The sequence below is a fragment of the Chenopodium album genome, chromosome 12 (assembly GCF_948465745.1).
Source record: "Chenopodium album chromosome 12, dcCheAlbu1.1, whole genome shotgun sequence".
NCBI lineage: Eukaryota > Viridiplantae > Streptophyta > Magnoliopsida > Caryophyllales > Amaranthaceae > Chenopodium > Chenopodium album.
The window spans coordinates 27,825,693-27,883,870 of NC_137845.1; the positions used below are offsets into that span (position 1 = coordinate 27,825,693).

At 38.3% G+C, this 58,178-nt stretch overlaps 1 protein-coding gene, 1 long non-coding RNA gene and 1 other non-coding gene across 6 annotated transcripts; 1 reads left to right on the forward strand and 2 right to left on the reverse strand.

Moving 5' to 3' along the window:
* Nucleotides 1-1,742: 1,742 nt before the first annotated feature.
* LOC145572251 (uncharacterized) lies at nucleotides 1,743-8,382 on the reverse strand. The gene is made up of 2 exons (XM_081631246.1): nucleotides 8,027-8,382; nucleotides 1,743-2,496 (listed from the first exon to the last, which is right to left on the reverse strand). The coding sequence occupies exons 1-2, from the start codon at nucleotides 8,143-8,145 to the stop codon at nucleotides 1,980-1,982; spliced, it is 636 nt and encodes a 211-aa protein (XP_081487372.1). The 5' UTR covers nucleotides 8,146-8,382; the 3' UTR covers nucleotides 1,743-1,979.
* A 4,908-nt stretch (nucleotides 8,383-13,290) lies between these two features.
* LOC145572252 (uncharacterized) lies at nucleotides 13,291-22,097 on the forward strand. 4 transcript variants are annotated; one of them, XR_014096751.1, is made up of 8 exons: nucleotides 13,291-13,364; nucleotides 13,447-13,546; nucleotides 18,902-19,162; nucleotides 20,007-20,253; nucleotides 20,370-20,441; nucleotides 20,521-20,697; nucleotides 20,790-21,034; nucleotides 21,373-22,097. It is a non-coding gene; the product is annotated as an uncharacterized LOC145572252 (long non-coding RNA). The 4 variants fall into 4 exon arrangements; XR_014096752.1 differs by lacking the exon at nucleotides 13,291-13,364 and having other exon boundaries at nucleotides 13,410-13,546; nucleotides 20,007-20,122; nucleotides 20,200-20,253; XR_014096750.1 differs by lacking the exon at nucleotides 13,291-13,364 and having other exon boundaries at nucleotides 13,410-13,546.
* Nucleotides 22,098-46,166: 24,069 nt separating this feature from the next.
* LOC145573401 (small nucleolar RNA R71) lies at nucleotides 46,167-46,272 on the reverse strand. Its single transcript, XR_014097442.1, has one exon. It is a non-coding gene; the product is annotated as a small nucleolar RNA R71 (small nucleolar RNA).
* Nucleotides 46,273-58,178: the final 11,906 nt, after the last annotated feature.

Below are 58,178 nucleotides of genomic sequence, written 5' to 3' on the forward strand. Positions count from 1 at the left end.
AACCTTTGAAAAAAAAAATAAAAAACCAAACATTAAACATCATTCATATTACATAAAATTCAAATTAAATAATGTATGTCAAATATTTCAAAGGCAACATATATAGGTTTGTTTCTTTCACAAAATGGCCCAAATAAGGCCGACATGACTTCTACTTTGCCCAATTTCTACATTGTCTATCAAATGAACAATTTCTTTCCAATGGAGTGCCCATATTACCTACTCTTAGGTGTCTAAGGTTTGAAATCACATCAAAAGAGGGTTTTAGTAAGTTTTAGGACGGTTTTTATCCAAAATCTCCCAAATAAGGCCTTTATGACTTCTACTTTGCCCATTTTCTACATTTCTTATATAATGAACTACTTCTTTATCATAACATGACAATATTACCTAGTCTTACGTGTTTAATGTTTGAAATCATATCAAAATATCATTTTACTAAGTTTTAGGACGGTTTTTATCCAAAATCGGCTATTTGACATCTACTTTTCTCATTTTCTACATTTCTTATCTAATGAAATATTTCTTCATCACAACATGTCAATATTACCTAGTCTTAGGTGTCTAATGTTTGAAATCATATCAAAAGAGCATTTTACTAAGTTTAAGGACGGCTTTTATCCAAAATTGGCTATTCCACTTCTACTTTGCCCATTTTTTACATTTTTTTTTCGTATGAACTTTTTGTTTCTCATACCATGCCCAGATTACCTAGTCTTAGGCGTGTAAGTTTTGATACCACATCAAATGAGCACCCACCTAAGTTTTAGTATGCTTTTTATCCAAAATCGGCGTAAGTGACTTACTTACCATATTCACTGACAATTACACAAAAAGTACACAAAATTGCATGAGGTATCACTCACAAGGCGAAAAATTTAATCCTCGGGCTGCTGCCCATGGCTGCTGCAGCTGCTCGGGATGCTTCCATGGCTGCTGCAGCTTCCCTAGTGGCTGCTGCAGCTGCTTGGCCAGCTGCCTGGGCTGTTGCTGCAGTTGCCTGGTGGCCGCTGCAGCTACCTAGCCAATTGCCTGGCTGCTGCTACAGCTGCCTGGCTGCTGCTACAGCTGCCTGGCTGCTATTGCAGCTGCCTGGCCAATTGCCTGGCTGCTGTAGCTGCCTGGCCAGTTACCTGGCTGCTGCTGCAGCTGCTTGGGCAGTTTCCTGGTGACTGCTTGCAGCTTCTTGGGCATACGCCTGGGCTACTGCTGCAGCTGCCTGGCATAACCCGAGGCTGTTGCCTCGGGTTCTGTAGTTGCCTCGGGTGCTACAGTTGCCTCGGGTTCTCACTTTCCCATTTTCTATATTTTCTATCAAATGACCTACTTTTTTCTCCTAACATGCCCGTATTACCTAGTCTTAGGTGTCTAAGGTTTGAAATCACATCAAAAGATGGTTTTACTAAGTTTTAGGATGGTTTTTATCCAAAATCGGCTATTTGACTTCTACTTTGCCCGTTTTCTACATTTCTTATATAATGAACTATTTCTTTATCATAACATGTCAATATTAACTAGTCTTAGGTGTCTAATGTTTGAAATAATATCAAAAGAGCATTCTACTAAGTTTTAGGACGACTTTTATCAAAAATCGACTATTTCACTTCTACTTTGCCCATTTTTAACATTTGTTTTCATATGAAGTTTTTGTTTCTCATACCATGCCCATATAACATAGTATTAGGCGTGTAAGTTTCGATATCACATCTAAAGGGCACCCAACTAAGTTTTAGTACGCTTTTTATCCAAAATCGAACGAAAACAAAAAAAAAACCATACCTCCTCAATGTGTTGAGCTTCCGTGCACCTATTGACAATGTCAAGCATAAACCATCCCTGGCAGCAGCCTAGGCAGCTGAACCAGCCCAGGCTGTTGCCTGGGCAGCTGCATGCAGCAGGTCTTGGGTTATGCTGGTGCGTGTTATGTGCGGGTTATGCGCTATGATCCTAAGCCCGTGAGCGGGTTATGCGCTATGTTCCTAACTCATTATACTTACCATTGTATCGTCCCAAAATGTTTGAAGCAACCCGTGAGGTATATCGACTAACTCAAGTGTGATGGGTATTTTACGAGTTAATATGCCAACGTGACTAGAAAATTTGTCGCTCCATCGGCCAGTAGGTTGACCTAACTCATCAAACTCAAGCACCATGGGAACCCCGGGTTTCTTGAAAGCTTTTGTTGCACCCCTACTCTTTCTGTTCACCGGTGCCTTTACCCCTCCTCCACCACCGGTGGTTTTCACTTGACTTTGCATTTGAGTTTGACCTTGTGAATCACCTACAAACTTGGAAACCACATTATCCTGAATAGGCGGGGCACTTTCAGCTATACGCTCATATTCATCAAGCTTACGTTGCAACTCGTCATAAGCTTGGTCTTCCGGTTCCCCCAAATCCGTCTCCTTATTAATATCATACAACTCGTCATCGTCTTCATCATCCATATCCTCATCACAATGTTGGTTCTGATCAGGATCCATGATATATGCACACCTACAGTAACAAGCAAAGCATGTTGTTAGTCATCAGTTATGGCAATCAAATCTGAGGCACCAAAAAAGCCAAACACTTACCCAACTTCTTTGTTTTCATAACAAATTCACATATAATCCTCTTAACAATTCATATATTTAGTGTATATTACATGCTTATACGTTGAAAATGCAAAAAAGTAAAATAATTCCTGAAATAAACAATGTTGTACGAGCGAAAGATATTTAGTAAATAAAACATGCATCAATAAAAGTACCTCATTCGAGTATTCCCTCATTGTGGTCAGATCGAATATAAGTAGCATCATCGTCTACATCAGTTGCTACATCAAGTTTAGGAGCAGTGAAAGGGGGAGAATCATCAAATACATCATATTCTTCCTCGTCTTCAACCTCTCCAACCCCTAAAATTCTCCTTTTGCCAGGAAGGACGATGGACCATTTTGGATTGGATGGGTCAGTTACGTAGAACACTTGCTTAGCTTGAGATGCAAGGATGAATGGTTCCAGACTATCCCGCAAGTGGCCAAGGTCTACAAGAGTGAAGTCGTCATTTCTGAAGTTGCGCCTATTATTATCGACCCATTTACACTTGAATAGACCTACCTTTAACTCACGGTAATCTAGTTCCCATATTTCCTGAATTCGTCCGTAATATGATAATAGTGCATCAACTGGTGATGTATCCTTCGCACTTGCAAACTCTCTTGATGAAGCCACAAGAGTGACACCACTATTTTGAGTCGATGAGGATTTTTTATCCCGACTCTCAGTCAAGAATGTGTACCCATTTATGTCATATCCCTCAAATGAATGAACATCTTCCTTTGGACCATAAGCTAACCACTTTATTGTATGATACACAGTCTCATCCAATTGATGCATCACACGATCATGGAACCACTTCACAAACATCTTATTATGTAACTGCATTAGTGCTCTTTCCCCTTTTGATGGAAATTCAACACGCAAACTATCCATGTGCTCTTCTAAATATGGGTGAACCTCCGCAATATGATGCAACACAAATAGGTGAGCTTGCAAGATTTGATCTCGAGCAGCCCAGATCCTTTTCGAACCGATTTTGCCATGACCATCATGTCTCCCTTCATGTCGGGAAGTGGGAAGCCCAATAGGTTCTGCAACGGCAACATACTCTGCCACGAAATTCCCAATCTCCTCGGACACAATTCCTTGTATCATACTGCCTTCCGGTTGGGCTGGATTTCTGACTTTATCTTACAGTGTACCCATGTGTCTTTCAAAAGGGTAGCACCACCTCATAAAGACTGAACCGCACAATTTAATCTCACGAACCAAATGCAGAATCAAATGCACCATTATGACAAAAAGTGACGGTGGGAAATACATCTCAAATTTGCACAAAGTTACAACAACATTCGCCTGGAGAGCATCAAGTGTAAAGGGATCAAGAACTTTGCTGCAAATAGTATTGAAAAACCCATAGAGGCTTGTAATAACTTCTCTCACGTGCTTTGGTAAAATACCACAAATTGCAATCGGTAGGAATACTTACATCATCATGTGACAATCATGGGATTTCATACTTGTCAACTTCAACTCTCCATTTAAGGAAACAAACCTTTTCATGTTTGACGAGAACCCAGATGGAAGCTTAATGTCATACAAACAAGCACAAAACCTTCGTTTTTCTTCCTTTGATAATGTGTAGCAAGCTGGAGGTAAATACACCTTTTGGTTTTTGCGTTTTCCGTCACCTTTCTTCTTTGAGATACCCGTGGCCTTTTACTTGCGCTTCCCCTTACGGTTTTGTCCACCATCTTCGGTTCCCTTTTCCTTTACCTTTGCCTTCCCTACCTTTGTTTGAAGCCACAATTCCGGACGAACACCCAATGCTTGCAAATCTAATCGCGCACTCTTTCCATCCTTCGTTTTTCCAAGAATATTCATAATTGTCCCAATAATTGCATCACAAACATTCTTCTCTATATGCATCACATCGAGACAATGTCTAACATCATGTTCTCTCCAGTACTCAAGCTTCCAAAAGATTGATTCCTTTTTAAAGAGAGCATGTGGGTCAATTGGTTTCGTAGTTTTACCAAAAACACATTATATACCTTTCACTCTAGCATAAACCTCCTTTCCACTCAATGGCCTAGGCGCAACCCCCTCCTCAACTTTCCATTGAAGGCCTTTTTCTGCTTACGATACGGATGATTGCACCTAAGAAATCTTCGGGTCCTCACGTACACATCTTTGCCATAGTGATCAAGGTACACGTTCGGTGTGTCATCGATACAAATGGGACATGCTTTATGCCCTTTGTTCTTGTACCCGGACAGGTTTCTGTATGCGGGAAAATCATTGATGGTCCACATAAGGGCAGCACGCAATAGAAACATCTCGTTCTTATGGGCATAAAAAACGGTAACTCCTTCGTCCCACATCTTTCTCAAATCATAAATAAGGGGCTCAAGGTAAACATCAATGTTGTTTCCAGGTTGCCTTGGCCCCGTTATCAAAAGTGAAAGCATTATGTATTTCCGTTTCATGCACAACCACGGAGGCAAGTTGTAAATCACTAAAAGTACCGGCCAGGTGCTATGTTTGGTACTAAGAGTGCCAAATGGATTCATACCGTCCGTGCACAACCCAAGCCTTATATTTCTAACTTCATTACCAAATGCCCTAAACTTCATATCGATGTTCTTCCATTGTGGAGAGTCAGCAAGATGCTTCAAAAAACCATTTTTCTTTCTTCCCTCAGCATGCCATCTCAAGTTCTTAGCATCTTTTGGTATTGAAAATAGACGCTTTAACCTTGGAATAATAGGAAGATACCACAACACCTTGGCAGGAGGTCCTTTCATACCAGCATTGCAGCTTGATCGCTTGTAACGCAACTTACCGCAACGTGGACACTCCTCCAACTCTTCATATTCATTTCGATACAGAACACAATCATTAGGACATGCATGTATCTTCTTATACTCCAAACCGAATGGACACATAAGTTTCTTTGCATAATAGTAGGAATTAGGAAGTTCATTCCCATCTGGCAACATATCAAATAACGCAGTCAACAAAGAAGTGAAACTAGTGTCGCTCCAATTATGCTTAGACTTAATGTTAAAAAGTGTAAGCACGGCTGAGAGTTTTGTGTATTTTTTGGACCCAGGATACAAAGGCTTTTTGGCAGCCTCTGATAATGACTCAAATACATCATATCGGTCACCAAATTCACCCTCAACATCACGCATCATCTCATCTAAGTGATCACCACCACTATCCTCGGTCTCATCCTCATCTCCACCATCATCACTCCCATTTTCTTCTTCAACATGAATCTCGGCACTTTCAACATGCGTCTCATTGCCAACAACATTCTCTCTATACGATCCCTTTTCACCATGCCAAACCCAAACATGATATTGAGGCCTAAACCCATGACATTGTACATGAGCCATGATGGTATCAACACTATCGACCCTTGTGACATTATTACAATTGACACAAGGACAATAAAGGTAATTAACACTCGTTCTTAGCTGATACTGTGAAGCACTCATGCAAAACTCTTGAACCCCATTAAAAAATTCCAATGTATCACGTCTACCATACATCCAACCGCGATCCATTGACGTTTTAAATTGCCTTTAAACATACCAACACATTTCAAACAATGTATAAATGTAACATATATTATGTCAATCAAAGTACATAGCATATATATCATCCATATCGCGTAAAAATGAATGCTCCAAAAAGGTCCTTATCACTCCAACCTAACCCATCCTTGAACGTCTAAGTAGGTAATAACTTACCTGCATATGCACCCATAGAACATGGTGAGAAAATGATAAGCCGAGATATTCCTTAAAATCGAAAAAGAGGCATACATTCACTACCTAAGTGAGATTAAACGTCCAAGAACAGTCCCAACCGGGGGCTATTCAAGACTTTCTCCTATTGAGAAAGACTCGAACGGATATCTAGGAAAATGATGATGCAAGCATTTAATAATTTGCATTTATTTGACATTCAACAATACACAAGTTCATTCATTTATATAGTGCTAATAATTAAATTAACCTACCTACAATCAAACTAAGGTTACTTATCAATCCATTCATACATTATAATTTACTAACCACATTTAACAAACTAAAATGTTAACTAATAAGTATATATATGTATATATATATATATGTATATATATATACATATATATATATGTATATATATATACATATATATATATATATATATATATATATATATATATACATATATACATATATATACATATATACATATATATACATATATACATATATATATATATACATATATATATATATATATATATATATATATATATATATATATATATATAACATTTAAACAATTAAAGTAACAATTAACATTATCGAATATACAAACAAATAATAAAACAATTAAAATAAAATTGTGTTAACTACATTTGAAACCCTAACTTTAAATTTTGGAATAAACAAACAATTAATACATATGAAACTAAAATTTAGCAAGAACTCACCCTAATTTGAGAGTGAGAAAGAGAAAGATTGAACTGGTGGCTCCAATAAGTTAGGGAGGGAGAGAGAGAGGTGTGGTGGTGAATGAGCAGCAGCAGCCACCTACGAACACCAGCAGCAGCAGCCACGAACTCCACCAACTGCAGCCACGAACTCCACCAGCAGCAGCCACGAATACCAACAGTCGCAACCCACAGCAACCACCCACGAACAGCAGCAGCTTCAATTCAGACCAAAATTAAAAAAAAAATGAAAAGGAGAGTGAATGGTGGTGGTGGTGGTGGCCATCGTCTGATAAAGAGGAGAGTGAATGGGAGGAGCTGGAGATGAGAGCTTGAGAGTGAATGAGAAGTGAGGGCGGGAGTGTAAGAATTCCCCAAAATTTCGACTAAGTTAAGGAAGAAAGGGAAATCCCGCTTTTTTAAAAAAAAAATTGGCAAGCGGTTTGGGGTTGAACCGCTTGCCATTATAACAAATGACAAGCAGTTCAACCCCAAACCGCATGCCAGTTGTTATAATGGCAAGCGGTTCGCGCCAAAACCGCTTGCCAATTTGTATTAGTGGTTTTTTTTAAAAAAAATTAGCTAAATGGCAAGAGGATTTTTAAAACCACTTGCCATTTAGGGCTTCCCATCACTTATTTTCTACTAGTGTATATAGCATCAAAATCAAGATAAGACACAACTCCTTTGATATATACTTAGAATCTTAGATCAGATTTTTTTGAGGTGTATTAATCTATTCTTTGTTTAAGTTTTCCATACCCTAATAATCTCTAACCTTCACAATGTATATATTATGCATACAAAAAAACCAACAATGAAATGTTTTCATGGCCATAAAGATGGGAATAGTGCACACATTAGAAACTTTTTAAGCAACTACAATTAAAATGCACATAACATCACAACACTTTATTATTTAAGCAGCATTAACAAGTGTAAATAATTGAGACATGCTAAGATAAATGCATTTCATGAATATAACTACCTTCCATGGAATAGACTTGGACTTGAGATTACTTTTAGAATGTGGAAAAGGTAACTCTTCGTCGGAGGAAACAAGCTCATGCTCCATATCAGAATCTTAGTTAGGCTGATAAAGCTCATTATCCTCTGAAACCTTTTTTATTTTAGCCTTACTACGACTGCCTCTATTGTTTTGAACTCGTTCCATCAATGACTTGGCCTGATCCTTCATACCTAGCTCTTGCATTTTTGACAAATTTTCTTTAATCCTTTCCATTCTAACTCTCTCATATCCCGGTATTCTTGGTTCACGAGTCTGATGCTGATCACCAGGATCTCTTATAGCTCCAAGCTTAGTTAATTTTTTCTTTGCCATACTTAAAGCTAATAAAATTTGAAAATAAATCCAATAAAACAGAAGAAAAAAACACATATACGTACATATATAAGTTGTCATAAAGCAAGCTTGTATAAAATGAAAAGAAAAAACTAAGCTAAGGGGTAAGTATATATAAATTAACCAACAAAACACAAATAATTAATTAAAGAAAAAAAAATAAAGCACCAAGTTGATGATTTTTATTATGCAGTAGTGTTAAACCGTAGTAAATCAGGTTTCTGCAACTACTAGTCTTATGCTATGTGGGTTTAAACTTTATGCACTATCCATACGCCAAATCAAACTGTTATACCTCAATTAGAGTTCATCTACAACAATGTGAAATTAGAAACCCTCAAGTATGAATCAAACTATAAGTGGAATTTAAAATTATGTAAAATAGAAGCACACATAAGAAACCAAATGAAATTAAGATTGGATTAGAACACTTTGTTATTGGTCAATCAATTGGATCATGAATTATTGCATAGTTAGCATCATGTGTTGTTAGTAACTAAGACTAGTCCTCAACTTCTAGTTTCTCAATTTCAATTTAAATTTTATTAATGTACAATTGTACATAAAAAACCCTACAGCCTACGACCTACCCATAACCCCTTCCTCACAGTGAATGTAAAAAAAAAAAGAATTATCACTACAGGTGATTAACATCACTAATCCTCTATTATATTATGCAAGGTCCTAACTACAACTTGTCTTAAACCTCCCCCCACCCCCTTCACTCTCTTTATCTCTCACCAATGAATAATATGCAAAATAGAGTAAATGCAAGTGGTTATTGCTTATAGGACTAATATTTGAAATTATACATCCAAAATTAGATGTTTTCTTTCAACATCACTGTTTGTATGCCAAAGTGCCTAACTTACATTATTGGATGAAATTCCATAGTACAATAAATGAAATTTAAAATTACATGCATATAATACAATCATTAGATCAAAATCAACAGATATATTTCAGGTGAAATCCATGGAATTTAAAGAAATCCAAAACAAATTACTCAGATCAACATAAAAAATTAACCAACCAATTATAAAGAAACCCTTTTACTTCAGATATAAAAAGAGACAATGAAGACTTACAAATGAGATACAGAGAACAACGACGTCTTCACCAGTATCAAACGCCAATGTCAATAGCAAAGGAGCAGTTCAGAAAAAAAGCAAATCAACTAGCTAATTTCATAATTAATACCCGCTTAATTAATTCGCACCTCAGCATATATAAAGCAGATGTGTAATTGGGTAGTGAGGGAAGCAGATCAAGAAGTGAAACGTGAGTAACTGTTTCTTAGTGGGAAATTGTTGGAACCAAAAAAATTTCACCATGTTCACGGGTTTTGGAGATGAAACCGGCAAACCATTGTTTTTTTTTTTTTTTGGAAATAAATGTCCAAGTTCTATCTCGTTATTCTTGTGTATGGTGGTATATATATATTCTATTTTTTTATTTTAATTTTGGTGTTAACCTATATTTATCTATAATTAAGCAAGTATATGTACTTGCTATTCAAAAAAAAAAGTAAGTATATGTACTTTTATTTTTCTGACAAACTAGTAAGTATATGTACTTATGTAGTACTGTAGTTTATATAATTTTTTTTTGGAAAAATTGGCCGCAACAACACCAACTATGACAAAGGTGCGTGTAGCAGCACAACCTTTCAAGGGTGCACTCAACATCACAAACTATGCACTTGGGTGCACATAACAACATAAATGACATTGGCAAAATGTAGATTTCTTCTAAAAGTGAAATCTTAAATATTTTTAATGCCTTTTTGTTTAAAAATATTTTTGATTAATTTCATTCTACTTAATTTTCCATTTTCCATCACATGTAATTAAATAACCATTAAATTGAATTATTTCAAAAAGTTTTCGCCATTATTTTCTATCGTTTGTTTCTTCAATTACTTTTTTTACATCTCATGTGATGATTGACTTAGTTTCCTCTTCCATTATAATTAATTTTTTCCCTTTAAATTAATTCTCTCTTAACCTCCACAATTTAAGTGTTGTACATCAAAAACAAAAAAATCAATTTGACATATCCTAAAATCCAACTCTAAAATTATTTTTTGAATTAAGTATTTGAAATCACTTTGTGGGTTTTGATATTAGTATTTAGAAAGTTACCTATGTATCCTGAAATCTTGTAGAATAAAGGTATTTAAATGATTTTATTTTTTATTTTTTATTTTATTTATCAATTTAGTATTTAACTAGGTGGAAAGGGATAGGAAACTAAGTCAATCATGTGAGATCGATATTAGAAATAGTAATTGGAGAAGCGAACAAAGGAAAATAATAGCACAATTTTTTTTTAAGGAATCCGCTTAATATAATGGTGGAGGTCAAGAAATGCTTAAATGAAAAAAAAAAAAAAAAAAAAAGGTAAGGCTAATTTAGTTACGCATGATGGAAAATCATATATGTTTAAATAATGTTTAAACAATTATATAAAATAATAAAGATTCCACTTTTTTCCATGCAACCTTAGTTCATTAGTGTCATTTATGCTAATATGTGCACCCAATTACATAGTTTGTGCTGTAAACCGCACCCTTAAAAGGTTGTGCTGCTACACGCACCTTTGTCATAGTTGGTGTTGTTGCGGCCAATTTTTCCTTTTTTTTTTTTGACTGAAGTACCTATATAATCTTAGTATAGCTCAATACATTGTCTAGATTCATAGGTTTCATCACCCATCCATCGGTACTAGTGTACTACTTTTTTTTTTTTTTTTTTAATTTATTCATTTATTTTACACTCTTATGATCTTATCTATTCACATATAAATCATTAAATGAAGGATTTTTATTTCGGTGAATTTAATTGGTACTTATTTAAAGTGGAGAGATTATATATTCAGGGCATGTTCACTTAAGCTTAATTAGGGATGTTAATGGGGCGGGGCGGGGCGGATGTTGGTCTTCCCATCCCCATCCCCACCTAACATTTTCATACCCATCACCATCCCCATCCCCGCGCTGGGTCCAATATTCATCATCATCCCTGCCCCGGCGGGTACAAATTCAAAATTATCTCCGCCCCACCCCCCACTTGGATATCCGTCCCCACCTTATCCCCACCAAAGACCCGCCTAATCCCCACCCAAGACCCACCTAAACTCCGTCTCTCAAATACACAATCCTACATAATTAATACAGATTATAATAATAAAAAAAAAACATTCTTAAAATTACACACCTTTTTATTTATAATATAAGTATAGTACAAATAAAGTATTATAATTAATATTTTATTTCACGTAATTATTTTATAAAATAGTATAGAAGTATATAATTTTTCTTTTAAAGATATATAGACGTGGGTATGAGGTGGGGATGGGGGGAGTACGAAGTAGGGCGCGGCGGGTACAATTTAAAATCCACCCCCGCCCCATCACCCATGGCGGGTATGGTTTCTATCCCCATCCCTGCCACACCACCCGCCAAACCAAGACCCATCCGGGGATGGGGCGGGTCTTCCACTTGACCCGCCCCACAGACATCCCTAAGCTTAATTTCAGTTATGTTCAGTTCATTTCAATTCAGTTCGTAATTTCCTTATCTTATAAAATATTCATTTTAACTCATTTCAGTTCAATTTAGTTCAAACTCTTTAACAATAATGAAACTTAAAAATAAATTTAATTTATTTTGACCAAGTCTATAGTTTTCACTATACTAAAATTAATAGTTCATAGGAATATGTGAAAGTAAAGATTATTTTTGAAAAATAAATCAAGATAAAGACTTTAAATTTAAGATAGATAGGTTAATTAAGTTGATATTAGTTTATAGTATAGATAGATAGATTAATGAAAAAAATGTAGAGATCAAAATAAATATCAATCCTCAATACCATACCATTAAGTTAATTGGATAAGCTCTAGATGTCTTTGTATCTTTATGTTTGAGATTAAAAAACTTAAATAGATTCAATGTATTTCATACGAATTTAAAGTTGTTTGGTTGAATCATTTAAATGGGGTTTGAATGGGGTAATAAGAATGGAGTTGGAATGCATTTCATCTATTTAATTTGCTCAGTTGAGTTTCTTAACTATGAATGAAATATCATACCCCTCTTATATGATAATCAAATGAACAATCACTATCAAAATAACCAAACACTACAATCCCCACAAATGTGAAAGTAAAATTGTATAGATTATTTGGAAAATAAAGTATTTAATTCAATAGTCTCAAAAATGTCCGATCCATGCAATTATATCTAACCAAACTCCATCTATTGTTGTGTTTAGGCAATAGTTGATCAAACTAAGGATTTTCATGACTTAAGGCCTGTTCTGATTGACTGAACTAAGCTGAATTGAACTCAACTGGACTTATTGGAGCTAAACTGAACTGAATATTTTATGAGACAAAAAAATTAAGATAAGAGAACTGAACTGAACTCATCGAACTGAACTGAACTCATCGAACTGAACTTATTGAAGCTGAACTAAACTGAAATGAAAATAAGCTGAAGAGAACATGCCCTTACACTCAACTACATACCGATTTAATTCGATCTAATCAACCTAACACAACTTTGCTTAACCCGATTTAAACTCAATCCGATTAAAATTCGACCCGAAAATATCCAATTACCTGACTTGGTGTTGACCTTATCTAAACCAAACTTTTTTTTTTTTTTTTTTTATGGCTGTCAAAAACTTACCAACCTAAAAGATTTACCTAAAGCCGAACTATTTTTAAGTTGTTTTTTCTTATGGACTTCATTACTAATTAACCCAAAGTTGACTCAAAATTGACTTTACCCGACACTTCTCAATCTAAACCGAATTGTGATCAACTCATTGTTTTATTTAAAACCAATAAATCCCAATGATTCAAGATCTAAATTCGATCTACATTCAAAACTTCAGAAACCATTTTTATATCCCAAAACTACTCACGACCCGATTTAACCCGGCCTAAAACTACGGTACCCGAATTGACATCATGTCATTAATCTTCCTCTAATGGTTTCGTTTTTATTTCATACCTAACTTTTCATTTTTATGCAGCAACGCTCCTTCTCTTCTTTCTCCTCCATTGAAGCGTACTCTAAAATCTGCATTAAAGCATCTTCTGAGCTTTCTCTCCACCATTGATATATCTTCTGAGGTAAGACTTCATTCTATAATTGCTAGAATGTCAATTTCACAATCTAGGTTTTGATATTACATTATTACCTAATTTTTATTTCAATTGTGAATGTAGTATAAAATTCACAACTCATCAAATTATAATGTGGATTATGAACTATTGATTATAATTGCTGATATAAAAGCTTATAGCTAGCTAATTTGTTTATTAGTTTGATATTTGTATCATAGCAAAGAAGTCTGAACTCAACTCGTTTTTATTGCGACAATTGTATAAAATGCATAGGTTAATTAATATGGTATGCCAAGTTATTGTACACTCATGGACCTTTTCAAGATTAGTAGACAATAGCCGTTCTTGATTTGGCTTTAGCTATTGCCTACTTCCTCCTATGTTGCTCTGCTATTCCCTTTTTCCTATCTAAAGTTTTTATTACTAACACAAGCAATCTAGAGAATGACACTATATCATAGTTAACAGTATACGATGTATTGCGGGGGTAACATAGGTAGATGATCCTGTGTTGTCATTAGAATACGACGTATTAGATCTTTTGGTTTTTGTTATTGTTCACTTTGGCTAAAGTTCTTTTCTTACATTCATGTTTGACTGTGAGTTTTTTACATTTTTTTTGGTACTCATGGGTTTAATTGATCCATGCTAATATGTTACGATCATAATCGTGTTGTATTCCTTTTCAACTAGCATAAATAGCTGTAATTGTTCTTTTGTGTGAGTCTGTGCTAGTTATGAAATCTTGCAATTTCTCTACTCCCTTCTCTAGCACCCCTCTTAAGCTGTGAATCAATTATGGTATTGTTATCTTTAATTAATTTGGAATAAAAAAAAATAACACCTTTTCTTTAACTGTTTATCATCTAAGTTTTGATATGAGTGAACTTTGCTGATCAAAAACCTTTTGTCCTCAATATAAGATGATATGTTGCTTTTATTAAATTACATTTCCTATAATAATTTGGCTTTTATTTAAGGTATCAAAATAGATTTCAAATAGTAGGGACACTTAGTATGGGGTAGCTATTACCAGAATTTGTTGATAAAGCTTCCTTTTTTTTTTTTGAATAATTTGATAAAGCTTCTAAATATGCATTTTAATCACATAATTCTTGTTTTGTTATTTTGTTTTAGCCTGACCAAGGATTTATTAGTTGTCTCTTACTTTATTACCCTTGTTGTTGACTCTCCTTATAACTTATTGTGTTATAGAGTATTAAGTTATGGAAAACATCAATAAAGATTGGATTGATGCACCCCAAATTTCCGAAGAGTATATCAAAGGAGTTGAGAATTTTCTTGATTTTGCATTTCTAAATTCAACCATGGACGTTGAGGAAGACGATGAACCATAAATTTTATGCCCATGTACGAAGTGTGTTAATAGATTCTGGTTCCCTAGGGAAGTGGTATTTAATCACTTAATTGCTCACAGATTTAACAAGAGGTATAAAGTGTGGAATTTTCATGGCGAAGGATTGACAGCAGGGTCTTCTTTAAGCGGAAAAGGGCATCAATGTGATAATCAAAACACATTAGACAATATGGGTGAGATGATTAATGATATATTCAGAGATGTTATGGGAGGTTCAATCTCCGAAGCAGAAGGGGTTCACAAGGGTCCTGATGGGAGTGCTAAAAAGTTTTATAAACTGTTAGAAGATGTAAAAGAGGAATTATATCCAGGTTTTAAGGATTTTTCAGTGCTTTCATATACAGTGCGACTATATCTCCTTAAATTCCTTAATGGGTGGAGCAATTCTTCTTTCGATGAGTTGAAGAAGCTTCAGTGTGCTGCCTTTCCATTTGCAAAGCTCCGTACTTCTTTTCATCATGCTAAAAAAATGGTGAAGAACCTTGGACTTGATTACAAACGAATTGATGCGTGTCCCAATGATTGTATGTTGTACTGGAAAGAGCGTGCAAATGACAAGTCTTGCCATGTTTGTAAAGCTTCTAGGTGGAAACTAAATGAGAAACAAAAAGAGGAAGGTGCACTACCTGACGAAGGAGTCCCTGCAAAAGTTTTGCGTTACTTTCCTCTGAAACCTCGTCTACAAAGTTTGTTCATGTGCTCTAAGACGGTTGAACTCATGACATGGCATGAAACTGATCGTAGGAAGGATGACAAATTAAGGCACCCTTCTGATGGACAAGCTTGGAAAGATTTCGATATTATACATCCTCAATTTGCAAGTGATTTCCGAAATGTGAGGCTTGGTCTTACTATTGATGGTTTCAACCCTTTCAGAACTATGAGTGTGTCATATAGTATTTGGCCAGTTATTTTATCCATTTATAATTTGCCTCCTTGGTTATATAATAAGTCTTTAATATCATGTCTTTGATTATACTTGGTCCTTCTTCTCCGGGTTATGATATAGATGTTTACTTACAGCCATTAATCGAGGAATTGAAGGAGTTATGGGAAGTTGGAGTCGACACTTATGATGTTGTGAAAGATCAAACATTTTCTTTAAGGGAAGCCTTATTATGGACAATTAGTGACTTCCCTGCTTATGCAATGTTGTCAGGATGGAGCACAATAGGAAAATTTGCTTGCCCAAATTGTAATTATAAGACTTGGTCCAAATACTTGAAGTATAGTAAGATAATGTGTTACATGGGGCATCGTAGCTCTTTGAAAGAAAATCATCCATGGCGTCGTAATAAAAGAGCTTTTGATAGTAATGTAGAGACAAGGCCTCCTACTAGATTGTCGGGTTCTGATGTATTGAAAGATTTAGAAGGGTTCGAAAATAAGTTTGGGAAAACTCAAAAGAAGGGTAGGAAGAATTTTCCTTGGAAGATGAAATCAATTTTCTTTGAGCTTCCTTATTGGGAAACTAATACCTTGCGTCATAATCTTGATGTTATGCGCATTGAGAAAAATATATGTGATAGTGTGCTTGGTACTTTGCTTGATACTCCAGGAAAGACTAAGGACCATGTGGCAGCCCGCTTTGATTTACAAGATATGGGTATAAGAAATGAACTCCATCCAAAGAGAACTAATAATAGAGGGAAGCGTTTATACTCCAAAGCTTTTTTTTCGTTATCTTCTAATAAAAAAGACTTGTTCTGCAGTGTGATAAAAGGTGCTAAGTTTCCTGATGGTTGTGCATCAAACATCTCCAGATGTGTTCACTCCAATGAGCGGAAGGTCACTGGTTACAAGAGCCATGATGCCCACTTTATGCTTCATTATTTGCTCTAAGTTGATATAAGGAATACCTTGCCTAAACAAGTAGCATCGACTTTGATTAGGCTAGGATCCTTTTTTTAGGGGTCTGTGTAGGAAAGTTCTAAAGCCTAAAGATCTTGACGATCTTGAATCTGAAATCATAGAGATACTTTGCCTACTTGAGAAGATATTCCCCCCAAGTTTCTTTGACATAATGGTCCACCTTCCACTACATCGTGTTGATGAGGTAAGGTTTGGGGGCCCTGTTCAAGGCCGTTGGATGTATCCAAAAGAGCGTTATTTGGATAAACTGAAGTCATATGTGAAAAATAGAAGTCGACCCGAAGGCTCCATTGCAGAGGCCTACTTGGCAAAAGAATGCCTTGTTTTTTGTTCTCGGTATCTTCATGATGATTTTAGTTCAAAGCTGAATCGAGCACCTAGAAATGATGATGATACTGCATCCAATGAAGATGGAAGCCTTTTTCCTATTGTTGGACGGCCTTTAGGGGTAAAAAAGAAAAGTAAAGGAAAAAAGGTTTCTTTAGATGAAGACACTTTGATGAAAGCTCATCGCTATGTACTCTTTAATTGTGATGAAATCAGTGATTACATAAGGTCAGTAAGTAATTTTAACTTGGTATTATTTCATATTAACTATATTTAATCTTTATTATTCATAATTGACTAATAAAAGTAAGTTGCTTTGTGATATGTACGTAGCGAACATCAAGTTTTAGTGAATCGTCAAAGAAGTCAAGGAAAACGGGGTAAGTAGAGTAGGTGGGCGAGAGAACAAGAACATAGTCATGATATTGGAGCATGGTTCAAGGACCATGTACGGGAAGAAAATGTTTCCAAAGAAATCAAGGCTTTATCCCAAGGTCCTAACTATACTGTGAGAAGTTTTAAAGGGTACCTAATAAATGGTAACAAATTTCATACAACTACACATGAGTCAAAAAGGAAAACTCAATGTAGTGGAGTTAGTGTAACATCTTCAATGTCGAGTTTCACAAGTTCTAGGGATCAAAATCCTGTTGTAGGAGACGTCAAATATTATGGCGTGGTGGAGGATATTATTGAGTTAGATTATTTTGGACATTTTAAAGTGGTATTATTTCGTTGTAAATGGTTCCAAGTGGAGCAAGATGAGTTTGGGCTAACATATGCAAATTTTGAAAGGTTATGTTATACTAATGACCCTTTTGTGATGGCTAATCAAGTAAACCAAGTTTTTTATGTGCAAGATTCCAAGGAAAAGCATTTGCATTACGTTATGGAAACTATCCTCGGAGACTTCTTTGATATAAGTGAAGAATCAGATGGTGATGTTAGAGTTTCTTATTGGAATGAATCTGCTAGCGATGGTGTTCGCCCAGGGGCAACTGTTGATGATGACTATGATGTTAATTGGTTGAGAGAGGACTTGCCTGCCACTACTGTCGACGTTCCAGAATACGTGTTAGATATGCAAGCAGAGCCGGAAATTGATGATTCGGATGATGAAATCGAGGACAATACTCTAAGGGATTTCATGCAAGCAAGTGAAGATGAAGCTTAAAATATGATTGGTCCTTTCTAGTATTCTTTTTTTAGTTACTTTGAAGTAATAAAAGAATAGGGATTTTAGCTTAAACATTTTTGGTTTTGTTTGACTGCAAAATTATCTGTTTTAATGACCAAAAGTTTGGTTTTTTTTTTTTTTTTGGTTTTGCAATTATTTGATAATCTCTTGAAGCTTAATTTGTTTGTTTTGGATTATAATCAGCCAACTGCCCAAATAAAATAAACATGAAGTTCCAGTAGTCATATCTCATCTTGTCTTGGGTTGCTTGGCTCAAAACTTCTTGCTTTCTTGACTGACCTGTACTTTATTGATTTCCCTCGTTTTATGTCTTACATGCTTGCAATCGTTACGGGGTTTCAGAAACTACTTTTGGTGTTGGTATAACCTCTTAAACTAGCTTTTGTACTTTGCTTGTAACGCTATTAGATCAGCTTATGAATGTCGTGAATCATATTAGTCAGCTTGGACTGCCAGAGAAGCAGCTGCTGAGTGTGAAAAACTATAAGAAATCAGTCTTATTTTAATAATCTATTATCCAGTTTTATTTTGCATTATTGTTATTTCGGTAACATATTGGTGATTGTGATATGTTTGAGTTTTGTAGAATACATCAATGTGATTTGATAAGCTTACAAATGTTGGAGGAGATATTAAGAATTTCTTAGCTGCCAGCCACCCGCAGCAGTTGGTAGCCTACATCTAGCAGCCTACAGCCTGTAGCTAGCAGCCTGCAGCCAGCAGGAAGCAACTATCAGCTACTAGCAGGCAGCAGCAAGCCGCCAACCACAGGATGCAGCTAGCCCCCACCAGCAGGATGTCACCAGAGGCATGCACTCGCAGACTGTAGGCAACAACAGCAACTTAGGTAAAAATATGCTGAATTATGTGGTTTGTATTATTGCAAAGTATTTGTTAAATTGGACTTTAGAATAAGAATTTGTTTGACAAAATTTACTTTGAGTGAAATCATGTTGGTAACTAAAATTAGATACTTGCAACTTTGTAAGTATTAGTATTCTCATTAGATATATGGTATATATTTCAATTAGGAACAAATATTATAAGGTCTTGGGGATTTTGTGAGTTAACTGATATTTTTACAACATCCATGTCTGATTTTGGAATTTTTGGGTATATATCCCTTATGCTAGATAGCAGGAGTTTTTATAACTGCTGTCCTATGATCACTTGCGCTAGAAACAGGTGATGAAATTCTTCTGGACAGCTTACAAACTCGCTGAAATTCTTTTTTCTCTATTGGAAATGTTGATTTCATCTGCTGAAATTTTGCAAGGATATTGTTTTTTCTTCTTGAAAATCTTGCTATTTTGTAGAAATGTTGAATTTTCTACTGAAAGTCTTGAATTTTTCCGCTGACAGTTTCTAACATTTTTGCTGAAGAGTTTGATTGCATAGGCAAAAATTTCGAATTTTCTACTGAAAATTCCATCTATCTCCCACTTTGTTGAACTCTGAGTACTTCTCTTTTGATAACCGAAGGCTTGTAAGTGTTGCTAATTCTTCATGCAACCTTGTGGAGCTTTAAGATTCTTGTTCTGATTTCTTCCACTCGGAGTCTTTCTTTCTTCGTTGTGGACTAGTTAATAAATTGAATTGTTGCTCTTTCTCGAGATATCTTATTTTCCTTTTGCAAATGACCTTTTTCTCTTTGAAATTCAATTTTTTGACTAAAAATGGCTTTGATGCAGTATTAGTTGATATACCGTACATTGCAAGTCGTCGCTGCTGCGCATTCGGCTCTTGATTCAAGATTATTCCTTGACATGATTGCAATCTTGCCTCTTACCAGGCTGCTACAGCAACTGTTGTTAGATGCTCTAACTTAGCTTAATTGACGAAATTTGTTGCATGGAGGAGCTTGACTTTGAACTTTTTTCACAGAATATTGTCAGACAGCTCTTTGCACTTTCATATATCCTCTCCATGCTCAACATTGTATGTAATTTGGGCATAAGAGCCACTATGAGAATCCTACAAATTTTAGTTTGCAAACATTGAGTAGCTCAGCTATAGTTTTTCCTAATGGGCTCATAATATTTTGCAATTTACAGTTCTAAGGCAGTCTGATGCTCTAGATCTGTAGAGATGATACACCTCAAGTTAAACGAATTTGAATGTATCAGGTTAGAAGTGAATCACTATGGTCATTCTGCATTTTTCCACTGATTGTGCTTAATGCGGCCAATGAATTGTTTTTGTCAGGTTGCTGCAGAAGGAGCTGTTATACTTCCCGTGCTGAACCCAAAACTTCTCTTGGTAGAATTTTTTGCATAGATGAATTTGGCTTCAAAGTGATTGTCCTGACCCCCTTGTCTGGATTGTAGTGGTGCTCTAGGTGAAGTATAATTAGCCAGCCTTGTGTGCTTTCGTTTTCTCCAGGTGCTATATTATATAATCTGATCGCAATCAAGAGCCAAAATAAGTGCCTCAAGCTATGTCTCCGATCTGATTTTCACGCTACTTCTTTGCAGAGGTCCCTGGTTGACATTTGGTCAGACTGATCCCATATTCTTTGGAGTTTCTGTCTTGATTGATGACCCAAGTGCCTCATGATTTAATTGTTCCTTAATGGCTGGGCAGTAAGGAAAGGTTGAACAGTGGCATTTTGCACAATATAACTTTTGTTACGACGGGAAGTCGATGGTGCCAGCAATTATCACTCTGCTATGCTCTTAAAACTTCTGCCCACATGTCGCTATAGACACATTTGTCACAGGTTTGCTTCGGACTCTAGGCTCTTCTTCTTCTTCTTTTTTTTTCCTCTTTTTTGTTTATATTCAAACTGATTGTTTGGCTCTAAATTATGGAGCTCGGGCTTTTGTTTCCATTATCTTGTTACTATCAAATCGGCTTGTTAGAAACTTGCTGAGGATATCTCGCCCCTCGTAGTACATCAGAAAATTGTGACATTGCTGCAAGTCAGAACTTGCATTGGCTTGCAGATCTGCATATATATGCGCTCCTTAATTGTCATTCCCTTTGCTTGAACAGAACAGGATAGTATACTTATACTCTTTTTTTTTTGTTTTTTTTTTTTGAACTGCTCCGTGCCAGACCACTCAGCTTTATGGCGGCTTGCGCATTCCGGGTTAAGGACTTCCAACTCTCTGTACTATTTGTAGCATGGACGCTTATGAAGATAGGATACTTCTATGAATATTCGGTCGCTTATAGCTGCTAGACAAATTTCCTCGAGGCCCTTGTATGTTGGTAATACCCCTTGTATTGCCTACGCACCTGCTAGCATCAACAATTGTAAAGCTCTTTCATATGCTCAAGTTTGTTGTAGCATACTCATCCTTACATTCATATTCTGAACTTAGTGTAGCATACAAAAGGTGTGCTGCAGTAACATATTTTTCTTTCATACTCCTAACTCTGAGCCTATGATTGGCCCTCTCACGCTGATCACACCAACTCCATTGCAATCAGAGATGCCACACAATACCGCCACCAAGGGAGGAAAAGGCTATCATCCTATTTTGCTGTAGCAAAAAGATGAAGAATCTAATTAAAAGAATGACATCACAATTTTTAAAGAGGTCTTGAAAACTGACAGTCATTTAAACTAGCAGGAGACTCTAGTAAGACTTGACATGATGACTGATATTCATTTTGTAGGGCATCACTAGTACATTTTTTCTCTGAATATCATTTGATTTGTGTTATACTTGGATTTTAAGAAGTGCCTACTAATGCCTTGTTGCTACCTTGCTGTACTACTGCTACCCGCCTTCTACATTATGCTGCTGCTACACGTTGCCATTGTCTTTTTTATTTCTTTTTTTTTTCATTTTTTTAATTTTTTTTTTTTTTTTTTTTTTTTTTTTTTTTTTTGTACAAAGACTGCCAGCCTTTTGTAATTTATTTGTACTGTATAATTACCATCAATTCTACTCGTATGAAAATAGTAACTTTTTCATATGTGTTATATTTTCTACATTGATTTATTTAGCTTTAAAAATGCTGTTGTGAAATGTGAAATCCACCAACCACAATTACCGGTGCTAAATTATTTTTTCTAATCATCAACTATTGTTGTCATACAAACCTTTATGAATAGATAATAATTTGTTCTTATTGACAATAATCTGTTTATTATTATTTTTAAACCAATATTCTAAATAATAACCTATCTTATGCAAGACAATGAAAACACATGAAACAATCTTGTCTAAGATACCTTGAAAAAGAGTTTTTAAAATTATTACATACGCAACAATTTTATTGTTGTTATCTTTCTGGGCAACATTTTAGATAATTATTGTCTTATGTAAAATAAATAACTACATTTTACATATTGTTGTCTTACATAATCTAAAGCAACACTTTTCAAACCATTGCATTGTCATATAGTATAAATTGTTCAAGATCAAGGTAACAACACAAGTATTGTTGCCTGTTACTACAAAAGGCAACGTTTGTCATTTTGTTGCAATTTTGTCCGTTTCCTATTGTCATTTTTTTGTAGTGCTATTCGGATTCGGAAAAATAGGTCCAGCCCTATGCGACAGAAATCACGCACCGTGTGATGCTTGTCGCATCGCGACAACTAGGTGTATGTCACGCCAGCCTCGCGCGCTACGCTAACCGATCTATTTTTGACTTTGACTCAGTTTTGTACTTCGATTTTACAGTCTCTACCCCTTTTCAAAGCCTCATCCACTCAACTCCGACATTATTGCAAATACTTGTGCCATATTTGATTATCTTGAGTTTAATTAAATTTAAGCTCACTTTAGCCAACCCTGATTTTTATTTTTCATTTTTTCTTTTTGGGGGAGAAAGTCAGATACCCTCCATTGATAATAAAAATGACGGAAATTTTTTGCGCAAAAATTATTAGTCATAATTTTCACACACCCACATGTACATAAAATGAAAATAAAAAACGCAAGGCTAAAATAGACATAATAATCATAAATATATATACAAAATGATGAGTCAAATGAGCAAAGTCCTACAAAGTAAAAATAAATACAAGTATAGGTACATCTATGACGGCGGAGTACGCAGATGAAGTGGAACTCCGAAAGTATCAAAAAACTGCACAGTCCGTGGAGTATGCTCCTCGCCTACAGCCTGATCAGAAGGAGTCGGGATTGAGAGAGTAGGGCCAGCCCATCCAGGCTCACCCTGCTGCTGCACTCCCAAATGCTGAGGCTGCTGTGGCTGCTGCAACGACGAGCCAACCTCATACGTCCTACCACACGCTAAAGGAGCTGACGTCGTGCCTCTTTAGCTGGTCGGCCTTCCTGATGCACCCTCAGACGAAGAGCCAGAACCCTCTAGTCTGCCACTATAGTCTGACTCTGCTCGACCGCCCTGACTCCCAGCCTAGGTACGACGACGCCTCGAGTCAGACCCCGATCTTTCCCTCCTAGCCTCGGGTCTCGTACGAGTCCGCGTCGGAGGAATAGGATAAAATAGAAAAAACAAACTAAGTCAAGTATAGAAAGACAAATATAAACATAAGAGAAGGTCAAGATAAATACCTCCATGTCGTCATCACCGCGACGACACATAGTTCGGTGGCTTAACCTCACAAGCTGGTAACGAAAGGCGTCCATGCCTCTCGCCATCCTCGTCAGAACCTCACGTGAAAACTGTCAAAGTCACAAAGTCAGAGATAATCAAAACATATGTGCAAATAAGGTAACAAATAAAGTGACTTATCGCAGTCTGGTGTTAAGGGATGGAATCCTCTATGAAGCGTCATGGCTCAGGAGCTAGGGGAATCATCTCCTCAACAAGACCAAAAGTGCCCTGGTAGATGATGGATACCAGGGGAGGCACGAACTCTCTAGTCGAATCTAGCCAAAATAAAAAGTGGTTAGAATTTGCTAGGGGGCTAATAAAGGAATAAATAAAAGAATACAAAAGATACCTCTGCCCTCTCTGGAAAGCATGGTGGTTGGGCCAAACGTGGCAAAAGCTTATCCCCATAACTCCGGTTCGGATGGGTATGACTCCGCCAATCCGTACCCGCAGGTGTCCTAGTAGCCTGATGGGTGTCATAAATGGCACCAATTTGACGAGTATTTAGGTTATTTTTACCTTCTTTTCATAGCTTTTCTTCTTAATAAATGCTTAGTTTCATGCTTTTCCTCTTTGTTTTACCTTTTCTCTCTTATTTTGTGATTTTGTGCATTTTGATGGTTTTTCTAGTCTTTTCTCCTTTATTTGTTCTCTTTTCGTGGTTGTAGGTATTATACGAGGTTTGGGTCTTGATATGGATGGATTACTAAGGTCCTCCTCACTTCTAGGACCGCCTGTGTTAGCATCCGACTGAGATGAGCCCTCTTCAAAGTCGGATGCCTCATCGCTTGAATCATTTTCTGGTTCACCCAAAATCGAGTCATCCGGCGTCATTAGGACGCCTGATGGGTAGTAGAAGACTTCGCTCCTGGGCACCCTGATAGGACTCTCGTCCTCTTCATCACTAGGCAGCCGAGCTGTCCTTTTTGTTCTAGCCATAGTGTCCTGCACAAACACAGACGAATTCATTGGCGAGAGCAGTTCAGGACAGGCGGTACCCCTAGTTCTAGATTCAGCCGTCCCAGGTGATCGGCTAACAACTATTTTAGGTCGTGCCGTGTGTGTTTGTGATACCATTTCTAAGGAAACAAACATAGGCGAAATGAAAGTAAAATGAAAAGAGAGAGAAAGAGCAGGCGGTTACCTTGAAAAGGTACTGCTGGAAGTTGATCGAGCCGACTAGATCAGGCGACAAAAAGCAAGCGGCAGGCGGAAGCGTTTTTTTTTTTGAAGAAAAAGTCAAAAGATTCTCTCGGATTCTCTCAAAGATTCTTCGTAAATGAGCTAAAAAGAGAGGGGCAAAATGTTTATTTATAGAGGGGTAATTCCAGGGACACCATGGTAATTTTCCCAGAAGGTGAACAGTAAAATCTGTTCTACTAGTTGAGTGACAAGTGTCACAGATGCCACGTGGCATGCCACATCACATTTGTGAAGGGCAAATGTTTTGGGGAAAATTACCCCGCCACGTGGACCACTTAAATCAGGACACGTGTCCACCCGTAATTGGTTCCAAAGAAGCCAATAACATCTTGACACGTGGAATCCACAGTAAAGAGAAGGAAATGGCGGCCTTCATAGGCCCAATCCCCGAAAAGCGCCAAAAGAGCAGGCAGCCCACCAAATCTAGGTCAAATGACCTACGTAAGGGCACACTTTTCCAAAATGACCCTGTAAGTAGGGAGATCTCCCACATATGTGGGGCAGATTGAATTTATTACAATATCACTGACATTCTCTTACATCAGAAAAATCTCCTGATCTCGGAATCCGAGAAGATCTCACTTTTACCTTTTTCCGCACTTTTTACTTACTCCAGCACGTTCTAACTTGATCGTAGGAGGTGGATCTCCAACCAACTGGAGTTTCCGTTGTTTTGCAGGTACAAGCGCTTCCCAACCAGTCTTCGAGTCGTAACTCTCTCGAGGGATGAAAACACCCAAAACAAAGGTCAAGTGATTGGAATGCCTAGGTGGAGACCGCTTCCAATCAGTAATATTAATTAATAATTAATATTACAGCTTAATCATTATTGAACCCTTTGGGTCACACCCAAGCAACTAACGATCTGACACGACAAATTAATTCAGAAGGAATTAATGAGTCGCTTGAGTAATATGAATTTAGACGTCGGAAATCGAGCTAGGAGCGTCGAAACAGAGCGTCGCAAGTCGAGTCGAATTAATAAAAGACGAGACGGTAAAATCACTAATTAATCAACAAGTTACCAAAATACCCCTAGCATCATAATACCCCAAGAAATCCGAGTGCTAGGGGCTAACGGTGCTAGCATGCGCACCGCACCAATGCAATGGTGCTAGGTACGCATGGCTAGCTAGCTGGCTGCTGGCGCAAAGCTAGCCGCACGCACTCAAGCAGGAGTCCACATTGGAGCGTGGCGTGCTGCTCGTATGTGCGTGCTTGGAGCGCGTCATGCTAGCAGGTAGCGTTGTGCTAGCATGCAAGCAGCCAGACATGCATGCCTTGGCTAACAGCCCGCAAGCGTGCGTGGCTTGCTGGGCCAAGGGCAGCAACAACCTAGCCTATCACGCACGGGGCAACAGCCCAGCCTAGCATAAAGCCGCCAGCTAGGCGCGCCTTGGTGCCCAAGGCTAGGTTGCCACGTGGCGGCATGAGAGGGCAGCTCAATATGGGGAAGCTTGGGGAGGAAGGCATGGTCCCCTCCCCTTGTGGTCCTTACCTAACCTTTCTTCCTATGAATGCCACTTGTTGATTAATTAGTTGTTAGCTATTTTCTTTTATTTTTGATTTAAAAATAGAAAGGGAAAATTGATTTTACCAACTCTCCCACATTGATGGGAGAGTGGATTTCTCACTTGAGTTTCCCTATAAATATCCTACTTGGGAATTGGGAAAACTCACTTGAGTAAGCTCAAAAAGGCATCTCTATTTGAGAGAAAACCTTTAATCTCATTAATTACTCGAGTAGTGTTTTGGTTCGACTTGGCTAACCTCCCAGTAAGAGACCGGTCGGGGTCGCGTTGTGGGTGGATATTGTCGAAGGCCGTTACGCTTGCAAGGCTTAGCTTTCTCAAGTAAGAGATCCATTGGTCGAGCGAAGCACGCTACAAGGGTGATTTAGTCATTTCTCTAATCTTGTTATTTATGCATATTGGTTATATTAATTGTGAATTTCTCCTTGGGCTCGGGTTTTATTTCTGCGGTGAGTTAGACTCATCGAAACCCAACAGCTGTATTGGAGCCTTGCTCGTTTATTTTTATAACTAAAAAATTTTCAAGGTGTTTTTATGGATTTATTTTTTTTTTGGTTTTATGTTACCAATTAGATAAGTAGCTCGGTTTTATTAATTTTATTTCCGTTTTAATGAGATTTTTGGCCCTGAACCCAGATTTTCGCCCAAAAGTAGTGAATTTTGGGTGGAAACAACGTTCTGGAAAGTTTTCATCCCTTTTAAGCCTGTGAAAAAGCCAAAATTCGACAAGAAATGTCTTTTTTCGAGTGTTTTTCATTTTTGATGAAAAATTTTAAATCTTCTAACCTTGAATCTTAATGGCATATTTATGGTGATTATGTATTTGGTTCTTTCCTTAATATTTCTGCATTTTTGGACCTCTTTAAGCATGGTTACTTTGTAGTACTTAGTGCTTGAAATATTTGTTAAATTTTTACATAATTGCAAATCCATTGCATTAAGTGTGAAAAATTTATTATTTTAGGCTTCTAAGTACTAAAGATCCAATCTTTAATTGTTTTAAATGGTTGGAACTTTGAGTTACTTAATTCCATTTTTTTTGTTGAACTTTATTATTTAATCATTTATTAAGTTGATTGAAATCATAAAGTTTCAATCTTGTGATAGAATTTTAATTTATCTTCATATTGGAAGATATAATTTTCAAAGATTCACAAGTTAAAGTTGGAATCTTTATTTGAATATTTGTGTTCATAATTCCAACTCTCTCTTTAATTTTTTCACATATCATAACTAATTTATGTTGGTTAAATTAATGTTGAGAATAGCCCTATTCATTTTATTGCATCAAGTTGAACCAATTTTATAAAAGAACAGTTCTTGGAAATAATTTTGGTTTTGTGCACTTGAATGAATTTATTAAGTTAGACTTGTTATAATTTTCATTTTTCTCATTAAATTAATTCTAAAATTAATTTGGAATTAATTAAATAAGTCACGCAAAATTCGAAATTAATTCCAAAATTTTAGCATGCAAACCAAGGCAAAAACCACCCTTGGCTACCCGGGCTGCACAGCAGCCCGCATGTGGCTGCCAAGGGGTGTCGTTGCTTAGTGCGTGTGGCCATTCGTGGCTGATGCCTGCTGACCAGTAGCATGGCGCGCCAAGGCACCAGCAGCGTAGCATAGCAATAGCAGCAGCATGGCGCATCAGCAACCCATGCTGTGCGCGCCATGCGTGCTGTGTGTGGGATGTGCGATGCTTGGTGCGGTTGGGCGGCCATGTGTGAGTGTGCGATAACTTGATGCAAAAGGGGTTGATGTGCGTAGAGCATTGCTCGTGTAGCAATGTGGTGCAATGAGCTCTTGCAACTAGGCCATTATTGGCCACGTCTTGATGTGTGAAAGTTCATTGATGTGGTCGGTGTAACGCGAAAGCGACATCGTAACCCACTCCCACGTTCATTGAGCATCAACCAGTTGTACGAGTGGTAGTTACACATTGCACTCCAAGTCTTGTAACTAGGCACTTAGATAATTTTGACTACTTAATTTTGCATTATTTCCCGTTTTAATTATTTTAATTATTTTAGTTATGTTTACTTATTTTAATTAAATTTTTAGAGGCTAGGCCTCGGTTTTGAGCGGCACTTGCAAAATTTTATTTTAGCAAAATTTTGGGTTTACTGGCTTAATTAATTGGATTAATTAAGATGGATGCGGAATTTGGTGGGAGCTTCAATTATTAATTGCGCTTAATTACATAATCGGTTAAACAACTTTGACTAGTTTTAATTAGGCGTGTTAATCGGATTAACCACCTAAGTTAGTTACTAGTTTACGCGTGTTTGTGCATTGTTACTTGATTATTGTTGTAAAATGCATGGGCCATTCACATATAGTTAATGGATGAATGGAATGTATATTCTCTCACAGGTTTTATAAAATGGCAACTAGTAGGGCCCGATTAGGATAGAAAATACGGACTGCGTCCCTCATGTATTTTTGTAAATCTAAATACGGTCTGTAAACCGTTAAGTATTTTTTGTACCTTAATATTCAGATTAGTCCTAATCGTAAATACTAGTATTTGCATTATTTAGGTCATGTCTTGAAGACGGAGGTTCTTGGAAGATGAAGTCTGAAGTTGCAAATGAAGACCCTTGAAGACTCAAGGGGTCATGCTAGTTGTCAAATGCATCACTTACTTATGTTTTCGATATATATATTTATGATTATATATATGAATAATATGTTAGATACATGTTTAGGATTTCGAACGTTGCGATGATTAATTAAGTTCACTTAAATCAACCAACATAGAAACCCTAGGTCCCTAAAATATTGAGTAAAATTTGCCATTCCTAAACAACACTTACCGACCTATTGAGAGTAGTGATGGGCTATGCCAAAGCGAGGCATAACTATTACTCCTAGGATACGTAAGGCATACCGAGTATGCATGTTGGTTTTGGTTATACTCAACGATATGAGTGATGGAGTCCTAACATGTCGTGGCAAAGTGGATAAGTTGTTGAGAGAGCATTAGATGAGACGATTTATCTAACCAAGAGTGGCTTGGATCCATTAGCAAAGGGTTGCTTACCTTAGAATATTGAGTGTTAAGACAAGCCAAAACATGCTTAACTACTCATTAATTCTTTGGATCTTGGAATCAACTGATTCTCACCAAATTAGGACAATTCAATGTGTGAATAAGACGTTTAAATAAGTTTGATGAGTATGCATGATTTCAATCTTATTTAATTATTATGAATGGTTTTTCATTTTAAATTCTTTCAATTGTAGAATCATCTCTTCAACTAACAACGACAACTACCTAATGTGCCCAGAACTTCCCGAAAAGTTACCACTTTCCTTGAACTTGATAAACATTAAGGAGTGGGAAGAAGAACTCCGAAAGACCCTCTGAAATTGCTACCTAAAGCACATTTTCGACATACCCATCCCGCGTTTTTACTCAAAAGGGGTTATGAGCGATAAGACTTACGAGGAATGGAGTTGGGATTGCAAAAGAGTCTCATGACTTATGGCAAACTCCATTCCGGAACAATGGAAGGGGAAGTTCTCCAACTATTTTCCGAACATGCTCCTCAAAGCTCTAGAGGATATAGTTAATTTGAGGGTCACCAAGAGCATCAAAGGCAACTATGATGTTCTCGTGGAGGAAGTGACTAGGTTACTCTCCAACATGAAAATCAAGCCGCCGCAAGAGGGTGCCTTGCCAAGGAGAGGCAAGAGGTATGGGCACAAGTCTACAATGTTAGACTAAGACCTGGAATGCCACTTCCAGCCCATGTTCTCCGAATGACAAGGCTATTCTCTCACTTAGCGCTCATTGGCAAGCTGGTGGAGGATGAGCAAGCTGCTCACATGCTATTGATTTATCTACACTTGGGCTATATCGCATTGAAGATGCGGCTAACTGCTAATCGCAAAAAAACTCTCTTTGATGGAGGTTGTCCATGAGCTTCAATGGGCCGATCCTTGCGCAAGTGATAGACTCAAGCTTGCTCTAAAGGCAAAGAAGAAGGAGTTCAAGAACAAGGCAAAGATGTGATGCTTCTACTGTAGTCGGCAGGGCCACTATAAGAGAGAATGCAGCATGTACCTGGAAGATGAGACAAAGGGAAGAGAAATCTCTACCTCATGTATCTTCTTTATAAACTACACTTGAATAAAAGAAATTCATAAGGTATTAGATACCATTAATGACTCACTATATGCTCCTATTTCAGGAGCCAAGTGAGAAAGTCTTACCAAGTGGATGTGGATATACAAGCGGAAGAAGAAGACAATCTTTCCGGAAGGCTTGTAATCACATAGTTTGTCTTGACATAGATCTTGTTTAAGTTTTTGTTATCAACCATACATTGATCTGTTGGGGTTTGGTGAGTCCGACTCACCGCGGAAACAACCCCTTCCCGAGGAACCACTCTCAATGATTAAAATCACAAAGCATAAATAAATATTCACAAAGAAAAGATAACGAATCTTACCCTCGAAGCGAGCTTCGCCCAAAACCCGGGGCTCTTACTTGAAAGCTACTAGCACGTCAAGCGCCGTGCCTCCGACGGTATCCACCCACAAATGGGCGAACACAAATTTAAGGTCTACTACCTTGGGGTTAGCAAGGTCCGACCCAAACCCGAGTGTTATGTGAGTTTAAGAGTTTTCCCAAAAATTATGGAATGCTCTTTTTAACTTCCACTTAAGCACTTTACTCCAAATCCCAAGCTTGGTATTTATAGAGGAAAGTATGAGTGAGAATTTCTATCCCATCAATGTGGTATCATGAAATTCCACAAATTAATTTAAAGCTAAATTAAATTAAAATTGCAAACTAATAATAAATCTACAAGTGGCATTACCATGTGAGATGGGTTGGTGAGGACCACATGAAGAGTAGGGGACCATACTTGCTCCCCACTCAATACTCTACTTGTGCCACATGTCCTCTCTCACTTACTCCCATATTCCAAGCTTCCCCTTATTCATGGCCCTATGACCCGAGCCAAGCCACGAGCCAAGCCCGTGCCCGGCCCGCACGTGGCCCGCAGCCAGCCCGCACCTGACCCGAGCCCAGCCCGCACCAGCTGCTGTTGTGCGGCTGTTGCTGCGGTTTGGTGCGGCTGCTGTCGTGGCACGGCGCGGCTGCTGCTGTGCCTAGCCGCGGCTGGCCGGGGCTGCTAGCACGGTGTGCTAGCTCGTCTTGCCCCTAGGATTCGGATGCTCGGGGCACACCGATGCTAGGGGTATTTTCGGGAATATGGTTGATTTATTATTATTTTGCGCGTCTCGTCTTTTATCATTTTAGACTCGACTTCCGACGATCGGTTTCGACGCTCTAAGCTCGAATTACCGACGTCTAAATATTTAACACTCAGGCGACGAATTAATTTCTTTCGAATTAATTCGTTTGATCGGAAGCAGCCTCCACCCAGGCATTCCGATCACTTGACCTTACTGAATATATTAGCTTTCTAAAAATTCTGAACCCGCTATCAGAATAATACACTTGTTCGAAGGACAACATTCCTTTCAATCTCCCACTTGTCCTTCCGGACAAGTGTGCATTTAGTGTATAGCCCTTATCCTATGTCTCTTCATGTCTCTTCATGAACTACAGAGTAAGATTACTAGTCATCTCTGTTACGTCCAGAAGTGTTTCTCGAAATCCGAGTTTGACTGTCAATAAGCAGACGATTTCTAAAATCCATCTGATCACGGCCATGCATTTTTCACAGTCTCGCTCTTCGAGAGGCCTTGTAAACAACAAGACATGTTCCCTATTGTTAGTAGGAGGACATTTCCAGTCTTGTAATGTAGCTTCTCTTACTAAGAGGACTCACCCGCCCGATATCCGTCTTTATAATCCCCAATTACGGCAGACGTTTGGCGGATACCAAAACGGACCAGTACTCAAACAAGAGATCTCCCACTACTCATGGTCAAAAGGAAAGAGTTCCGATAGTAATAATGAGAAAATACTTATGACGATTTTTAATCTCTTAAAGCATCCTCATAGGTCTGTCCAGTATGGTTCTAAACCAATACCTGTGCAAATGATTTGTATCCTCATAGCACAAGAAACAGTGCTACAAATCATACTACACACTAATCTCCGATGGTCATTATTCGTCCACAAAATACGACCTTGATTAGGGATAATTTTCGATTAAAATATTCAACATTCACTTAATAGGTGTTTCTTTATCCAAGCCATTGACTTGATACCCTATTTTGAATATTTATTAAAATCGAATGGACTCATTATTTAATTCTAAACCACAACTAAATAGTTTTGTGGAATATTTAGAAATATTTTATTCCACTATGAAACTTCACAATGTTTCATCTTATGATAAATGGTTTTTTCCAAATGTTTTAAGAGTAATACTCTTCATAAAACATTTATAGAAATCACACCCATATTTGGTATGCTTGATTTCTTTCATGCAATTATGAATGTTGTCGTTCACTTATTGCATAGGTTTAGTTATAATTACTTTGCAAACCTTAGCATCTTCATTATCCACCATTTCCATAATAAGATGATAAAATTTTGAGAGTGTTAATGGATTACATGTGATTCAGGATTTATTGTCCAAGCAATGGCTCCCACTCATTTTCATGATTTGAGACCTTCTACTTCACAACCTACAATCACTAATGTTCAACAACGAACCTTTCCATTTAACATCTATCTTATTATTGCCCTTAAGGCAACAATATTCTCAACATATATTTTAGTAGACTCCCTGATGATGCCTTGCTTGGGTTTTACTCTAAGCGACTCACAACAATTTGGGATACTCTAATCACTTGTGATCATGGAAATTTTCCTTAAATTCCCGCACATTATACATGGATGCACATCCATGCTACCATTCTCAAGCCACGACATTTCTTGCCTCGTGCTTATAAATGGCTTCCTTGCTAAGGAACTAATCCTTGTTAAGGTTTGTGCTTGCAACATCAAAACTCAAATTATATTTGTTTCCATGCGTCAAGAACTCATCCAACTACTTATCTAAGTTCTTTGGATGTTCTTGACTATAATCTAATGATCTAATACTTAGATTAATGTCAATTGGTATTATATACGTACTTCACATGCTCTAAGCATGTAAGTCATCTGACGATTCCATATCATAGCTTTACATGATGGATTTAATTCTAGAATTATTCTCAATTTTATTCCGTCCATGTGACATTTAGCTCATACAGTTACACTGAGTCTTGCCAAATTGTTCGCTATATGATATGATTGAAAGTCTCTTACTAGAGTCTTTCTTGTTTGATTTAGTACTTAGCCTAGCTTATACTTAGTTCAAACATTTACTTAGCTTCATACATATGGGTCGAAAGCCTTTCAAAGTCCTTCATGTTTAACATGGTAATTTCCTTTACTCATTTAAACATTTTAATTAAGTCTATACCATAGAACTTAATTCCCAACATGTACTAAGTATCGTCTTTAGCTCGGTCCATTGTCGAAAATACTTTCAAATCTAAGCATTTAGCATTTGATAGTTGTTTCACAATAGAGTTCGTAAACATCTTGTTGGACCATTACTTTTGCTCCCACTAAACTTCTTGTTCATCAGAATTTCTATGTTTCTCCATAAGTCAATCTTCTTATTAACTTTATGAGAAAACACGTTCCAATTTCTTCATGCAATGCTTTCTTTAATCCCATGACGGATTCCATGTGCTTGATTTCAAATCTAGCATTATTTAGATTTTCAAAACCCTTAGACTATTCCATAGTCACTTCCAAAATTCCATTTTGGAAAGGCGGTTTTGGTATCTATTTTGCCATATTTCATATGCGCAATTTTGCTAGATCAATCACGAAAAGACTTGAACATTCCGATTGGTGAATGGGATTTTATTAAAATCAACTCCTTGAAATTAATTATATCCTTTACAACCAATCTAGCTATGTATGCATATACATTTCCACATTTGTCAGTTTTCTCCTTGAAAACTTATTTACAATCGATGGGTCTTTCACCTTTCATGCAAATTAATCAAGTTTCAAACATGATTTTCAAACATGGAGTCTATTTCGGATTTTCATGGCTTTTAACCATTATTCGGAATTTGGATTTGTCGTAGCTATCTTACAAGACATTATTCCTTTACTATCTAATAGTAAATAGTATGCTTGTAAGTCTTAGGTTTGTTTCTAACTTAATAGAAAATTTATAGGATTCAATCCAAGCCTTTGGTAAATTCTATACCTATACGGGGTAATTGCATCAAACACTGAGTTTTAAGGCGCTTTCAAAGCCCTTTTATTATGTTGATCTTACTCCAACATCTTTAATGTTTTGTGAGTAATGAATTCTCTTTTAAGGCACTTATAAAGTCCTTTTGAGTATTCTTGATCAAGCATTATCACGAAGTCCTTTAAGGTCTTCCGAGATTCTCAGTTTTAGTTTGTTGCTAAGCTCGATGGTCATCGAGTTCATTTTCCTCCCACTTGTCATTTTGAAAACGTGTTACTTTCCAGAAAGACACTACTTAGAGCAACAAACAATTTTTTTGTCCTCAATTAGGATGTGGAGGTAATACCCGTAGTCTCACTTGAATGCTTACAAAGAGACATGTATATTGTCTTTGGGTAAAAGTTCGTTGTGAAACAAACAGTTAGCTCCTACTTGAGCTATCTTAGTCTTTATTGAGCCATTCAGCTCCCACTGAGTCACCTAGCTCCCACTGAGCCACTTTGCTCCCACTGAGCTAGTGAACTCCCACTGAGATTAAGAGCCTTAGACATATACTTGAAAAGACTTTTAGAAGTTATTTCTATCCATAACTAAATATGGCGTCCTTTCTTAGCTTCGACATTTTATTTAGTGTAACATTAGTCATTTGTGCAAATCTTTAAGAACTTTATAGGAAGGGTTGTGAACCATCATCGTTCGAGTCATTTTCAAATGACACCGAGGTATCCGTGAAGACACACCATGTTCTTTGTGGAGTTATTTATGAAATTTTCCATTCATAACTTTGAGATAGTCACGCTTGGCTCAAGCAAACATCGCTCGATCTAATCTAGACGTTTTGATATCTTGCCAAGTCGATTCTGTACTTCACTGAACTCTTGAGCTACTCAAGTCAAGTTTGTTCACATTTGATGAATATAGCCATATCCTTTTAAATTCTTTGTGAAACGTTGAAGTAATTGAATCCTCTTTAGCCTTCGGAGTCAATTGTCTATACCGAGAACAATAGCTCTCAACAAGTAAGACTTTCTTGTCTTAGAACGATTCCAATTCGAGCAACTATCAAGAGCCTATCTAATAGAGCCTTGAGTACGTTCTTGTCGACGTGACATTGCTAAAGATGTTTGGAACGCAAATCAAGCCCATAACTTGAGCTTAGTGAGTTTATCATGTTAGGGAAATGTTTGTTTATAATCAAGGATTCTTGACTCAACGCTTGGATAGCCATGCCATTCAAATAAATCTCGCAACTATTGCTCATTATTTTGAATGTGAGTCTTTCCGTGTGTAAACGGATCAATTGCTGATTATGGAACATAATAACCATTACTTTTTCCAGCCTTTGGCTTAAAAGGTCTTTAAACAAAACATACGACCTTACAACTGATGTAGCTCTTCTTGCTTTATTCTAAGCTTGTAAGTCGATAACTTAGCTTAACTTCAATAGTTTGAGGTCACTATCATAGTGGAACACTCAAGCAGTATCCGATACATGTGAAGATAACGAATTGCTAAGTAAACTACAATAACATGAACTCGTGAGTTGAAATGAAATCTAATTCCTTTTCTTCGTTCCTTCTTTCCTATATTTCTTATCATACAATATCTCATAATCTTACTTTAAGAATCATTCCTTTAAGTACCTTGACTCTTATACTTTGTTAGGCATAATCAAGAACCTAGTGCGCCGTTAAACAAAGTTCCATCTTTTCCATTAATTCTTACTCGAATTACTACATCAATGAGTCCTACTCAATTATGATGCGAAAAGATACGTTGGTTTTCAAACATTGACAATCTTGAGTTTTCATCTCAATACCTCATGTTTTATCAAAACCACCTAGTATTTTGATTACATGATGTCCAACCGTCCTTTCGGACTTAGTTATAAAAGTCATTTATGAGAATTGTATTTTAGAAATGCTTTTCCTGTCTTTGGGAACTATTCTCAAGGATTTCCTTTACCAATCATGGAAACAATATTATTTGATTTAGAGTACTATGAATATAAGTGCAAAGTATAACCATTTATCAAGAACATAATAAGTTTGAAATTTAATAGCATTCCTGCATACTTCAATCTTATTAAACGTCTTATTTACACATAAAAATTGTCCCTATTTGGCGAAAATAAGGCGATTCCAAGATCCGAAGAAACAAAGAGTGGTTAAGCATGCTTTGGCTTGTCTTAAACACTCAATCTTCTAGGGTAAGAATTGCCTTGCTAATGGCTCTAAGCCACTCTTGGTTAGATAATCGTCGCATCTAATGCATCTTTGACGATGTATCTCTTTTGCCACGGTATGTGAGGACTCCTCACTCATACCGATGAGTTAAACCAAAACCAACGTGCACACCCGGTGTGCCTTATGCCCCTTAGAGGAGTGATGGCACCTCTCTTTGGCGTAGCCTACCATCACCATCGTCCGGTTAGTAAGTGTTGATTTGGAAAGGCAAGTTTTACTCAATATTATTAGGGACCTAGGATTTCTATGTTGGTTGATTTAAGTGAACTTAACTAATCATCGCAACATCAAGAAAACCTAAACATGCATCTAACGAATATTTCACACACATATATATAACCATAAAATATAAAGCGAAATAATAGATACATATTGGCAACTAGCATGACCCCTTGAAATCTTCATATCTTCAAAAGGTCTTCATTTGCATTTCAAGGCTTTGTCTTCCAAGATACGCCGTCTTCAAGACTTAACCAAACTATGCAAAAACTAGTGTCTACAACTAGGAATAATCTAAATATAAAAGTACAAAAATACTTAACGGTGCGTAGACCGTATTTAGATTTACAAAAATACATAACGGCACGTAGTCCGTATTTTCTATCCTAGTCGGGTCCCACTAGTTGCCATTTCATAAAACCTGTGAGAGAGAGAGAAAATATATATTCCATTCATCCATTCACTATTTGCGAATGGCCCATGCAATTTACAAAATTAACAACAAGTAAAATGCATTCAAACAACGCGCGCACTAGTAACTAATCTAGGTGGTTAATCCGATTAATACGCCTAATTAAAACTAGTCAAAGTTGTTTAACCGATTTTATAAATTACGTCATTAACAATTGAAGCTCCCACTAAATTCCGCATTTCCTTAATTAATCCAATTAATTAAGTCGGTAGCACCCAAACTTGTCAAAATGAAATTTTGCCAATGCCGCTCAAAACCCAAGTCCTAGCCACCCAAAATTTTAATTAAAATGAACAAAATTAATTAAAATAAATAAACGGCAAAATAATTAACTTCAAGCCTACTACGGCTAGTCACCTCACCGCACCAAGCATACGCACATGCCAAGACCACGAACACACGACCCACGGCACACGGCCGCAAGCCGCTGCCACAGCACAGCAGCGCGTGGCTGCTGCTGCCGCGCGTGAGCTGCTGCTGTGCGTGGCTGCTGTCGCGAGTGTGGCCCACCATCGAGGCGGCGCAACCACCGTGGCAGCCACATGCGGGCTGCTTTGCAGCCCGACTCGCCATGGTGGTGCATTGCCTCGTTTTGCGTGCCACTACCTTGGGATTTGATCCCATTTTCGCGAGACAAAAATAATTAATTCTAAATTAATTTTAGAACTAATTTAGTGAGCAAAGTAAAATTTTAAACAAGTCTAACTTAATAAAATTTTCAAAGTGCAATAACCAAAATAATTCCAAGAACCATCTTTAATTAAATTGGTTTAGCTTGGTGAAAAATAAAATTGAGGCAATTTCTCACTTTCAATTTAATCATTTTAAATTAAACTTGAGAATTTGACAAAGTAAAGGGAAGTTGGAAAAAATATGAACTTTAATGTTCAAATGAAAATTCCAACATCTAAAATTTGTGAATCCTTGAAAATTATATCTTCCATCATGAAGATAACCAAATTTCTATCACAAAAATCGAAACTTTATGTTTCTAATCAACTCAAAATGATTAAAATAACAAAGTTCAACTCAAAATAACATGGAATTTAGTAGTTTTCAAAGTTTCAATCACTTATCATAAATAAAGATTGAATCTTTAACACTTAGGAACCCTCAAAAATAAAATTTTCACACTAAAAAGCAATTAGTTTGCAATTATGTGAAAATAAATCAACCTTTAAGCATCAAATACTACCAAGTAAGTGTGCTTTAAGGGGACATAAAAGTGCAGAAAATTATGCAAATAATCAACCATATAATCAACAATTTATGCCATTAATTTCAAGACTTAAAATTTTTCGTCAAAAACGAAAAACCCCTCGAAAAAGGCATTTATGGTCAGAATTTGGCTAAAATCACAGCTCCAACGGGGAAAACCATTTCCAGAACACGTTTTCCACCCAAAATTCACTAGTCTTGGGCGAAAATCTAGGTTCTGGGCCAAATTCGACATTAAAAACAGGATTAAATAAATAAAACCGAGCTACTAATCTAATTAGCAACATAAACCAGAAAATTAAGCCAAAAATAAACCTTGAAAAACATGATTATAAAAATAAACGAGCGGGGCTCCGATACCGCTGTTGGGGTTTGGTGAGTCCGACTCACCGCGGAAACAACCCCTTCCCGAGGAACCACTCGCAATAATTAAAATCACAAAGCATAAATAAATATTCACAAAGAAAAGATAACGAATCTTACCCTCGAAGCGAGCTTCGCCCAAAACCTGGGGCTCTTACTTGAAAGCTACTAGCACGTCAAGCGCCGTGACTCCGACGGTATCCACCCACAAATGGGCGAACACAACTTTCAGGTCTACTACCTTGGGGTTAGCAAGGTCCGACCCAAACCCGAGTGTTATGTGAGTTTAAGAGTTTTCCCAAAAATTATGGAATGCTCTTTTTAACTCCCACTCAAGCACTTTACTCTAAATCCCATGCTTGGTATTTATAGAGGAAAGTATGAGTGAGAATTTCTATCCCATCAATGTGGGATCATGAAATTCCACAAATTAATTTAAAGCTAAATTAAATTAAAATTGCAAACTAATAATAAATCTACAAGTGGCATTACCATGTGAGATGGGTTGGTGAGGACCGCATGGAGAGTAGGGGACCATAATTGCTCCCCACTCAATACTCTCCTTGTGCCACATGTCCTCTCCAACTTACTCCCATATTCCAAGCTTCCCCTTATTCATGGCCCTATGACCCGAGCCAAGCCACGAGCCCGGCCCGAGCCCGGCCCTCACCAGCCCGCACGTGGCCCGCAATCAGCCCGCACCTGGCCCGAGCCCAGCGCGCACCTGACCCGAGCCCAGCCCGCACCAGCTGCTGCTGCGGTTTGGTGCGGCTGCGGCTGCTGCTGTGCCTAGCCGCGGCTGGCCGGGGCTGCTAGCACGGTGTGCTAGCTCGTCTTGCCCCTAGCATTCGGATGCTCGGGGCACACCGATGCTAGGGGTATTTTCGGGAATATGGTCGATTTATTATTATTTTGCGCGTCTCGTCTTTTATCATTTTAGACTCGACTTCCGACGATCGGTTTCGACACTCTAAGCTCGAATTACCGACGTCTAAATATTCAACACTCAGGCATATATTTGCTTGGGTGTGACCCGAAGGGTTCAGTCAAGATTAAGCTGTAATATTAATTATATTAATATTACTGATCGAAAGCGGCCTCCACCCAGGCATTCCGATCACTTGACCTTACTGAATATATCAGCTTTCTAATAATTCTGAACACGCTATCAGAATAATACACTTGTTCGAAGGACATCATTCCTTTCATGATCTTCCGACGTTTGACGTCATTTTGTTTTGATCACAAGACTATTGTTTCAAAAGTCTTGCTAATGTGTTTATGGCTTGATACGTTTATCTAAAATGTGTGCTTTCATTAGACAAACAAGTTTTTAATGTTAATAATACCACCAAGAAATCTAAGACCATTGAGAAAAATGAGACGTACTTGTGGCATTGTCGTCTTGGCCACATTAACATCAAACGCATCAAAAAACTTGTATAAAGATGTTCTTGAATCGTTCGATTTATAATCGTTTGAGAATTGCGAAGCATGTTTATTAGGCAAGGTGATAAAGCAGCTATTCTCCAAGTTGGGAGAAAGGGCAGATGACTTGTTAGGCCTAATAAACACCGATGTATGTGGACCAATGAGCACAACCACAAGAAACGACCATTGATATTTTATCACCTTTATAGACGACTATAGTAGATATGGATATGTCTATCTTATGTCGCACAAATCTGAATCATTTGAAAAGTTCAAAGAATTTCAGAGTGAAGTTGAAAATCAGCTTGGCAAGAAAATTAAAGCCCTTCGATCGGATCGAGGTGGTGAATACTTAAGCCAAGAATTCGATGACCATCTGAAAGAAAAGGGTATACTTTCAGAATTGACACCTCCAGGATCTCCATAATGGAACGAAGTATCTGAAAGGAGAAATCGAACCTTGCTGGACATGGTACGATCAACAATGGGTCTTAGTGATCTTCCTATCTCTTTCTAGGGACACGCACTTCTAACCGCGGCACTAACACTGAACCGTGCTCCATCAAAAGCTGTAGAAAAGACTCCATACAAGCTATGGACGAAGAAACCTCCAAGGTTGTCTTTTCTCAAGATATGGGGATGCGAAGCAGATGTCAAGAAATTAATTTCTGACAAACTTCACCCTAAATCTGACAAGGTTTTCTTTATGGGCTACCCAAAAGAAACCAAAGGGTATTACCTCTACAACAAATCCGAGAACAAAGTGTTTGTTGCTCGCAATGGTGTATTTTTGGAGAAGGAACACTTTTCCAAAATGACAAGTGGAGGAAAATCGAACTCGATGAAGTTCGAGAGGACGAGCAACAAAATCAGAATGACAGTCAAAGTGCTCAAACAGCATCTGTTGACACTGGTTAAAATATTCATAGTCAAACGACAATGCAAATGCTCAATCCGTTACCCTATGTAAGTCTCAGAGGTCGAGGTCTCAACCTGATAAGTATCTTGGTGTTGTATTAACCGAGAATCAGGACATCCTGGTAATGGATGGAGACGAACCGACAACCTACAAGCAAGCGATGGCGAGCATCGACTCTGCTAAATGGCAGGAGGCCAAGATCTAAAATGGATTTCATGTTTGAAAATCAAGTCTGGGACTTGGTTGACTTACACGAAGATTACACACCTACCAGATGTAAGTGGATTTTCAAATTGAAAACCGACAAAGATGGAAATGTATTCATTTACAAAGCTAGAATGGTAGCAAAAGGTTATAGGAAAATTCATGGTAGTGATTATGATAAAACCTTTTCTCCAGTCGCAATGCTTAAATCTGTTCAGATCCTCCTAGAGATTGCTGCATATTACAATTATGAAATATGGCAGATGGACGTCAAAACCGCCTTATTTAATGAATTTTAGAAGAAACTACGTATATGACACATCCTGAAGGTTTTGTAATCAAAACAATGCTGGGAAGGTGTGTAAGCTTAAAAGTCCATTTATGGGATAAAGTAAGCTAGCAGATGTTGGAATCTACGATTCGAGGAAGCCATCAGTAAGTTTGGTTTTATCAAAAATCCAGAAGAATCTTGTGTTTACAAGAAGGTCAGTGGGAGTAACATCGCCTTCCTAGTCTTATATGTCGATGACATATTGCTCGTTGAAAATAGCATTCCAATGTTAAAGTCTGTAAAGGCCTGGCTTGGAAATTGTTTTTCAATGAAAGACTTGGGAGAGGCTCAGTACATATTGGGCACTAAGATCTATAGGGATAGATCTAAAAGGATGATAGGATTGAGCAAGAGTACTTATATCAATAAGGTACTGGCACAACTCAGTATGCGGGAGGCCAAAAGAGGTCACCTACCCATGTCACATGACATAACCTTAAGCAAGAAGTAGTGTCCAAAGACACCTGATGAGCGAGAAAGGATGAATCAGATTTCATATGCTTCGCTAATTGGATCGATCATGTAATATGTACTAGACCAGATGTATCATATGCCTTGAGTGCTACGAGCAGATACCAATCAGACTCAGGAGAGCCGATACCTGAAAAGGAACAAGGATAAATTCCTGGTATATGGTGGCTCAGAAGAATTAGTTGTTGAAGGTTATACCGACATAAGCTTCTAAACAGATAGAGACGATTTCAAATCACAGTCTAGATATGTGTTCTATCTAAATGAAGGAGCGTTTAGTTGGAAGAGTGCCGAGCAGAGCACAACTGCAAATTCTACAACTTAAGCCGAATACTTGGCAGCTGCTGAAGCGGCTAAGGAGGCAGTTTAGATTCGTAAGTTTGTTGGTGAACTTGATGTTGTACCCTCCATCAAGGGTCTAATAGCCCTCTATTGTGACAACAATGAAGCTCTTCCTCAGGCTAGAGAGCCAAGGGAACATCAGAAGGTCAAACATGTCAAGCGGCGATTTCACATGATAAGGGAATGAAAATCAGAGGGTGCGTGGCTTGCTGGGCTAAGGGCAGCAGCAGCCCAGCCTAGCACGCACGAGGTAGCAGCCTAGCCTAGCACAAGGCCGCCATCTAGGCGCGCCTTGGTGCCCAAGGCTGGGGTGCCACGTGGCGGCATGAGAAGGCAGTCGAATGTGGGGAAGCTTGGGGAGGAAGGCATGGTTCCCTCCCCTTGTGGTCCTTACCTAACCTTTCTTCCTATGAATGTCACTTGTTGATTAATTAGTTGTTGGCTATTTTCTTTTATTTTTTATTTAAAAATAAAAAGGAAAAATTGATTTTACCAACTCTCCCACATTGATGGAAGAGTGGATTTCTCACTTGAGTTTCTCGATAAATATCCCACTTGGGAATTGGGAAAACTCACTTGAGTAAGAGCTCAAAAAGGCATCTCCATTTGAGAGAAAACCTTTAAGCTCATTAATTACTCGAGTAGTGCTTTGGTCCGACTTGGCTAACCTCCAAGTAAGAGACCGTTCGGGGTCGCGTTGTGGGTGGATATCGTCGGAGGCCATTGCGCTTGCGAGGCTTAGCTTTCTCAAGTAAGAGCTCCGTTGGTCGAGCGAAGCACGCTACAAGGGTAATTTAGTCATTTCTCTAATCTTGTTATTTATGCATTTTGGTTATATTAATTGTGAGTTTTTGTCCATGGGCTTGGGTTTTATTTCTGCGGTGAGTTAGACTCATCGAAACCCAACAATACTAGCATGTATATACATCGCATAAGAGTTAATAACATGCAAAGTCCTATATAGTTAAAAGAAATAAGCACTGGTACATCTACGAAGCCGGAGGGCGAATACCGAAGGTATCATAAAACCGTAAAGTTCGCGGAGTCACCTCATGTCCAACATCAGCCTCTCCAGCTGTAGGAATAGAAAGAGTAGGACCAGCCCATCTTGGCTCACCCTGCTGAGGCTCCTGCCGCTGTGGCTGCTGCAACGACGATCCAACCTTGTATGTCCCACCGTCCATGAAAGAGGCAACGGGCGTACCCTAACCAGGTGTTCTCATCACCGTACCCTCAGAAGAAGAGCCAGAGTCCTTCAAGACAACAATATGATCCAACCCCTCTCGCCCGTCCCGGTTCTCAACCGAGGTACGACAGCGCCGCAATCCGGATCTCTCCCTCCTACCCTTTGGCCTCAAATGAGTACGAGACGGAGGAACAAACTGAAATAAAACAGCAAGCCAAGTCAAATAAAAGAACATAAAGACAAACACAACACCAGATAAGAAACATACCTCTCTCGCACCACCATCCCGACGGCATGAGGTCTGATGGCTCAACCTCACAAGCTGATAACGAAAGGCGTCCATAGTGATGAGTGTCATTTATGGAACTCATTTGTTCTCTTTTAGGGTGATTTTAGGTTCCTTTTATAGCTCTTTTCTTTCCTATTTCCCTATTTTTGCTCTTTATTTCATTAGTTTGCATTTTTCCTTAGTCGATTTTCTTTTTCATACATTTCTTGGGTTTTCTTGTCTTTTTCCCATTTATTTGTTTGTTTTCTCTCATTTTTCAGGTTAAGATCATTTTCCAAGAATTCCCGAGGTTTCTCCCCGAGTTTTGCATCGATGAGGATGTGTAGTGTCCTCCATTTGAAGCTCAAGTATGGAGATGTGCAAGTTCCTAGTGACCATAGGCCGTGCATTTAAGCCGTGGGGGCACGAATTCTCTTGTTGAACCGACCATCAGGGTCTTTTAGGGTCTTTCATGCTCCGTGTTCATCAAGCACATCAAGTGGAGCGCACAAGGAGGATCAAGAATGAAGGGGAAGAAGCTGCCCTGTTCCCAGGCGTGGGCGCGCGCAACCATAGTGCGGCCGCGCAGCCTAGTGATTAAATTGGTTGATTGATTGAGAGGTTCTTGATTTATTTAGTATTGTGATTAAATTGGTTGATTGATTTTGTGCATGTGTATGGATTGGAAGGAGTGATTAACCTTGTTCTTCATGCTAGATTGCATTGTGTGTTTACATTGATACAGACCATTGGTTTGTAGCTCACATTTATCGATTGAGTTTGGTTTGTGATGTTCCTAGTGGAGTCTTTCGTAGTTAGCGCTAGTTTGACCTCTAGGAGATAGCTTGTCGAGCTCTTTTGATTGCATTATCTATCTTCCATCGTAATACTTAAATTAATAAATCTCCAACCCAATTAGTGCGTATTCATTGCGAGTATATGTGGATCCTAATTCCCTAGTGTTTGATATATCGATTTACTTTGTGTTTGCTTTATTGGTTAGTTGAACTTAGACTTCCTACATTCCTTTTTACGCTTCGAGATAGCGTGACTTTGACAATAGTTAACTTCCACCCATTCTTTTGGGTTCGACCCTTGACTTACCTCGATACTAGTATTTAGGTGTGTTAAGTGTTTACAAATTTAGTTTTGACCATGGGAGGATTATTTTCAACGACCTAGTCTCAACCCTCGTAAAAAATGGCGCCGTTGCCGGGGAGTGGCGTACTTGTTTGCTATTGTTGTTAAGTCTATTTCACTTTATCTCAAAAACACAAAAAGATTTTTCTCTTTAGGCTACATTTGTAGCCGTGCAAGAGAACATGGGAGAAGTCCCAAGGGTGACATTAAAGGAGTTAGGAACTCCGGGTGCATATAAGTATGAGAGCGGGATTGCTCCATCTTCAATTCCGGAAAGTGACTTTGAAATCAAGCCGGCAATGATAACTGTGATTGAAAGGCGACAATATAGTGGTGGAACAAATGAAAGTCCCCTCAATCATCTTAAAGAGTTCGAGAAATATTGCAACACGATTAAGGTGAGCGAGGTCGCACAAGAATTCATAAGGCTCAAGCTATTCCCTTTCTCTCTAATTGGAAGAGCTCAAGAGTGGCTAGACAAGGAAGTGAAGCCTAATTCCTTGAGAACTTGGGATGAAGTCACTAAAGAATTTATTTCCCGTTTCTTCCCTTAAAAGAAAACGGCGGAGGCAAGAGCTTTGATTCAAGGTTACAAGCAAAGGACTGGTGAAAGCCTTTATAAAGCATAGGAGAGATACAAGGAGTATAAACGCGATTTTCCTCATCATGGAATCCCCATTTACCAAATCATTCAAATTTTTTATGGTGGTTTGAGTCCTCAAGGGAGGTCAAGTCTTGATGCCGGAGCCGGAGGCCTAATCATGAAGAAGACCGAAGAAGAGGTTGTTGATATTATTGAGGATGTAGTGAGACACTACATGGATTGGCAAGATGGTGAGAAAGAGCCGACAAATAAGAGTAACACCACAAGATGCTCGATCGATCAACTCAATGCTATCAACAATTTGTCCACGCAAATTTCGGATTTAGGAAAGAGGTGGTATCTATCAAGGTTAAGCTCGAGAGTGCAACTTCACAAGCACCGATTCTTCCCTCCCAAATTAAGGGGAGAAGTACATCTCCTTACCCTAACACTCTTTACTCTTCTTGTTGTATGATTAGTGAATGCTGGTTTTGTGATTTATGTGGAATGAATGGTCATGATGCTTCTTTTTGCCCCTATGTTTCTTGTGATAGAAATGATGAATATGATGGAAATGTGAGTGAGCATGTGAATTATGTTGCTAACAATGATCTTGGACCTAGATTTGATGCTCATAGGAATGTTGGGAATAGGAATTATCACAACCACGGGAACTATGATACTTATAACCGTAATAGTGGTTACGGGAACCAAAGAACCCAAGGGTTTCGTGGTAACTATGACAACCATGGTTATAATGGTCAAAGTCATGGCCAAGGATATAGAGATCATAACCAAGGTTATGGTAACTATAATTAAAATCATGGACAAAATCAAGGTAGGAAATGGGAGTAATCAAAGTAGGGGAAATTTTCAAAACAATGCTCAAAGAGGTACCCCACTCGGATTTATTCCAAAGGCCCAAGGACAATGTGATAGTTTCTATGATCAACCTTCTTCATCTAGGAGTTGGTTAGAGGTTGTCATTGAGAACCAAACCAAGGTGTTGAATTCTCATATAACCCTTAGTAATGAGAAGATTAATGCCATGATGACTTATAGTAAGGGGTTAGAGAACAAAATTTCTCAATTGGCTAGTATGTTGAAAGAGTTTGCTAATCTTTCTTCTTTGACTTCACAAGGCTTAGATCCTAAGAGTTCTATGAATGCGATTGTGACTAGGAGTGGTAAGATTCTTGAGAGTGGAGTTTCTAAGAAGAGTGATGCGAAGGAGAACCCTAGCAAAGATCCAATTGAAAATGAGGGAGATGAGAGTCCTTGGGTTGAGAGAGTTGATAAGGAACAAGTTGAGAAAGTGAAAGAGAAAGTGAGAGAAGTTATCAAACCTAAACTCCCATACACCCAAAAGTTCAATAGGCACAAATTAAATGAATGATTTGGCAAATTCATAGAGATGCTTAGGCAACTTCATCTTACACACCCATTCACCGATGTCATTGACCAAATGTCGAATTATGCAAAATTCCTTAAGGAAATCTTGAGTGGGAGGAGAACATGTGATATGGCGGAAACGGTTAGTTTGATAAAAAATTGTAGTGCCATCATAATGAACAAGATGCCGCCTAAGTTGAAGGATCCCGAGAATTTTTCCATCCCTTGTGCTATTAACAAGACACAAATTGATAATGCCTTGTGTGACCTAGGACCTAGTGTTAGCCTTATGCCATACTCGGTCTATCAGAGACTTGAGCTAGGAGAACTTTCACATACCAACATTACCTAACAATTAGCCGATAGGTCCACTAAAATTCCAAAAGGTAAGGTAGGGAATGTTCCTTTAAGGATTGGGAAATTTGTGATCCCGGTAGATTTTGTTGTGCTTGATATGGACGAAGATTCCAATATCCCCATCATTCTTGGTAGACCCTTCCTTGCAACATCGGGAGCTTTGATTTATTTCAAGAGTGCTAAAATTTCTCTAAAAGTAGGGGAAGAAGAGATTGAGTTTGATTTGAATGAGAGTATGCAATACCCTTCTTCTTCTTTAGAGAATTGTATGAGAATCGAAATTTTAGATGACATTGTGAATTCCATGCAAGAGCATGGCGAAGAAATGGCTTTCTTTGAAAGAGTCATTGATGAGAGCTTGGAAGGAAGAGATGAGCAATTATGCATGAAGATCTTAAGCCAAGAAGCTTTGCAAGCGGCCTCAACCAAAGAAGGTAAAGGTGTTCCAACGGTAGAGCTCAAACCTCTACCATCACACCTTAGGTATGAGTTTTTAGGCCCAAATTCTACTTATCCCGTGATTGTTAGTGCATCTTTGAGCAAGAGCCAAGCTCAAGAGTTATGTGATGTTTTGAGAAGGCACCAGGGTGCTTTGGGATATACCATTGATGACATCAAGGGTATAAGCCCTGCTTTATGCACACACCACATAACCCTTGAGGATGGCGCTCTTCCCTCTATTGAGCGACAACGGAAACTACATCTCCAAATGGGGGAGGTAGTGAAGAAAGAGATTACCAAGCTTTTAGATGCGGGAATCATATTCCCCATCTCGAGTTCTAGGTGGGTCTCCCCTGTTCATGTTGTCCCAAAGAAGGGAGGCATGACCGTCGTCGAGAATGAGAGAGGTGAGCTCATTCCGACGAGGACGGTCACGAAATGGAGGATGTGTATAGACTATAGATGTCTAAACACATCCACCAAGAAAGATCACTTTCCCCTTCCTTTCATTGATCAAATTCTAGAAAGATTAACAAGGCATAGGTATTATTGTTTTCTTGATGGTTATTCGGGATTTTTTCAAATCCCTATCCACCCAGATGACCAAGAGAAAACAACCTTCACTTGCCATATGGTACATTTTCCTATTGGAGAGTGCCGTTCAGAATTTGTAATGCTCCCGTAACATTCCAACGATGTATGATGAGTATCTTTGGTGATGTGTTGGAGGAGGAGATGGAAGTGTTTATGGATGACTTCTCCGTAGGCGGGGTTTCATATGAGGCATGCCTTGAAAATATTGAGAAATGTTTAGCAAGGTGTGAGAAGGTGAACTTGGTTTTGAATTGGGAGAAATGTCGCTTCATGGTGGAGGAAGGAATAGTCCTTGGTCATAAGATTTCTCACAAGGGGATAGAGGTGGACAAAGCAAAAATTGAGGTTATTGAAAAGCTTCCACCTCTGGTCAATGTGAAAGGAGTGAGATCTTTCTTAGGACATGCCGGGTTCTATAGAAGATTCATCAAGGATTTCTCACTCATTTCAAAGCCCCTCAATGATATTCTTCAAAAGGACATCGAGTTTGTATTTAATGATGAGTGTTTGGAGGCATTCAACAAATTGAAGAAAGCTTTGATCTCTACTCCCATTGTCCAAGCTCCTAGGTGGGATTTGCCTTTTGAATAGAAGTGTAATGCTAGTGATACAACCATTGGGGGTGTGTTGGGTCAAAGAGTTGATAAGATGCTCCATGTCATTTATTACATGTCAAAGACTCTCAATGGTGCTCAAAGGAACTACACAATAACGGAGAAAGAGTTCTTAGTAATTGTTCATTCTTTTGAAAAATATTGATGCTATTTGTTAGGGTCCAAGACGATTGTCCTCACCGATCATGCAGCCCTAAACTATCTCTTTTCTAAGAAGGAATCGAAGCCAAGGTTGATCCGTTGGGTGCTTAAGCGTCAAACTTTTGACCTTGAAATTAGAGATAAAAAAGGAGCGGAAAATGTTGTTGTGGATCATTTATCTAGACTTGAGGATTTTCAACTTCAAGATGTTGGGTCTCCTATAGAAGATAGAATGTTGGATGATTCTTTTTATGCCATACATGTGAAGGAACTCCCATGGTTTGTCGATTTGGTTAACTATCTTGCTTGTGGGGAGTTTCCTCCTTCATTTACCAAGAATTGAAGAATGAAGCTTAAGAGGGAGGCTAGGCATTATGTGTGGGATGAACCGATCTTGTAAAAGAGAGGTGTTGATGGTTTATTGCGTACATGTGTGCCAAATGAGGAGATACCTGGTGTGTTAAAGATGTGCCACTCGGATCCTAGTGGTGGTCACATGGGTGCTTCAAGGACATCTTCCAAGGTGCTTCAATGTGGATTGTGGTGGCCAAATCTCTTCAAGAATACTTGGGAATTTGTCAAGAGTTGTGACCAGTGCCAAAAACCGGAAGTATTTCAAGGAGAAATGAGATGCCCCATCAAACCATCCTTAAGGTAGAAGTTTTTGTTGTATAGGGAATTGATTTCATGGGTCCTTTTCCTTCTTCATATGGGAATCAATATATTCTTGTTGCCGTTGATTATGTGTCAAAATGGGTTGAAGCCATTGCTTCACCAACAAACGATCATAAGGTAGCAATGAAGATGTTTAAGAACATAATTTTCCCAAGATTTGGCATTCCCAAGGCGGTCATAAGTGATAATGGATCTCATTTTGTGCATAGTGCCTTCCGCAAGATGTTGAAGAAGCATGGAGTTAATCAACGTTTCGAACTCCCCTATCATCCTCAAACTAGTGGACAAGTTGAGTTGTCCAATCGTCAAATCAAGTTGATTCTTGAGAAGACGGTTGCAAGAAATAGGAAAGATTGGTCGGACAAGCTTGATGATGCTTTGTGGGCATATAGAACGGCCTTTAAAACTCCTATTGGCACCACTCCTTACCGCTTGGTTTATGGGAAGTCTTTATGGCACTCATTTGTTCTCTTTTAGGGTGATTTTAGGTTGCTTTTATAGCTCTTTTCTTTCCCTTTTCCTTATTTTTGCTCTTTATTTCATTAGTTTGCATTTTTCCTTAGTCGATTTTCCTTTTCATGCATTTCTTGGGTTTTCTTGTCTTTTTCCCTTTTATTTGTTTGTTTTCTCTCATTTTTCAGGTTAAGATCGTTGTCCAAGAATTCTCGAGGTTTCTCTTCAAGTTTTGCATCGATGAGGATGCCTAGTGTCCTCTATTTGAAGCTCAAGTATGGAGATGTGCAAGTTCCTAGTGACCATAGGCCGTGCATTCAAGCCGTGGGGGCAAGAATTCTCGTGTTGAACCCACCATCAGGGTCTTTTAGGGTCTTCCATGCTCCGTGTTCATCATGCACATTAAGTGGAGCGCACAAGGAGCGTCAAGAATGAAGGGGAAGAAGCTGCCCTGTTCCCAGGCGCGGGCGTGCCCGACCATGGCGCGGGCGCGTGGTGCCCAGGCGTGGGCACGCCTCCCGCTTACCCTGTTCCGTACCCTTTTTCTTGCGGCCGCGCATCTTCAATGTTAAGGCCGCGCCTGTACGGGTTCTTTTTGGACGACTAACTACTTTCTCTTTTGTTAGTTTTACCATGTACAGTTTTCTCTTCATGTTTTTAGAGAGAGAAGGGAGGAATTAGAAAGCAGAGAATTAGAATTAGGTTTTGAATTTCTTAGAGAGAGAAACTCTAGATTTTAGATTTTGTAGAGAGAGAGAAACATAGAAGATTGATGGTTAATGATTGATGATAATTGCAATTGGTTGAATTCAAGTACATTTCCTTTGATTTGATCAAGCTTGTAAGAATCTTCTTCACTTTAATTCAATTTTAGCTTATGATTTCAATTGTTTTGTTGAATGTTCAAGTTTATTGATTGTTTGATTTGATTGGTTTAATTGGAATGATGTTGAAGAATTTGATGAATTGTATAGCTTTGTTTTTATTTCTTTAATGGATTGTGAGTAGTTTGCTAGCTAGGGATGTGGTGAAGCATGTATTAGTGATGAATCATTATCTAATTGGGAGGTTCTTGATTGATTTAGTATTGTGATTAAATTGGTTGATTGATTTTGTGCATGTGTATGGATTGCAAGGAGTGATCAACCTTGTTCTTCATGCTAGATTGCATTGTGTGTTTACATTGATACAAACCATTGATTTGTAGCTCACATTTATCGATTGAGTTTGGTTTATGATGTTCCTAGTGGAGTCTTTCGTAGTTGGCGCTAGTTTGACCTCTAGGAGATAGCTTATCGAGCTCTTTTGATTGCATTATCTATCTTCCCTCGCAGTACTCAAATTAATCAATCTCCAACCCAATTAGTGCGTATTCATTGCGAGTATATGTGGATCCTAATTCCCTAGTGTTTGATATATCGATTTACTTTGTGTTTGCATTATTGGTTAGTTGAACTTAGACTTCCTACATTCCTTTTTACACTTCGAGATAGCTTGACTTTGACAATAGTTAACTTCCACCCATTCATTTGGGTTCGACCCTTGGCTTACCTCGATACTTGTATTTAGGTGTGTTAAGTGTTTACAAATTTAATTTTGACCGTGGGAGGATTAGTTTCAACGACCTAGTCTCAACCCGCATCACATAGCTTTCGCCATCCTCGTCATCAACTCGCGAGTAAACTGCAAAAAGAAAAAGGATTAGAAATAACCGAAATATATATACCAATAGAAACAGAAGAAAAACCTACCCAAGTCTGAAGACAAGGGATCGACCTCTCCACTAGACGCCACTCCTCTGAAGCTTGGGGTATCATTTCCTTGATCGGCCCATAAGACCCCTGATAAGCAATGGACATGTTCGGAGGTACAAACTCCGCAGCCTCAACCGCAGCCTGCGAAAATAAAAGATTCCAACAAATTAAACATCATTGGGGGCTACCAAAGTAAAAATAAAAAGATGCAAGAACATACCTCCGCTTCCTCCGATATCGAAGGTGGTGGAGCCAAACGCGGCAAAAGCATCTCAGCGTAGCACTGGTCCGGGAGACTGAAACTCTGCCAACCGACGCAGCCGGCGACGAATCCATAAAATTCCTAAAACTTGCCTGGTCCATCATGTGCGGTGGAGGATGAGTTGGAACGATGAAGAATGCGGATGAGTGCTGAATCGCAACCCTCTCGCCCAAATACACTACAACGTCGTACGTCCCCTGGAAGTAGCGCCGCTGAGTGGTATGCTGAAAAGCCCGCACAGGAACGTCCAATCCAACCCATGGACGAAAAACAGGCTCATGATCCTGTAAAAAGAGATATCGATAAGGCATAATCCTACAAAGAAAGATAAGCGGAAATAATGATAAGTGATTCATACCGCTAGAATCGACTCTCGTATGAGTCCGGTAGCAACCATGCTAGGATAACGGCCTCCCCAACTAGCAGCAATGGGGTGCCCTCGAGGCAAAGACCTAGCCGGAGACAAGGTCGGGAAATACTCGTAGAACCAAACCTGTAATAACAGAGAAAAATCAGCAAAAACTAGCTAGCACGGAATAGTTAATTAGAGGAAAACGAAAGTATACCTCTACAATCCTCCAAAAGCAAGAGAGGGTGACCTCCTCACTGTAGCTCCGATGGAGACAAGCGAGTCGCAATCCAAGCAGGAAGTCAGCATAGGCCAAGCTAGCCCAGTTAGAAGTCTCGACCTGTCTAAGGTCGCGAAGAACAGGGATATAATAGAGCAACGCTCGGCAGCCCTTGTTAGGGGACAAGCTCCCTGATAGAAAAGTCAGAACAAAGATGCGCACCCGCTGCTCCAGGGTGGTCGCATTATCTCGAAAGGCCGCCATTAGCAGAGACCGGCGGATAGATCGACCGCTCAGCTGTCCTGCTCTAGACTCGGCACGAGCTCGGACGACGATAGGACCTAACATCTCTTCCACCTCTGGTGAAGAAATAGTAAGGTCCCTACAAAGAGAACAGCAGACGACCGGAGCTCCAATCCGGTGATAACAGAGAAGTCGAGGGGAGTGCCAGTCATCTCACCCCAAGGAAAATGGAATATGTTGGTGGGTGTCCCAAAAGAACTCCACCAGAGCCCACACTAGGAAGCGACTCGACTCTAAAGAGTGAAGCGCCTACGTAGTTTAGATTAGAGGAGTCAAACCACATGACTCCCAAAGCGTGCGCAGCTCCACGTTGTTACGAAAGTAGGTGTCGTAGAGATGCCCAATATCGTTGTTGCCCGAGCCAAGGAAACGAACGCGATCATCGATGATACCACGCCGAACGCACTCCGAACTGTGAAAGGTGGGCGCAAAGTATAGAGTACGCCTATCCCACTCAGGGAACTCCCCAAGACTGGTGGACATACCCTCGCCTACGTCGACAAGCTCGTCCTCTCGGTGAGCTCCACGAGAGCGTGAGCCGGAACCACGACGTCGAGCCATGCTAATTATGTTCCAACATAAAGGAAGTAAATTAAAAGGTTCTATACTATCTAAGATTCGCTTAGCCGCATGATACTATGTTTGTCAAAAAAACAGAGTACGTAGTACTAAAACAGAGCATGTTTTTATTCAAGCAGTAAAAGCATTTCGGAGCAATCAAACAATTTCTTACAATATTATAGAAAATATTCTGAAAAACTAAGCACAAAAAGCAAGCAAAAACAACAAGCCACATTTTGCTCACGAACTCAAGATGCCCAACAATAGCAAAACGTTCGTTTCTTCACCAAATTGAGTCAAACAAGTCTCAAAACATTTCCAAGGTGATATACAAACATAAACAAGCAATTTCATGGCAAGAAATTTGATTAACAAAGCAAAACAAGCAAGAACAATTTTGTATTTTTCGAAAATTCGTAAATAAACATGCACGAAATTCTTCTAAATTGAGAGGAATTTGAGCAAAACTTACATGGACCTGCAAACTAGAGATCGTGAGCTTCGATTTGCAAGAAATTTGAGCGAATTTGGTTAAGAAATGAGTAAGAACGACTAAGGTGAAGTTTCGAGCGAAATCGAACGAAAATGAGCAGCAAACAGGAAAATGAGGAAGAAGGGGTTTTATTCCGGAAAACGGGACTCCATCGCGCTGCGACAAGGCTGACACATCGCGATAACACGTGACAGCGCACGTCGCCTTCTCTTTTTTCAGCGATAAAATTCTTGGGCCCCATAAATAGCTTATGTGGACTTAAATCAACATTTTGGGTTCCTTAGTACATCAGTTAGCCCCTATAAGCAAATTGACATGATTAGTAGTCAGCTCGATGAATAATTGCGACAAGTGATCTGCCTAACGACGGTCATCTCACTTTACTTAAACGCTTAAGCATTGGCTCATATCAAGCACTGAGTTATTGGTTCACAAGCAAACGCAAGTGCCAAAGAACCGGCTCATTACATCTACAAATGTGTCGAGGAACTGGCACAGCAAAATCACAGCAAGCATTCAAGCGCAGCATCAACACAACAAACGTTCAAGTAAAGCATTAGCAAATTGAAGATCATTACAAGCAATGGTTTTCGATGACTTTCACTTAGGTGTAAAAGTTGTTAATCAAATAATCAAGTCAAGGTATAGACGAGATTTTGGAGACAACTACAAACAGCAGTTTTTTACAAGCGCCGAGGTACTGCCGTGGCAAGGTAATGCCGCAAAATTAGAGAGAGCTACAAGCAGTAATCTTCGACGATGTCCCGCGGTACAGAGGCGATCGTCTACAGCGGCGAGGTACTTCCGTGGCAAGGTATTGCCACAACAACTGAAGATAGCTACAAGCAGCAATCTTCGGTGATGTTCCCTAGCCTGTGGAGGATTATCACAAACAAACTGAAGATGGCTACAAGAAGTCACCTTAGACGGTGTTCCCTAGCTTGAGGAAGATTGTCACAGCAAAAATTGAAGATGCCTACAAGCAGTCACCTTCAACAATGGCGTCTCCTAGCTTGTGGAGGTCCTCACAACAAACAAATACAGCAATAAATTGGCTACTCTAGGGAAGTGTGCTCCAGGTGTAAGATACGCGTTTCTAACTCTTTTATCTGTTTAACTAACGCTAGTTTGTAGGTATCGGCGTTACAAGAATGATTTATGATCGCAGAACGTTCCGAATCATTCTCCGTCCCTATCGCTACTTTGACTTTTATTTTCAAAACTTACGTTTTTCCAAACTCAGTCAAAGTGGGGGCTTCTGTAGACACCAAATCGTGTCTCCTCAAAACCAAACCCAGTGATGAGTAATTTCACGTCATTTGATTATCGAACTAGGTGAAATGTGAAAGAGTCTCATGATTACTCTTTTTTTAATAAAAATACTTCTGTTTTCAAAAATATTTCTTTTTATACCTTATTTATGAAAATGTCCCATCCAGTTTAGTTTGGTCAATGATAAGGGTCCAATAATAGTGTAGTTGGATGGGGCTCAAAAAGAGATTTCCAACGATATATTATAAACCCAATTCCGATGAATAGTTGGGAAGTTATGGCCCAAATATTAAATAGAATATTAAATGAGTTTTATGGGTGACCCAATGATCAAGTGGAGGATCCATTAATTATCATTCCTAAAGTCATTAGGAATTACTTTAATTTTCTAGAATAATCTAGAAGGTTATTTTAAGTTCTAAAGATATTAGGATTAATAATTATATTTTGGAAAAGATAAAGAATTTTAGTTGGAATAAACAAGCGTTTTAAAGGATTTATTTTGACTTTAAATGATAAAGTACAGACTTTAATTATTGAATTACATTGGAAAAGGGTTCCGTATGAAAAAAATTATCCAACAGCACCATCGCGATGCGACACATCCATCGTGCCGTGATAGGCCTATCGCGCCGCAACAGAGCCATCGCATCGCGATAGTCTTGTTACGCCGCGATAGATGCAGTTTTACTTCGATTGGAATTCGATCTTCTCTGATCGTTTCCGGATGTTTTTCTCAATAAATAGGATCGTATTTCCCCGTTTTCAATCATCAACAATCATCTTTCTATTCTCTCCCTCTAAGCTAGAAGCTTATTCTTTCTCCCTCTTTCTAAGCCTCCCCTTTTCACACCATTCGTCCATCACGGGACTTAGACACACCTAGCCAAGCTCGAAGTTGCCTTCGCCCTAAACGTGAAAGGTTGATAATTTCTGAGGGTTTGGTCCCAAATCCCTATTTCAATTATTTAAATTAATCGTTTTATTTAAAATTTTCATTGAAGTTACTAACGTGTGTATTGTTTTAATAGAAAGAGATGCGAGGCAACAAAGTGAGTAATTTCATTGTTATATATCTTTAGAAAGCATGTTTATATTATATTAATTCCTAGTGTCATGTTAGGATGCTTTTGTTGCTTTCTAGTATCATGTTTAGGTTACCTCCTATTTTCTTCTATCGTGTTAGTATCATGTTAGGGATAAAGTTTTGATTTTTAATGTTTAGTGACATTCTAGAATTTGCTATTAATCATGTTAGTATCATGCCTAGGATCTTGCTATTATTATTATGCTTTGATGAGATTGAGATTATTTTGGTGATGATTTGTTGTGTCAATATTATTATGTTACTTGATATATTATTGTTACTACTTGATCACGCCCTTTCTTGCAGGTTTAAAGGGAATTTGTACTTGAAATCAAACTTAATAAGATAATTAATAATTTGAATTAGGTTAATATGATTTTAATTAAAAGTGATCACCAATAATAGATTTATTTGTGCATTAATATTCAACCAACATAGATTAAATATTCTTAGGATTATAATATTGATTGTATGTTAGTCAGAAAGCGCACATGAATATGAGAAGAATAAAGTAGAGGCCTATTTTTAGGGCAGGTTCAATCTCTTTTAGGTTAGATTTGTACCTTCATCCCCGAATATCTAGTCATGGTTCAGGACCACTTGACGTAGGGAAAATGTAGGTCGTTATCTAATCTTCCCTAGAGCAAAAATTTTTTATAAACACTTAACAAACCTAAATACGAGTATAGAGGTAAGTCAAGGGTCGAACCCAAAGGAACGGTAATGTTTAAGCACTCTCAATTATGCACCTAAGCAAGGTCAAAGTCGAAGGTGAAGAAGAAACACTAACAACTACTAAACAAGTAACCAAACAAATAAAACACTAGAAATCGGGATTAACAAGTAATCATGACAATTGCAACAACTATGGAAGATCATGCCAATCAAAGGTTGTGAAGACTAATGATAAGAGCTATCAATTGGGATCAAAGAGCTATCTCCTAATTGTTAAACTAGCTAGGGTTCACTGTGAATAACAAACTAAGAGAATCACAATCCAAACCAATCGATAATTGCAATTCCTAAAT

Bases quoted from the DNA above. Each gene is read 5' to 3' on its own strand.
- LOC145572251 (XM_081631246.1), bottom strand. From the start codon at position 8,145: ATGAGCTTTATCAGCCTAACTAAGATTCTGATATGGAGCATGAGCTTG. The intron at 2,497-8,026 runs GTAGTTATATTC...TTGTTACTGTAG, and splicing joins CCAAGTCTATTCCATGGAAG to GTGTGCATATATCATGGATC.